Source organism: Mesoplodon bidens (genome assembly GCF_964165515.1).
Source record: "Mesoplodon bidens genome assembly, chromosome: 6".
NCBI classification, from domain to species: Eukaryota; Metazoa; Chordata; class Mammalia; order Artiodactyla; family Ziphiidae; genus Mesoplodon; species Mesoplodon bidens.
This window is the reverse complement of record NC_138162.1, coordinates 50351485-50423573: the sequence shown is the minus strand read 5'-3', so window position 1 is coordinate 50423573 and position 72089 is coordinate 50351485.

The window sequence follows — 72089 nt, the reverse complement described above, 5'->3', positions numbered from 1 at the left end:
GGGATAGGCCTTGTCTTGGTCTATTTTTGGCAATATAAATATAATCCCCATTACGATGGAGATGTCATTTGTAGCTGGCATATTACTGTGGATTCTCTCAAGGCATGGCTTTACAGACACAGGGCCTATTCCTTGATGCATTTTCTTGCTAATAGTCTTAAAGATCCCATATGTCTTGGCAGCCATTAACCCTGGTCAAAATTGACAGTTTTAACCCTGTTTGGATTCCAGAAATCTGATTCCACCCCATTACTTTAAGAAATATGTTTGAAATTAACCTGTTAAAATTATGCACTAAAGTTTAGGAACAAGATCTAAGATAAGACTTTGGGATATTTCTTTTCATAGGCATGGAGGATTGCACTTCAGTTGTTTACCATCACTGGTAACCTCAAAATCAAACAGTTGCAAACAAAGAAAGTTTTTCTTGAGCACAGACATATTACATGTATAATGGTACACATTATACCATCTGTACACTCCTATTAAAAGACAAGAAAGGACCTCAGGGACGAACTATATTTATCTTGTTCTTTCATTCTCTTTTGAATAGTTTCACACATATGGTCCAGATATAATTTTTTATTTACCTCTGAGTAAACAGAGCTCAAACTTCTTCCCTTTGTGAGTTAAAATACTGGCCTCATTGGTAATACCCCATTGGCTATCTGAGAAATGGGATCACTACCTAGGCAGCTGCTAACACTCATTAGCAATGGATGTGCTGGGACACAGACCAGCTATTAGAAGGAGGTGGAGCAAATGCAGGAGGAGAGAAACAGGAAGAAAGGAAAGCTGATGCCTTCATTCTATGGTCCTCACTCTGGCTTTTCATTCAATTCAGCAATCTGTAGCAAATAAATAGAAATAATACCAGTAACACTGTAAGTGACGATTGCTCAAAAGATGATGACATGTTGTGTCATAAAACAGAGGACTGTGTATGACTCACACTGAACCTATAGGATGAGACAGATACTCATGTAGAAGGAAGGCTGGCAGCCAGCAGTCTGCTGAATGTCATTTCAAATCTCTCAGTGTCAGAGGGAGTTGTACTTCTGGTAGATCATCCAGAGCTGTGGAGCCAGAAGATACAGTCAAGTACATATATATTCTTCAGCAAAAATACTGGAGAGAGTAGAAGGAGGGAGAGAAATGTGTGTATCCATGGGCTATTTGGCTATTTAAGCTTCCTGGTGCTAGAGGGAAACTGGGGCAATAAATTGCTTAAGACCTTTCAAAAGCCCAAGGAACATGACAATGCATTCGTTTAAAAGAAAATAATGGGCATGTGGTTTCTTCCACAAATAAAGATACATAATAGATGGCTCAGATTAATAACTATTTCATATCATATATTTACAAACTTAAGTGAGAGGGTACTATAAACAGAACAGCTCAAATGTAGCATATATTAAAAACCCTTCTTAGCACACTTACATGTTGAATATTACAGTGGCCCTATGGAAATAGAGTATGGTGGAAACATCTGTCCAAGTGCTGAAGCTGGGTCTATGGTTCCCCTAGTATTTTTCTGGATCCAAGTTAGACCCAACCTTATAAATGTATGCTGGTGACTGTAGGGCTTTCTCAGAGTCTCATCCCTGGGACAGAAGGGGCTTCATTTCCAGATCATTAAGGTGCACTTAGATTTCCAAGCCCCATACTCAGGGGAAATAAGAAAAGAAATACAGGGGAAGAAATTGAGTGACCTTTTTTGGTGTGTGGAAACAAAGAATGTGGGCTGAACCCATGAAACTAAATGGTGACATTAGGGGCTTCCCTGGTGGCGCAGTGGTTGAGAGTCCGCCTGCTGATGCAGGGGGCGCGGGTTCGTGTCCCAGTCCGGGAGGATCCCACGTGCTGCGGAGCGGCTGGGCCCATGAGCTGTGGCCGCTGGGGCTGCGCGTCCGGAGCCTGTGCTCCGCGGCGGGAGGGGCCACAGCAGTGAGAGGCTCGCGTACCGCAAAAAAAAAAAAAAAAAAATGGTGACATTAATGAAAGACAATAGGGACCTCCCTGGTGGTCCAATGGGTAAGACTCCACGCTCCCAACGCAGGGGCCCCAGGTTTGATCCCTGGTCGGGGAACTAGATCCCAGACGCATGCCGCAACTAAGAGTCCACATGTCACAACTATGAGCCTGCATGCCAAAACTAAAAGATCCCGCATGCCACAACTAAAAGATCCCGCACGCAGCAACAAAGATCCTGCACGCTGCAACGAAGACCGGGCACAGGCAAAATACATAAATAAATAAATAAAATAAATATGTTTTAAAAATGGTTAAAAAGGTAAATTAAAAAAAAAAAAAGACAAGAATGCTGTCTAAGGCTGATCCCAAATCACTGACAACAGAGCAGTTACTTCCAAGTCCAATTCCAGAGCTTCAGTTTTTACATTCCCCAAATGTCTCTAATTGCTAGCATACTGATCCCATCATTTCTGATACTCTCCAGTGAAAATTGAGTATGCACCACATTACCCCTGTACTCCATACCAAGAGGATCTTAAATTCTAATCATTCAAATTAATCTGAGGATGGCTGACCTAAATGAAGTGCCTTAAGTATGAAGTAGCTCAATAACGTCAAAAAGAAAAATTGTGATGATAGGCCAGAAGAATCTCTCTCCTCTGAAACAGTCTTTTGTAGCCAAAGTATGTGATGTTAATCATATTACATGCTGTATCTCAGCAAAGTGAGTTACAATAAAAATTCATTTCTAAAGATTCAAAATTCTACATGCCTGTATTTTATGAGCTGTGGCCACCATAAAAATGACCTGGAAGGACCATAGAAGAGTACTATCTGTCAGGGTATTTGGAGGAGGTTCAATCAAAAGAACATAGCCAAAAATGATGGCTATAAAAAGGAAAGACCATCCTGACTGATCATGGAGATTGAGATAATCCATTGAGGGTTCTTTACCATCTTACAGGGAATCTTCCTTAATGAAGAAATGTTTCTGTCCCTTTATTTCCATGTCCATGTGAAAATTACTGCATGATATTCCTAAATATGAATTGCATGTTTGAGATGGTTTGACTTAAACTACACGCTAGTAGGTAGAGATTAAGTTCACTTTGGGGTTCCCTGGGGGTGCCTCAAAGCAAGAGGCAGTCACACAATTAGAGGCTTGTGACTCTCTGTGGGCAGAGACTTGCCATATGCATTCACAAACCACAGACAGAACAAACAAACATCAATTTTAAATGAAAGTGACATCAAAAATCACAGCAGTGGCACTCCTTTTTTCGGGTGTTAAATTTGTTTGTATGGTTAATAGCTCTTCAACTGGACGAGCTCAGTGGTGAACTCGTTTTCTTTTTTTTTCCCATAGATTTTTTTAATTGTTAAGCTGCAACACACATGGTTTAATACAACAAAAAATTTAATCAAGTGAAAAGTAATAAACTGAACAATAAACAAATAAACACTCAAAACAAAAGATTTTCCATTGGAAACATGTTAAGATGAATAAGGGGTTTCATTACCATCTTACTGCAATTTTCTTATGTGTTACTAGCCTATATACCTCATGTTTTCTGTAATCATGCAGATGTGAATGGAAGTTTGAATGATTAAATAAATGAAAAGTCCGTTTACTACAGAGAATCATTTCACAAGGCAGCCAAACTTGGTTCAGAGAACAAAATTATTCAAGAAATTCTCCACGTATTTAGGTTCATTTTAGAATCCATGAACCTTAAGCTGCTCCTCCTTGACAATGCCAACCTCCAAGAGAAGCTGGCATATGTTTTTTCTTTGGTCACCTTGAAGCCGAATAACCTCTCCATATTCGGGATGTTCAATCACAATACCATTACAGGCAAGGTGAGGAATAAGATATTACTCTCCTTTATAGAAAGAATGCTCTCTACCATTACTCTGATTTGTTCTTCGGTTGCAGGGTGGGGGAGTGGGTATCAAGGGAAAAGAAAAGGAAGTAGGTCTTTAGCATTTCTTGTGAATAAAGTATTGTGTTAGATACTTCACATGCATCCTTTATATTACTCCATACAATCTCAAAATAAGCTATTTTAAAGATGAGGCAATGGAGACTCACAGAAGTCCCTTAGGTGTTAGGTGGAGGAACTTAAATTGGAGCTCAGGTCTGTCTGATTCTGTCTACAAAGACTGGCCACTAGCAGTTTCTTCCTTCAGTCTCTGTACATGCCACTGCTCTGATCTAGAAGTGGAGACTAAGGTCTCCTCCCTTGAATCTGGGATGGCTTTGGCACAGCTTTGGCCAATAGAATATATATAAGTGATGCATTGGGACTTTGGAGGCCGACCCTTAAGAAGCTTTATAGTGTTTGCTTTCACCCTTGGAAGACAGTCACTATGTAAAGTATAACTATTTTAAAGAGGCCCTGGAGGATGAGAGATTGCACAGCCCCAGTCAAGCTTCCGGAACACACACCATATGAAGCAGAGATAAGCCATTCCTATTAAGCCCTGCCCAGACTGCTGAATTATGGGCAAAAAATGGACATGTACTAAGCCACTAAGATTTGGAGATGTCTGGTATACAATAATAGATAACTAAAAAAGATGCCCAAACTCTATTTCTTACTTCATGGTGCTCGCTTCCCTTTATCCATACTTTCTTAACTATAACTTCAGTAAGGAAACTTTTGGCTGAGTCAAAGGGGTGCTCAGCATGTATCAGTGGAAAAGAACTATTCTAAAGCTTCTTGTTATTTTAAACAAGAATGCATTGAGTAATTACGTAGTGCCTGGCACAATTGCAAGGCATTTATGCTCACAACAACCCTGTGAGGTGGATACTATTTTTAACCCCTGTTTTACAGGTGAGGAAAATGAGGCACAGAAATGTGCTTGGCAGCTAGAAAGTTGTAGATCCAAGATCAAAACCTTGCATCCAGATTCCAGAGTCTCACTCTCAATTCTTGAGCTATATTACTGGAATCCAGTCAACTGAACAAAGTAGCTGTGGAAAGAGTTCTACTTTTGTAACTGAAAACTGTAATGCTTGATTTGCAAAAGCTGGACTATATACTACCCTGAGGAACTTTCTTTGGAGAGGAGACATAGACAGTGCACCAAAGAGTACTTAATAGTCATAATGCCATAGACACAGAGTTAGGAGACAGAGGGAGGCCATGTCAAGGATGATCAGACAAGACACCTAAGGATAAGGAATGCAAGGAGACCTTCAAGATTGCAGAGGAGGGGCCTCCCTGGTGGCGCAGTGGTTGAGAGTCCACCTGCTGATGCAGGGGACACGGGTTCGTGCCCCGGTCCAGGAAGATCCCACATGCCACGGAGTGGCTAAGCCTGTGAGCCATGGCCGCTGAGCCTGCACATCCGGAGCCTGTTGCTCCGCAACGGGAGAGGCCACAACAGTGAGAGGCCTGCGTACGGCAAAAAAAAAAAAAAAAGGTAGCAGAGGAGTAAGACATAGAGATCACCTTCCTCCCCACAAATATGTCAGAAATACATCTACATGTGGAACAACTCTTACAGAACACCTACTGAAGGCTGGCAGACCTCAGACTTCCCAAAACATGCCCTCAGGTGATCTACATGCAGAGAGGGGGCCAAATCCAAAGCTGAACCCCAGGAGCTGTGCAAGTAAAGAAGAGAAGGGGAAATCTCTCCCAGCAGCCTCAGGACCAGCGGATTAAATCTCCACAATCAACTTGATGTACCCTGCATCTGTGGAATGCCTGAATAGACTAACAAATCATTCCAACTGAGGCAGTAGACCTTGGAAGCAACTGTAGACTTGGGGTTTGCTTTCTGCATCTAATTTGTTTCTGGTTTTATGTTTATCTTGGTTTAGTATTTAGAGTTTATTATCATTGGTAGATTTGTTTATTGATTCGGTGGCTCTCTTCCTTTTTTTTTATATATACTTTTTTCCTTTTTCTCTTTTTGTGAGTCTGTATGTGTTTGCTTCTTCGTGTGATTTTGTCTGTATACCATTTGCTTTTACCTAGAGCTGTGTCTATCCATTTTGTTTTGTTTTGTTTTAGTACACCTTTTAGCTCTTGTTATCATTGGTGGATTTGTTTTTTGGTTTGGTTGCTCTCTTCTTTCCTTTTTTTTATTACGTTTTAATTTTTAATACATGTAAAAAATTTTTATTTTAATACCTTTATTTTATTTTATTTTTTCTTTCTTTCTTTTTTTCCTCCCTTTTCTTCTGAGCTGTGGGGCTGACAGGGTGTTGGTGCTCTGGCCAGGAGTCAGATCTGTGCCTCTGAAGTGGGAGAGCTGAGTTCAGGACACTGGTCCGCCAGAGACCTCCCGGCTCCACATAATATCAAATGGCAAAAGCTCTCCCAGAGATCTCCATCTCAGTGCTAAGACCCAGCTCCACTCAACGACCAGCAAGCTACAGTGTTGGACACCCTATGCCAAACAACTAGCAAGACAGGAACACAACCCCACCCATTAGTAGAGAGACGGTCTAAAATCAAAATAAGGTTACAGTCACCCCAAAACACACCACAGGACATGGTCCTGACCACTAGAAAGACAAGGTCTAGCCTCATCCACCAGAACACAGGAACCAGTCCCCTGCACTAGGAAGCCTATACAACTCACTGAACCAACCTTAGCCACAGGGGGCAGACACCGAAAACAATGGGAAATACAAACCTGCAGCCTGCAAAAAGGAGACCCCAAACACAGAAAATTAAACAAAATGAGAAGACAGAGAAAACACACAGCGGATGAAGGAGCAAGGTAAAAACCCATCAGACCAAACAAATGAGGCGGAAATAGGCAGTCTACCCGAAAAAGAATTCAGAATAATGATAGTAAAGATGATCCAAAATCTTGAAAACAGAATGGAGAAAATACAAGAAACGTTTAACAGTGACCTAGAAGAACTAAAGAGCAAACAAACAATGATGAACAGCACAATAAATGAAATTTAAAACTCTCTAGGAGGGATCAATAGCAGAATAACTGAGGCAGAAGAACGCATAAGTGACCTGGAAGATAAAATAGTGGAAATAACTATCACAGAGCAGAATAAAGAAAAAACAATGAAAAGAATTGAGGACAGTCTCAGAGACCTCTGGGACAACATTAAACGCACCAACATTTGAATTACAGGGGTCCCAGAAGAAGAAGAGAAAAAGAAAGGGTCTGAGAAAATATCTAAAGAGATTAGAGTTGAAAACATCCATAATATGGGAAAGGAAATTGTCAATCAAGTCCAGGAAGCACAGAGAGTCCAATACAGGATAAATCCAAGGAGAAACATGCCAAGACACATATTAATCAAACTATGAAAGATTAAATACAAAGAAAAAATATTAAAAGCAGCAAGGGAAAAACAACAAATAACATACAAGGGAATCCCCATAAGATTAACAGCTGATCTTTCAGCAGAAGCTCTGCAAGCCAGAAGGGGGTGGCAGGACATATTTAAAGTGATGAAAGGGAAAAACCTACAACCAAGATTACTCTATCTATCAGGATCTCATTAAGATTCTACAAAGAAATTAAAACCTTTACAGACAAGCAAAAGCTAAGAGAATTCAGCACCACCAAACCAGCTTCACAACAAATGCTGAAGGAACTTCTCTAGGTAGGAAACACGAGAAGGAAAAGACCTACAATAACAAACCCAAAACAATTAAGAAAATGGTAATAGGAACATACATACTGATAACTACATTAAATGTAAATGGATTAAATGCTCCCACCAAAAGACACAGAGTGGCTGAATGGATACAGAAACAAGACCCATATATATGCTGTCTACAAGAGACCCACTTCAGACCTAGGGACACATACAGACTGAAAATGATGGGATGGAAAAAGATATTCCATGCAAATGGAAATCAAAAGAAAGCTGGAGTAGCAATTCTCATATCAGACAAAATAGACTTTAAAACAAAGACTATTACAAGAGACAAAGAAGGACACTACAGAATGATCAAGGGGTCAATCCAAGAAGAAGATATAACAAATGTAAATATTTATGCAACCAACATAGGCACACCTCAATACATAAGGCAAATACTAACAGCCATAAAAGGGAAAATCGACAGTAACACAATCACAGTAGGAGACTTTAACACCCCACTTTCACAAATGGACAGATCATCCAAAGTGAAAATAAATAAGGAAACATGAGCTTTAAAATGATACATTAAAAAAGATGGACTTAATTGATATTTATAGGACATTCCATCCAAAAACAACAGAATACACTCTCTTCTCAAGTGCTCATGGAACATTCTCCAGGATAGAGAATGGGTCACAAATTAAGCCTTGGTAAATTTATGAAAATTGAAATCATACCAAGTATCTTTTCTGACCACAACACTATGAGACTGGGTATCAATTACAGGAAAAAATCTGTAAAAAATACAAACACATGGAGGCTAAACAATACACTACTAAATAACCAAGAGATCACTGAAGAAATCAAAGAGGAAATCAAAACATACCTAGAAACAAATGACAATGAAAACACGACGACCCAAAACCTATGGGATACAGCAAAAGCATTTCTAAGAGGGAAGTTTATAACAATACAATACTACCTCAAGAAACAAGAAACATCTCAAATAAACAACCTAAACTTACACCTAAAGCAATTAGAGAAAGAAGAACAAAAAAACCCCCAAAGTTAGCAGAAGGAAAGAAACCACAAAGATCAGATCAGAAGTAAATGTAGAAGAAATGAAGGAAACAATAACAAAGATCAATAAAACTAAAAGCTGGTTCTTTGAGAAGAAACACAAAATTGATAAACCATTAGCCAGATGGATCAAGAAAAAAAAGGGAGAAGATTCAAATCAATAGAATTAGAAATGAAAAAGGAGAGGTAAGAACGGACACTGCAGAAAGAAAAAGGATCATGAGAGATTACTACAAACAACTGTATGCCAATAAAAAGGACAACCTGGAAGAAATGGACAAATTCTTACAAAAGCATAACCTTCTGAGTCTAAAGCAGGAAGAAACAGAAAATATAAACAGACCAATCACAAGCACTGAAATTGAGACTGTGATTAAAACTCTTCCAACAAACAAAAGCCCAGGACCAGATGGCTTCACAGGTGAATTCTATCAAATATTTAGAGAAGAGCTAACACCTATCCTTCTCAAACTCTTCTAAAATATTACAGAGGGAGGAATACTCCCAAACTCATTCTACGAGGCCACCATCACCCTTATACCAAAACCAGACAAAGATGTCACAAAGACAGAAAACTATAGGTCAATGTCACCGATGAACATAGATGCAAAAATCCTGAACAAAATACTAGCAAACAGAATCCAACAGCACATTAAAAGGATCATACACCATGATCAAGTGGGGTTTATCTCAGGAATGCAAGGATGCTTCAATATATGGAAATCAATCAATGTGATAAACCATATTAAAAAATTGAAGGAGAAAACCATATGATCATCTCAATAGATGTAGAAAAAGCTTTCAACAAAATTCAACACCTATTTATGATAAAAACCCTCATAGGCATAGAGGGAACTTACCTCAACATAATAAAGGACATATATGACAAACCCACAGCCAACATCATTCTCAATGGTGAAAAACAGAAACCATTTCCTCTAAGATCAGGAACAAGACAAGGTGGTCTACTCTCACACACTATCAAACTCTTAGAGGAAAACATCGGCTTATCTCTATGACATAAATCACAGCAAGATCCTTTTTGACCCAACTCCTAGAGAAACGGAAATAAAAACAAAAACAAACAAATGGGACCTAATGAAACTTAAAAGCTTTTGCACAGCCAAGGAAACCATAAAGAAGACGAAAAGACAACCCTCAGAGTGGGAGAAAATATTTGCAAGTGAAGCAACTGACAAAGGATTAATTTCCAAAATTTACAAGCAGCTCATGAAGCTCAATATGAAAAAAACAAACAACCTAATCCAAAAACGGGCAGAAGACCTAAATAGCCATTTCTCCAAAGAAGATATACAGTTTGCCAACAAACACATGAAAGGATGCTCAACATCACTAATCATTAGAGAAAGGCAAGTCGAAACTACAATGAGGTATCACCTCACACCAGTCAGAATGGCCATCATCAAAAAATCTACACACAATAAATGCTGGAGAGGGTGTGGAGAAAAGGGAACCCTCTTGCACTGTTGGTGGGAATGTAAATTGTACAGCCACTATGGAGAACAGTATGGAGGTTCCGTAAAAAACTAACAATAGAACTACCATACAATCCAGCAATCCCACTACTGGGCATATACCCTGAGAAAACCATATTCAAAAAGAATCATGTACCACAATGTTCGTTGCAGCTGTATTTACAACAGCCAGGACAACGGAAGCAACCTAAGTGTCCATCAATCAGATGAATGAATAAAGAAGACGTGGCACATATATACAATGGACTATTACTCAGCCATAAAAAGAAATGAATTGAGTTATTTGCAGTAAGGTGGATAGATCTAGAGTCTGTCATATAGAGTGAAGTAAGTCAGAAGGAGAAAAACAAATACCATATGCTAACACACATATCTATGGAGTCTAAAAAAAAAAGGTTCTGAGGAACTTAGGGGCAGGACAGGAATAAAGATGCAGATGTAGTGAATGGACTTGAGGACATGGGGAGGGGGAAAGGTAAGCTGGGACGAAGTGAGAGAGTGGCATGGACATATATATACTACCCAATGTAAAACAGATAGCTAGTGGGAAGCAGCCACATAGCACAGGGAGATCAACTCGGTGCTTTGTGACCACCTAGAAGGGTGGGATATGGAGGGTGGGAGGGAGACGCAAGAGGGAGGAGATATGGGGATATATGTATATATATAGCTGATTCACTTTGTTATAAAGCAGAAACTAACACACCATTTTAAAGCAATTATACTCCAATTAAAATGTTAAAAAAAAGATTGCATGAGTGTATGTGTAGGCACCTGTGTGTTATTGTTATTATTATTATTGTGTATTGTTAATGCCCCTGTTGCTGTGAACTCTAATTAGATAAATTAGGAGGCTGAAAGAAAGAATGCTAGACTGGAAGAGAGTGAAGAAACCTGGATCAGACAAAAAGGTGGGAAGAAATGCAGAGAAAGTATGATTCTTCGAAACTCAAGAGAGAGACTTCAGTCATACAGCGTTTTCATTAGGGGTCTCCATTTGAACAATCTAATCAGATTTATACCATCCCAAACCTCCATGTGTAAAATCCAACAAGGCAGTGCTTTATTAAATATTCTGAAAAGCTCTAGTCAGATGTCAGTCTTGCTTAAAAGATTCCTGGGATGATTGATGAAAAAGTACCCATGGCGATTATCTGGCTCAACCCTTTTATTTCACAGATGAAGGAAGATCAGAGAGGGAAAGGGACTTGTACAAATAGACCCAGGTTGTGAGTGACAAAACAGACACCAGGACCAAGGTTTTCTGACTCCTCAGTAAGGGATCTTTCTATCAAAATTTTTCTCAGGTGAAAAAAATATAAGTTGAAAATAGCACTGGTTGGTATTGGTGATTATCACTGTGCCCAAATTAAAATGTGTCATCAAACACCAAACAAATTAGCATTTCTCTTATGTGTATGAGGTAAATATCAGCCCCATCATATGTCCCTGGCTTTGTTTTTCTTAGTTCCCTACTTACTAAAGCACATAGTTCTAAGACTAGACCTAAGTTAAGGAGTAAATATTTATAAAGTCTCAGCCAAATTTGGGCAAGGGTTTTTTAAGAGCAATTTATTCCTCCTGGGATGTGACATTCCAAAGCAGGCTATTGGTCTCCTGGACTCAACATCTCTATTATTCTGACCTGGGGCTGAGCCAGTGCTGACAGTGAACTCTGGTGACATACAGCTGTCACCAACCACAAGGCAAGCCAGATGACAGAATTCCCTTTGTTCCTCATGTGTGGTTCTTGTTCCATTATGTAACTTAGTACTCTAAAAACCTTGGGGCCCTGCCTCACTCCTCCCAGTGTCCTGAATTCTAGAACAGGGTCCAGGCACTCATCCAACGAGAGATACCCAAGTGGACACTCTTGGTCAGACTCTTGGAACAGCTTATCCATCCCTATCTGTCCTATCAGTCCCCAGAATAGGCCAGATCCTCTCTAGGTGAATGGATTTAGGACCATTTCCCTGACTCTTCCCAAATGCACTTTACCTGTCTGCTGGTAAGCTATGACTCATCAGTTGCCTGAACTAAGGCAATATGGGGGAAAAAGAAAAACTTAAATAGCCAATTAGTTTCTATTAGTTGTCCGATTGCAAATTTGGAAATTTTCATTGCTGAAATGTACAGATATTTGGTGTACAGATATTTCTGGTGATTGAAAAAAATAAGTCATAAGTTTTTATTTTTATTATAAGTTTACTTTTGGTTTAGAAAATTCAATATCTTCATAATACAATACTTGGAAAATAAAAAAGCAGATAAGAGAAAAATGTGCTTTTCTTTTTATAGAGTGAGAAATAACTCCAAAGAGATCTTTAATTTGACCCAGAACATATGAATATTTGTGGTATAATAACTGATGTTCCCATGGACTTCTACCTGAGTTGACTTTTTTTTTCCCCTTAAAATGCAAGAAGTCACAGAATAACCTCTTCCTACTTCATGTGTTTCAGGGTCCCATAAATATATTTATTGATCTTCAGCCTCTTGGGGATTTTGTCAATTCTGACTTTGATTCCCATGGGTAATAGAGGACCTTTCTAGATTTAGAGTTGTGCCTCCATTTTAACTGCTAGTTTGAACTTCAGACCCTCTAAAATAGATCTTAAGACTCCTCATCAGATTTCTGAAACGTGCTGCTTATTTTCTGATTCAACTGTATTTGTTCTGCTATGACTGTGTTACTTTTGGATTCAAGAAGGTCAGCCACCCAGAAGTCTGTTATTCGATTCTCCCTCTAGCTGTGAGACTGTAGAAGGTATTTAAGCTTCCACCTAGAAGGGGTATGTTACGAGGCACTGCCAGCCTTGCTAAACTTAGTTCTTTTTCTTCCTGATCTAAATGCAAGTCAAGCTTTTGTGAATCTCTCACCATGTGTCCAATGACAATAATCTTTTAGAAGTGTCTATAAAAATAGGGTATTGTTCCTACCCCTAGGAATTTACAGTCTAGCTGGAAAAACAGGCCACATACACATGCTAATAAAACCAACAGTATCAGAAAGCACATTATAAAAGTCATTTAAAAATAAACTATAGTTTGTGCTATGATATGGAAATTAAAAGGTGGGGGAGTTATCTTAAAACTAGTTTGCCCAGAACTTGGGATAATTCAGCAGAGTAAGATATTATTCCTGCTGGCCGATATCGTGGACCAAATGTGCAGAGATGGAAAAAGTTTAGATTCTGAGACGTAGTCCAGTTTGGCTACAGAAGAAAGTTTATGCATATATGTCCCTATGAAGCCACTTCCAAAATATGGCCCATATCTATATTTGTTTCAATACTTTCTTTCCAATTAGAGCCTGCACAATAGCCAACCTGGTATATTTGGAATTCCGCAAATATGTCTATGCTTTCCCATTTTTGCCTTTGCTGATGTTTCTTCCTTATCTCTTCCATCCTCTCATTTTCCATCCATCCCCACCTTCCTCCATATCTCCTCATAATGAAGATTACAAAAAGCAAATGAGTTTGCTCTCTGTTGCCAACTCTAGTAAACGGACAGGGTTTTAGGGGGTTAATGTATAGGAAAAGATTTTAAAGTCACTTTTAGATTCAGAAAAATCAAATCCATGATTGATTAGTGACCAAGGTGTGACTTTGAGTGGTTACAGATGCCATGTATTTTGCCCACACTGTTCAAGGCCTAGAGAAAATACCCGCCTGGGTCATAAAGCTTTTGAGGTCCTCTTCTGGACATTTTCTCCCGTGAAATCTCTACTGCATTTTGTTTCTTTTATGCACTTAACCTCCCACTTTATATGCTTGCACTTGGCTTATCACTGGCAAGAGACTTATGGTCCTTAAAAGTAAAGGCTGTATCTCACCAACATCTCTTTTATCTCCCCCAAATGCTAGCATAGAAAGTATATGCTTAATAACTATTTCATGAACTGGATATAATGTAGGCAAGAAGGAGGATCTAAGGCTGAAAAAGCAAATGACAGAGGGATTATACTTATAGAAGCATAAATAAAAGTTCAGCTGGTAATTGTTCTACAGTGGTTTCATATATATTAGTTCTATCCACATAATAATCTGATGCTGGAGGGCAGAGGCCCTAAATACATCCTCATTCACAGATTCCAGTGATAGTAGGTTACTAACCCACCGTCTAGGAGGGTGAGTCCTTCAGCTGGAAAGAGTCAAAGGCAACAAAATTTGTTAATGCATCACACCTCCAAGGGGCTTTCAGGGAAATTTGCATTTTGGGAGTAAAAAGAAATTGAGCAAACAAGGAAAGATATATGTAGAATGAAAACTCCTCAGCACACTGTGAGAGAAAAAGCATAGATCTAAGGAATCAAGACTTGAAATCGAAGATCAGATTTCAGACGTACTGCTCAGATCTCAGCCCTACTACTCATCTCTGCCACTTTACCATTGTGCCCTTGGGCAAATTAGGTAACTTCTCTGAACTTCAATCTCTACCATTGTCAAAGAGGTATGGTTATAATAGTGCCCAAGAGCTCAAAGTTAAATATACAGCCTAATGTTAGTAACTTATTTTACTAAATTTACTAACTATGTAAAGCTTGCCTATGTACATATGATCTTTCCCCACGTTATATATTTACCATCTATGTTTCCACCGACCCTGATTTTATTTTCTGGTTTATTGACTGAATTATTGAAAACCATCTCAAAATTTTGTCAACATAGATGGGCTATAAATCTATAAATTGAGTTATACCTGTTGGTAGAGCTATTGGAAAATAAAATGAGATAATGTCCTTAAAAAGAAATTTTCACATAGTTTAATACATGTGATTTTCCTAAACCCTATTATATCTCCTCATCAAAAGCATGCTTTAAAGACACTTTCTAAGGCAAGAAGGCAGATGCCATGGGTTGTGGCTGTCAGATCGATAACAATTTCAGGTACATCAACTAGACAACTTTCATTTCTATGGCTAGTTCTTTAGATTCCTGAAGTTACATGGTTTGACAGATAAAAAGTTTTCAAGTACAACTTAAATTAATTAGTAACTGCTTTATACATTTTTATCCCTTTATGTCAAAGCCTATCATTTTAATAAATCAGGTTTTTCACATGTAATAAAACTACAAATGCTTTCAGTTTTTGTATTTTGACTCAGGCTTTCATATTTTGACTCAATGAAAAGACTGAGTTTAAGTTTGTTGTTCCATGAAGGGGAACGTACTTTGTGTCATTAAGGTCCCAGAGCATCTCCTACCCTTCCTTTGGATGATACACTTTTCAAGGGGAAAACAAAGCTGACCTTGACCTGTTTGCTTGCAATGGGCACTTTTGTGAATATCAATAGCCGACACTTGTTCCAAAGAGATACCATATCAATGTGAGCAGATACTCTTGTCCATGGAAAAGTAATCTACAGATTCATAAAGAAAACTCAGTGAGCTGTGGGTAAGGCTTTTAGTGCATACATATTTTTAAAACATAAATACCCTAGTAATAAGCAACTTGAAAGTCACAAAATCTAGAGGAAGGCAGAAATAGGCATCTGCCTCATTATATCAAAACATAAAGCAGCTGACCTTTATTTAGAAGAAGATTATTTGATCAAAATTGTTTAAGAAAGGTACGATTGTCCTATTCATAAGTAACCTTTGAAGAGATTAAGAAGATAAAAGAACAAAAAAGGTTATGAAATATTTAATTATGTTATTTCTTGAATATGTATATTACGAAGGAAATACCAGATATATTAATGCACATTATACACTGCACAACTATGCTTTATTTTATATTTAGATTGGGGAAGGGATTTATTACTATGGTTTATCATCAAAAACTAGAAAATAATTACCTATTTTCCATATTAAATGTCTGCTCTATAATTATGGAAATATGTTTGAAATCCTATTATCTATTCAAGTAGAGCTGTCAATTAAAAGGATGATATATGAGCTCTGAGAAAAGGTCTGGACTAGATATATGAAATTGAAGTTAACAACATACAGATAGTTTGAAAAATTAAACCTAATATTACTTGCCAGGTAGACCTGCACACTAAGAGTGAATTTCTGAAGTATTAATTATCTTAGGTCACTGAGCAGAAGAACAGTATGTTGAGAGAAAAGCTCAGAGAGCACTGATGGACAGCTTGGAGGCATGGGTCACAGAACTCATTCCTTCTGAGTGAAATGAGGTTTCTGTCCACCTCATTGCTGCTTCTCTTCAATTCTCCTTTGCTGGCTTCTTTATTTTCTTTATTTTTAAATGTTGGTGTCCTTTAGGGTTTGGTTTGGGGGCCTTGATAGTCATTAAACTCTCTCTAAATATGATTTCATCAAATGTCCTATTTAAAATGCCATCTGTAATTTATTGATACTCAAATGTACATCTCCAGTCTACAACTATCAACTTTAGTTTCAGATTTGCCATTTCTTCTCAGATGTCTTAAAATATTATCCAACATGCTAAAATGGTACATCCAAAATGAACCCTCAATAAATAGCACCACCATCTATCCTAGTCCCCCCAAATCTAAAAAATAATAGGACTACTCCGGGATTACTTTTTCTCCCTTACATACCACTCCATCCACCAAGTCCTATCAGATTTGAAATACAGCTCAGATCTAATGACTTATTATCTGGCTGCCAGGCTGTATGTAGTCTTAGTCACAATTATTGCTGCCTGGACTACTGAAGTCATTTCAAATTCTTCTCCTTATTTCTGCCTTGTCTCCCACAATCTATTTTTCACTTGGCAGCTACACGGATCATAAAAAAAAAAAGAGAAAAAGAAAATCAATATATCAATATAACATGATTATAGAGCTCATATAGTTATAGTTTACCTAAAAACGACTCATCACTCCGCTTGGAGACCATTAAGCATAAGCAGAACAAAGAAACAAACAAATGTACATTTAAAAAACCCCCAAATCACTCAATTTCTGTTTCCAGAAATATTAGGAAACAGAAAGTACAACTCCAAATAATATTTTACTGCTGCTAAGATTTTAATGCGGCTAAGATCTTGCAGAGCCACCCAGAAGGCTCTGAATGAAAAGTACCTAGAGACTCAGAGGTAACAGATTCCACAAAGCACAGCATGGATACACCCCCTAAGTGTGAGGAATCCCTTGAAATGTAAAATCTAAAGTTGACACTGGAGCTGCAATAAACAGGACTGAGTCTAAGGAGGCTGCCATCTGAGAACAGCTGTCAAGGTGATATGTCTAATAGTAGTGGCATATCAAAGACAATGCCACTAAAAACATATCCTACAACTGAAGATTGATTTGGACCACAAGGATGTTTGCCCTTAAAGCCTGTGGCTGGTGAAGGAACAGGGACAAGGGTACGCAGAGATGGCAGCAGAAACTACTGGATACCTTAGGCTTTGAGGGCCAAAAGGAAGCTGGCTATGCAGGAAAGAAACAGTCTAAATCTGAAAAGAAGAAGGGGGAGCCTTTGAACTGCAAAGCTACCTACACCACCAAACAGGAACCTCTTGCAAATAGCTGATTCAACCACAAGTAACAAAACAGTACTGAACACAGCACAGTTATAAAGATACTCTATGAAGAAGGTGTTAAGCAGCAGCAAAAAATACTAATGGATGAAATATATTCTCAAAAAAATTCACAATGGAACCCGTAAAAATTGTTATCAAGTATTTCACCATAGAGTTAAATAAATGTATGAAGTGATTGCCATGAAAGAAGACTCTTAAGGAAGAAATACAAGAACTCAAGGAAGAGATGTTTGGACAATGAAAAGAGACGAAACATAAACTGGTAGAATCCAAGAGATAGTTCTTTTTCAAGAAAGTAAAATCACTAAAGAAAAAAGGCAAGATTGAGGGGAGCACATGAGAGAACAGAGACAATGGAAAACAGAAAAATGAACTCAGGACAAAAATGGGGAAAGAACAAAGCAGAGCCCTCTGGCACTGTTTCATTTATGCACTCTATGGCTCTATTATCTACTCAAAAGTAAAATTCAAAACAAAAAAATTATATCATGTCACTACCATTCTTCAAACCCTCCAAGAGCCACTAGTGGATTTTAGAATGAAATTCAAATTCTGTACCATGGTCTGTCTTGCATTACTGGCTTTCACTCTCGCCAATTTCAAGTTTTCCCCCTCCCTCCCTCAGCCACATTGATCTTCTTTTATTTATATTTTTCCTCAACTTCAAACATGGTTCTCCAGAAGTTCCCACGGCTGAGTCTCAACATATTGTCACAAAAAGGCTTATGTCCATCCCATCACTAACATCTAAGGTATTTACTAGTAATTCTCTTCCATCATACTGTTTCTTTCCTAGCCCTTATCATAACCATAATTATCTCATTAATTATATTGTTTTCTTAGATGTTGTTTTTCTCCCTTCACAGAAATGTGAGTTCCCCAAGAACAGAGGCCTATATAGTCAAGCACCTAGCACACCATCAGCCTTTGATAAAGTCTGATGACTAAAGGCAAGAAAAATAACTTATTTCCAGGGTTTCTTCTAGTTATAATGTGCTAGCACATCACTTTGTAGAGGCTGACTGAATCCACCAAAAACACGCAACACTCTTTAGGTCTTTGCACACCTTGAATTATCAAGCAAGTAATCACATTATTGATTTTGTGTATTTACATTTCAATCTATATAAATATATCCAGTATTATATATATTCATTCATTCATTTATCCATCCGTCCTACTGGTTCACATTTACCTGGAGAACTATGACTACTATATATTTTGGTACTGAGAGTGGTTCTACAGGAACAGAATGTTCAGGTTTGTTTTCTGAATTGGCTCTGGGGTTTCTGGAATTGACTCTCGAATCTGATTAGATTTAAAGACATTTCCAGTAGTTAAAGAAAGTACTGATACTACATAGCATGATCTGCCAATAGGGGTATGGAAAATATCTCCACTGGACACTCCTTGTTAACCATTTATTAAGAAGTACAGAGCTGAGTTACTGGGTATATGATACTTTTGAACATCTTAGGAAAACTAATGAATTACTGAGATTGGCTTGCTGCTCCCAATGTCACTGGACAAAGTGGTGAAAGAAAAGGATGAGCTCAGGGATTCAAACTCCCAGTTTAAGCACTGCACAAATAACCTGAAGCCTTTTATGTGTGCCCTGCAGGAGACCTTTGTTGCCTGTAGCCTTAAGGCTGAGCTTCTTGAAAATCAAAAGCAGAATCTCATCCTGTGATTGGCTGAGTTACAAGGCAAGTTGAATTTCCAGTCTTTCAGGGTGTCTACTTAATAGCAGCATTGATTGAAAAAGAATGGGATCCTGTAAATTGGGGACATGTGGGAAGAATCTGATGAAACTGGAGACACTGAGACTTTAAATTCTGACGCATCTTCTTTGCCAAAGAGGCCAACCCAACCCCAGTGGGAGTAGCCTGCCCACATCCAGTTAGAAGTGGCCTCCCCAACCCCAGGGTAATAAATAGACTCTCCACTCCCATTTAACGGGATTAACTTTCATTGCTGGAGGAAACAGTAATGGCCTCCTTTAAGGCAGTTGTCAAGCAAGACAATGCTGATTTCCCTCTGGATATGCTACCCATTTTTGAATCTAGACCTATAACCAGATTCAAGTTCCAGCTGGTCCCTAAAGGTGAGGTACAAACTACAACCATAAGAGGTGCTGTACTCTCCAAAAGAAGTATCTGAGCTTTCTAATTTACAAAGACAGATCTGAGGAACGTATGTTGGAATAGATATTAAGGTTGTGGTATAATGGTGGAAGAAACGAAGTTGGATTAGGCTGAATTTATCAGTATGGGCTCATCAAGCAGAGATTCTACATTTATTGTTGTAGTTCACAGAGTTAGGAAAGGCTCTAACAATCTGGTTGGTTAGCTGAAATAGGGACCAAAAGGTGTCCCTCAGTGAGTGAACTAGAAATGCCTGACCTGACTTGGTTTAATGTAAAGGAAGGGATTGAGAGGTTTATGGAGATTAGATGTTAGAGTGGATTTGTCATTTAAGACATACTCACCCACACCAGGCCATGAGATACAAATTTGTGAGCAGAGTCCCGATATTTTTGAAGAATGATCACTGTTCTCTGTAGGCCAGTGGAGAGTAGTGAAAATTTCCAAGTACAATGAAAAGCACAGTCACTGAATTGGGATATTTAAATGCAATGACAGTAACTTGATCCTGGGGTGGCAGGGGCCAAGTGGTGGTGCTCAACTGCCTAAAGCAAGGTGAACATAGTTACTGTAATGGATAACAAAGTCAAAGCAGAAATCCAGACTTACAGCATTGGCTGGTTGTTTGTGCTGTTCCTAGGAGTGAAATGATAGAAAACCTATTATAATTCTCACTTGATCTCTATAAGCAGAAAAGTTCTATGTCAAGTGAACAAAAGTCTAACCTGAATCATAAAAAATTGAAAGTCACAGCCTCTCACTTCCCACTATTGGGCCAGTTTGCAGACCCAGAACTCTTTGAGTGAAGGGGAGAACAGGTTCCCTTGAGGAAGGACCCAGGTACATTGCCCAAATTTTATACTGTCAATCTTTTCCCAACCTTCACCAAAGGGACCTACAGCCTTTTGCCAAGGTAACTATGCCCTGGGGCAAAGAAAATAATCAGACCTTTTGGGGACTAATGGATACTGGCTCTGAACTGACACTGATTCCAGGAGACCCAAAACATCACTGTGGTCCACCAGTAAGAGTAGGGGCTTATGTAGGTCAGGTATCAATGAAATTTTAGTTTAGGTATATCTCACAGTGAGCTCCAGTGGTTCCCCAATCCCATTCTGTGGTTATTTCCCCAGTTCCAGAATGCACAATTGGAACAGATGGCAGAATCCCCACACTGGTTCCCTGACCTGTGGAGTGAGGGTTATTATAGAGGTAAAGGCCAAGTAGATGACACTAGAACTACTTCTACCTAGGGAAAAAGTAAACCAAAAGCAATACTGTATTTCTAGGAAGATTTCAGATATTAGTGGCACCATCAAGGATTTGAAGGGTGCAGGGGTGGCTATTACCACCACATCCCCATTCAATTCTATTTGGTCTGTGCAGAAGACAGATGGATTTTGGAGAATAACAGTGGGTTACCATAAACTTAACCCGGTGATGACTCCAATGGCAGCTCTGCTGTACCAGAGTTGGTTTCGTTGCTTGAGAAAATTAATGCATCCTTTGGTACCTGGTATGTAGCTATTGATCTGGCAAATGCTTTTTTTTTCTCCATACCTGTCAACCAGAAGCAGTTTGGTTTCAGTTGGTAAGGCCAGCAATACAACTTTGCTATTATACCTCATGGATATATCGATTCTCCAGCCCCAATTCATACTTCAGTTCACAGGGATACCCTGATATCACACTGGTCCCTTATTCTGATGACATTATGCAGACTGAATCTAGTGAGCAAGAAGCAGCAACTCCTCTTAGACTTATTGGTAAGACATTTGTGTGTCAGAGGATGGAAAATAAAGGCAACGAAAATTCAGGAGACTCCTCTTTCAGTAAAATTTCTAGGGATCTAGTGGCATGGGGTATACTGAGATATCCATTATAAACTGAAAGATAAGTTGTTGCATCTGGCCCCTCCCTCAACCAAAAAAAGAGGTCAAATGCCTGGTGAGGCTCTTTGGATTCTGAAGGCAATATATTCCTCACTTGGGTGTGTTACTCTGGCAGGTTTACCAAATGACCCCCAAAGCTGCTATTTTTAAGTAGGAATTAGAATAAGAAAAGGCTCTACAACAGGTCCAGGCTGCTGTGCAAGCTCTTCTGCCACTTATCCACAGGACCCAACAGATCCAGTGGTGTGTGAAGCATAAGTGGCAAATGGGGATGGTGTTTGGAGTCGTTGACAGACCCCTATAGGTGAATCCCAGCGCAGGCTCTTAGGATTTTGGAACAAAGCCATGTCATCTATTGCAAAAAACTACTCTCCTTTTGAGAAACAGCTCTTGGCCTGCTACTGGGCCTTAATAGCAACTAAACACTTAACCATCGGCCACCAACTTACCGTGTGACCTGAGCTGCCCATCACGAACTGGGTGTTATCTGACCCACCAAACCAGAAAGCTGGGTGTGCACAGAAACATTTCATCATCCAACGGAAGCAGTATATACATGATCAGGCCCAAGAAGGCTCTGAATGTGTAAGTTACATAAACAGGTGGCCCAAATGCCCAGGGTTCCCACTCCTGCTACACTGTCTTCTCACTCCCTGTCTGCATCTATGGCCTCATGGTGAGTTCTCTAAGCTCAGTTGACAGAGGAAGAGAAGACTTGGGCCTGGATTGCAGATGGTTATGCACAATATGAAGGCACCACCCAAAAGTGGACAGTTAAAACACTGTAGTCCCTTTCTGGGACATCCCTGAAGGACAATGGTGAAGGAAAATCCTCCCAGATGGCAGACCTTTGAACCCTGATTTTTCACTTTGCTTGGAATGAGAAGTGGCAAGATGTGCAATTACATACTAATTCATGGGCTGTGGCCAGTAGTTTGGCTGGAAGGTCAGGGACTTGAAAAGAATATGGTTGAAAAATTGAGAACAAGGAAATTTGTGAAAGAGGTAAGTGGATAGAACTCTCTGGGCAAAACCATGAAGATATTTGTGTCCCATGTGAATGTTTACCAAAGGGTCACCTCAGCAGAGGAGGATTTTAATAATAAAGTGGATAGGATGACCTGTTCTATAGATACTACACAGCTTCTTCCCCAGCCAGTCTTGTCATCATCCAATGGGCTCATGGACCCAACAGCCATGGTGGCAGGGATGGAGGTAATGCACAGGCTCAGCAGCATGAATTTCCACTTACCGAGGCTGATTTGGCTACAGCTACTGCCAAGTGCCCAGTCTATCTGCAGCAGAGACTAACACTGCATCCCCATATGGCACCACTTCTCAGGGTAACTAACCAGCTACCTGATGGCAGGTTAATTACCACTTCTACCGTGGAAGAAGCAGCATTTTGTTCTTACTGGAATAGACACTCTGGATACAGATTTGCCTTCCCTTCATGCTATACTTCTGTCAAAACTGCCATCTGTGGACTTATAGAATGCCTTATCTGTCATCAAAATATTCCACACAGCATTGCTTCTGGTCAAGGAACTCACTTCACAAGGAAAGAAGTGTGACAATGGGCTTGTGCTCATGGAATTCACTGGGCTTACCATGTCAGCCACAATCCTGAAGCAGGTAGCTTGATAGAGGGACCTTTTGAAAACTCAGTAAGAGTGTCAGATAGCTGGCAATACCTTGCAGGTTGGGGGAAAGGTTCTCCAGAAAGCGGCGTATGTTCTGAACCAGTGTCCAATACATGGTGCTATTTCTCCCATAGCCAGATTCATAGGTCCAGGAGTCAAGGGGTAGAAATGGGCACTGCTCACTATTACCTTAGTGACCCACTAGCAACATTTTTGCTTCCTGTTCCTGTGACATTATGCTTGCTTGCCTAGAAATCTCAGTTCCCAAAGGAGAAATGCTTTCACCAAGAGACACAACAATGACTCCATTGAACTGGAAGTTAAGATTGCTACCCAACCACTTTGGACTCTACATGCCTCTTAACAGGCAAAGAAGGAAGTTACTGTAATAGCTGGGGTGAATGATCCTGACTCCCAAGGGGAAACTGGACTACAGCTCAACAGTGGAGATAAGGATGACTATGTCTGGAATACAGAAGATCCCTTAGGATGTCTCTCAGTATTACTACGTCCTGTGACTTAGGTCAACGGAAAATTACAACAACCCAACCTAGGCAGGATTACAAACGTCCCAGACCCTTCAGAAATGAAACTTTGGGTCACCCCACCAGGTAAAGAACCATGAACAGCTTGGATGCTTGCTGAAGGCAAAGGAAATACACAGTAACAGAAGGAAAAGATAAATACCAGCCATGACCATGTGACCAGTTATAGAAACAAGAACTATATGAGTTTTTTCCCTTTATTTTGTTACGAATGTGTGTGTGTGTTATGCACACTCTTGTGGAAAAGTAGTACTTTTTTTTTTAACATCTTTATTGGAGTATAATTGCTTTACAATGGTGTGTTAGTTTCTGCTGTATAACAAAGTGAACCATATATATATATATATATATATATATATCCCAACATCCCCTCCCTCTTGTGTCTCCCTCCCACCTTCCCTATCCCACCCCTCTAGGTGGTCACAAAGCACCTAGCTGATCTCCCTGTGTGATGCAGCTGCTTCCCACTAGCTATCTATTTTACATTTGATAGTGTATATATGTCCATGCCACTCTCTCACTTCATCCCAGCTTACCCTTCCCCCTCCCCATAGTAGTGTGTTTTTGGTTACATGCAGGATAGTTATATCTTGTTAGGTAGAGCTATGATCTTGTTATAGTCTTTGTTTGAAGATTGAGTATGATTTAAGATGTGTATGGATGTCAAATGGCAAGGGGTGGGCTTGTGATGGTTAATTTTATCTGTCAAGCTGATTGGGCCATGCGGTGCCCAGATATTTGGTTAAACATTGAACACTATTATGGGTGTGTCTGTGAGGGTGTTTCCGGATGAGATTAACATGTGAATCAGTAGATGAGTAAAGCAGATTGCCCTCGCCTCTGTGGATGGGCCTCATCCCATTACTTGAAGGCCTGCATAGAACAAAAAAGCTGAGTAAGGGAGAATTCACTCCCTCTGCCTGATTATGTTTGAGCTGGGACATTTTTCTCCCACCTTCTGATGTGGTCTCCAACTACACGTTACATCATTAGCTCTCCTACTTCTCATGCCCTCAGACTCAGACTGAAACTATACCATTGGTTCTCCTGGGTCTTCAGTTTGCCTACTGCAGTTCTTGGGACTTCTCAGTCTCCATAATGGCATGACCCAACTCCATATTACCATATACATATGTATACAGTCCACATAGATATTACATATTTTTACTATATTTTATTGGTTCTGTTTCTTAGAGAACCATAATACACACATTTAACATCATTTAATAAAATTTAATATAATTGTATGCAAGTTGCGTGTCAGTTGCAATATCTATTTAAACATATATTAATTTAAGTCTTAAAAATTTTGAAGGGGAGCCAAAGTGCTTAATAAGGTGGTCCCGAATATCTTGCCAACAACTCTGCTCTTACAAGAGTTTAATTAAAGCCAGGCCTTCAGAATCATCCTCCTTAATTTTCTTCCCAGCAAGTTGGTTTATTATTGTTCTTCTGTCCTTGTCACTCATATTTAGTTAGGGTCTGGAGTACTGGGTTTGCATGAGCCATACATCTAGAAGTTTTCTGGTATAATTTAGGCTGGAGCATATATCTTTTCATGATTTTAAATATAATTTTATGGTTACCTTTACTGGAATTTTTTAACATAAAAAAGCCAATAGCTATTTGATAGAAAAGTATTTTTCTAAAGTCTTATTTGCTCATTTGTTCTTATAATAAATGAATAAATATTACAGTTTTTTTATAATGGTAGACATAGTACCTTTTAAGATTTTGATCATTTAAATAAAGTAGACATATTAAACTTTATCTAATGATAAAGTTGTTATCTTTCCTTTAAAAAATATTCTGGTATATCTTTGGTCCCATGAGGAGAGAGGAAGAGTTTCTAGAGAATTTATGCAAAGTAAATCACTCACACCTGGATAATTAGACAAGCTGAACAAAAGAAACTCCATGTGAGGGTACATTTCTGTTCAACTCAGGAATTACACACTTTCAGGAAATAGTTAGAAATAAAATTCCTCTAAGATATATAGCCACTATTAGCTTTGAGGCTAAATACTTTATATATATTTTCAAGTTTATCCTTATAAAAATCCTAGGAGGTAGATATTGTCCCAATTTTATAGATAAAGATAATAAGCCTCAGAAACTTGCTCAAGACAACTTTGACACCTAAATCAAAGTAACCAGTCACTGAGGTCTGATCTTAGCCCCCTGTAACTCAAGACGCTTAGTTTTCACCATCCAATTTTAGTGAATTTCTCCAAAGGTTAAAGGCCAACAATCATCAATTAACCCAGAACACAGCTCAGTTTCTCCCCCTGGACTCTTCAGATTTTTTTCTTTTCTTTTTTCTTTTTATTTTTTTTACTTCAATAGCAACTGCAATAATTTAGAAATCCCTACCTCTATTAAAATACATAGCTGAAGATTATAAAATGTGCTTTGTCTACCTGTATACTATATGAGAGACAAAGAAAGATGCCTTTCCAACACAATTAGTCAATGACAGAGCTGGGAATTAAAATCTTTTAATTCTGCTCATCTCATCAAATGCAGAATTGGTGCATTTTTTTTCATGAGGCCATTTTTCACATTTGAACCGAAGATAAGTGATGTAGTGAGATAATGTAATTTTCTTTCACTTCACCAGTCTTTGATTAAAGAAGTTATAGCCTTGCTTTGAAAAGCAGACATTTTTCAGTGACTCATTAAAATAATCAGGAACTTTACTCCACTTCCTTTAATGGTGGTACTTACATCCTTGACCTCTTCCGAGAACATCATATAAAAGGCTAATAATGCTAATATTAACAAGCATATAAAATAAGTGTTATAATTATCAATCCTAAAGAATTTATGTAAACTAGTACATTCATGGTCATTTTAATGAATATACATCAGTAAGTCTGCACAAGATTGGAATTCCGAAAAGCAAAACCTTCCCCTACATTCCACAAATGAAAAAGCAAGAGACAAGGAAGGTGAGAAAAGTATTGCCCCCATATCTAATATGAAAGACCCTTTATTTGTCCAAGAAAAGAATGGGTCATTTCTCCCCTAATGGTCAATTTCACTAAAAGTTTGTCCCTTCAGGTATCAGTGATGCTTAAAAAGGCTTAGCTTCTAGGAGGGAGTGGTCTGTTCAGTCATGCCTGAAGCTATTTTTCTGGTTAGTTAAGTATCAAAAATCTTAGAGTAGCCCTGCTGAGTGCATCATTACCTGCTACCTCAGAGGGAGAACCACAATTGTCCAACTCAATGATGCAGGGTCTGGACCTTAGCAATGACTATATTGGCATCTCAGTTATTACTAAAAAAGTCACCAGAGTTATAACCTTGACCATCAGCAATTTGCTCGACAAAAGAAACCTTAGCTTCCAACAGCTTTCTGGAGTTGGTTAAAATGCGGGTTACGTACACTCTTATTTATACAATATACATACACGTGGTGGGTACATATGCATACGGAATAAGGTCTCCTTAACTCAAATTATGCAAGTGAATATATCCTTGTTTTAAATTTATTCCCTTTTCTTATTATCCAATTATGACACAAGCCTCGCAGCTACAAAACTGGATATTCACTGGGGCACAAATGCAGAAAGCAAAACTGATAAGAGGAATGTAGATTTTAATTAAAGGGCAGAAAGTGAAGCATTTTTCATGGTTAACAATAGAAATGCTTAGATTCTTGGCTCTTTTCACTGAATTTTTTTCTTCCCACTGTAAGATTTAATTTAAACTATAAAGGAATTTTACTGCAAGAAAGGTTTACAGAAATTGCTTACAAAATACATTGAGATGTGCATATTAGAAATTAAGAAAGGTATCACAAAATTTAGAAAATGAGAGAAAACACAATGAACATTACAAGTACTGGCAAAGAGAAATCTATGCTTTCATTTTGGGGGTAAAAAGCAAAACTGGATCATTCTGAATAATCCAAAAGGACCACTGAACTCATTTATTAATGAACTTGGATAACATTTGGTCTCATGATAATTAATTGAAGTTATTTATGCCTTATCTTTCAAGTCATCTTACAAGTACTTCTCAAATTTCTTGAAATGTCTTTGAAGTAAAAATTATTTTTATATGAGAACTGTGTGCATGCAAATATAGACAATAATTTCAAGGTAACCTCGGTCCCTCAAGCAAAACAAAATCTTAACGTTCCATCTAAAAAAAACTAAATCTTAAAGACCTAAAGAGCTGGACTTAAAAACCAGCAGACATCACAAGATAAAAAGAAAATAAAACTTCTGGGTTATTGTGAAAAGCTCTTTAATATTCTCCGTCGACACAGAGCTGACTGAGACCAGGCAATGAGAAACTTTTCCCCTCCTAATTTCCAAAACATGAAAAGTTTGATCTGTAACACAAACTCAGAGGTGTTTACTGAGTGGGTCAGGTATGATTTATGCACATGATAGCGTGATTTAAAATCTGCATACTAATTAAATCACTTGTCCCTGTCACCTACAATTCCTCAGCAGACGTTATATTTACCAAAAAGGAGGAGCCATACTTCTTATCACATAATCTTTGAATGCACACATATCACTTAATCTCATTTCCTGCCATTTCTTTCTATTCTATTCTCACTGAGCTACTGCTGTTTAATACTTCTGTACATTTGCCCATGAAGTTCTCTCTCACTGCAAACCATTTTCTCTCTAGCAAACTTCTACTCACATCTCAAAATCTAATTCAAGTTTCCACCACCCCCTGAATTTTCCCATAGCATTTTGTACATACATTTTCTACATTACTTAAGAAACTACCTGGTAATTATTTGGTTAATATTCTGCCTTCCATGCTAAGTTGTAGGCTCCACAAAGACAGGGCTATTCTCAAACATGAATGTATCCCTAATGGCTATTATATGGCTCAACACATGGTAGAAAAATCAAGATTTTTTAAATAAATGAAAAGTGTTCTTTGATAATTTCTTTATTCCACAGTGTACTTAATATAATCATTAATCATCAACATAAAATTAGAGTTCATATAGGAAACATATGATCTTGAGTCCAAACCAGTAATGTTCAAATTAACATTTGATTGAGAATCCTAATGAAGAAAATTGCCTCAGCTATTCAACATTGAAGAGAAAAGGAAGTTCTTGTTAGCTGATTACAGAAAGGTTAACTTATTTCTGTCATGGTATTAGCTGGAGTTGAGATCTAGAACAGGCCTTCATTTACCAATATTTCTGAAATAATGGGCCTGGCACTCACTTTAGAATTTTTAGAAATGTACCCTTTACTAACTACTCCTGCTTCCTTTCAGTGGTTGTCAACTGGGAGCAGAATCGTCACCCACAGGAGGATATTTGCAAATGTGGTCTAGGGACATTGGTTGTCACAACACTGGAGGATGCTAGTGGCATTTAGTAGCCAGAAGCTTATATCCTACAATGCTTGGGAAAACCCATGTAAAAAACAAATGTTCCCCCCAAACCATAATACTTCATTATGTAATACTTCAAGTGATCCAAGAGTCACTTTGTATTGATTTGTATTACTAACTTCTGCAGACTTTATTACACCATGGGATACATTCCAATCTCATGTTAGTCTATGCACGTAATGACATTTCATTGTCATGCACAATTCTTAGCTAGAATTGTTAACCAAGTAGAAATCTTATTGGAAAATTGTAAGAAAAAAATAATAGATACCCTTCTTCAGCACATTTCCCGGTTGCCCTGAAAACAAGATTTTCATGGATGGATTACTAAAAGAAACTGCCTTTGTTTGCCCAACTTTCTTCCTTTACTTGAATACTTCACAAAGACCAGTTTCCTTTGAAACTGATCAGGGTTTACTTTCTTTTTCTGTGGCAATTAAAGTTACATACCATACATTATTAGCTTACACTGTTAATGAAAAGATGTTTCCAGAAATCCCTAATAATTTTATCCTCTAAGAATGAAAGCAATGAAGCCAACACCTGAAATCAGATATGTGTAGTGTTTCCTTAAAATAAGTATCTTAAATAGAGAAAGAAATTAGTCATGGGCTTATTGATAGATCTGGGTTTGAATCCTAAGTACAACATAATACATTTCATGTATACAACAAAGGGTCTGGATCAGAAAATGGTGGGTAAGGTGAATAATGTCAAAGAAAGCAAACACCTTATCAATAGTTTTACACATCTGAAGAAAGACTAGGTTAATGAAATGAAGTAAAGGGAATCTCAATTTATTAGTGAATAGCTAGCATTAATTTGAGGAAAGAATTCTCTGACCTTCCTATCCTGACGATTTTGGTTTAATTGGCAGAAATATCCCAAAGTATTAATGATTCCATCTGATGGGTTAAGGACACTTGCCCTTTAGACCACCAATAATTCCGTTTATATGGTTCTCTTCTTGCCAAGTAAATTTCTATTTTGCCTTTTCATTCTGGTTTTCCTAACTGACCAGATGATCTAAGAATTGTGATTCAGTTGGCAGTTTTAATTCTCATTATGGATTAATAACTTTCGTTTATGTGGAGTTTTGTTACTGAAAATTTATTCAAGTAGATTTCAATTTGACCAATTCCAGATACATGGGCAAATTTGAATTTCTGGAATAAACACTCTCAATTGGCTATTTGTCCAGATCCCACCACTTAGATGCCCCCTAACTGAGTGGCAAGTGAGTCCTACTCAGAAATCAACTTGCATTTTCTATAATTGCAACAATAAACAGCAAATTTGGGGAAAATCCCTAACTGGATATTTATACATTAGATCCTTTAGCTTTGTGCCCCAATGGCAATATTCAAATTCAGAGTCCTAGAGAGTCAAAAAAGCAAAACTGGTAAGTCAAATGCAGGTTCTGATGACTGAAAAATGAAGAGCCAGCCAAACACTATAGATGGAGAAAGGACAGTGTTATTTTGGTTCTGCACAGATATTTCACATCCTGAAGTTGATAATCCCTTTCATATGGAAACCCAATAAAATCACATCTCTTCAGTTTCAAGTAGCAGAGGATCAGAACTGCAAAATATGTTGAAAGGAGCAGGCAAATGAGCAAATAGGCTTAAATGGGTTAAGGAAATAGATGAACTAGTGAATCAAATTGTTCAACATTTTCAATATGGACTGAGCAATAACTAAGAAGAAGGAGGTTTTCAGTTTAGTTTTACTTGTGAAAGATAAGCATTAAGGGAAAAGAGGAGGTATTTAGCATAGAACAAAAACACATAGATAGAAGACCCAGTGATAACAATGAGAAAATGAAGCTTTAGAATCAGTAGCAAGTAAATATTTCTAATCACAAGAACTGCTTAGTAAATTACTCATAAGAAAAGGCAACAAACAACTCAGATTCCCAAGAGAAATTTTCAAGAGCTATTTCAATCCAAAGGAAAAATTCAGTTAAATAAGAAGTAATTCTTATACCTTCTAGGTCAAAGTAGTTTTTATAAAAATTTTGGTTTTGACTTCTAGCATATACTTAACTTAGAAAGGATAAACTATTTGTTCAGGAATGCCTTAAATCAACAATGTTAGTAATAGATATGTAGGATGTAGATAGGTAGGTGAGTAAGTAGTCAGATAAAAGTACGGAGACAAATAGATGGATGGAAGAGTGTATAGAAAAACAGATGAAAAGATAAAATTAGTTTAAACCCTTTGAAAATTAATTGTTAAAAAAATTTTTTTAACTTATTGGAGTCTAGTTGCTTTGCACTGTTGTGTTAGTTTCTGCTGTACAGCAAAGTGAATCAGCTGTACATATACATAGATCCCCTTTTTTAGATTTCCTTCCCATTTAGATCACCACAGAGCATTGAGTAGAGTTCCCTGCGCTATACAGTAGGTTCTCATTAGTTACATATTTTATACATAGTAGTGTATATATATCAATCCCAATCTCCCAATTCATCCCACCACCCCTCATCCCCCCTTGGTATCCATAAGTTTGTTCTCTACATCTGTGTCTCTATTTCTGTTCTGCAAATAAGTTCATCTGTACCATTTTTCTAGATTCCACATATAAGCGATATTATATATTTGTTTTTCTCTTTCTAATTGATCTTTAGAGTTCTTTAATAATTGCATTAAGGGCCTTGCATTATAGAAATATCTGCAATTTCCTTTAAGCTTGATTGTGAATGACATAAATTATTTTGAATGAGAAAAATACTTTTTTTTTTTTTTTAGGGTTTCCCAGATATAAGCTTATCTTGGTTGGCACAGTGTTTCTCAAACTTGGCTACAAACCAGAATTCCTGGGATGCTTGTTAAAGGTACACATTCCCAGGATCTATACCAGCTCATTTACAGGAAACAGAATCTTCCAGGGGAGGAGTCTGAGAATAGGAAGTTTTAAAAAGCACTGTTGAGATTCGTATGGTTCCAGGATTCAGTGTAACAGCATCCATAAATCCAGGAATAAGAGTTTCATTACGTAAACTTTTTCTGAGTCAATTTCAATTTTAGGGAAATTGGGATAGTAAGTGGTAGACTTTATCTGCTGGGTATATATTCAATTCAGTTTCCCAAGAATGGCCTAAAGCCTACTGACTATGTTTAAACCTTGCTAAGTGCTTGAGGATGGGGGCAGGGTAAGAAGAGGTAGTAATAACCAAACAACAACAACAAAAGACAAGACTCCTGCCAACAGAGAGCTTACAGTCTGGTTTGGCGAACATGAATAACAAAGATAAATGGAAGCCTATGCAAGACAGTATATGATAAAGCATTTGGGGATTGGGGAAGTACAATGAGAATGTAAAAAGAAATTGTGGAAATTGATGAACAAAAACATCACTTACCAGTCAACGTCAATTGCATTACCAACAGGAAGAAAGGTACTGTTCCATCTCCAACAAGTAACAAGGTTACTACTTTACTACCCAGCAGGAGGTATTCCCCTCACCTGGCAACAGCCCAGCTAATGAGAGACTGTCACATTTCAGCCAATGAAATGCCAGGACACTTCGAGCTCCTAGTTACTTCCATTGAACACTTTGTTTTATAATAGTGCCTCTGAACTCCCCCTTCTCCTCTATAACACAGCACTCCTCGGCTTCCTTCCCTGGACTTGTCTGTGGTCACCATAGATTGCATGTCCCAAACTGCAATTCTTTGCTGTTCTGAAATAAACCCGTTTTGCTGGTAAAATAACTAGCTGTTTTAATGGTTTAGGTCAAGATATTGATATCAGTGCGGGCTTGAGTTGAACCCCAGTTAAAAAATTGATGGACTCCTGTAGCTAATTTAGTCCAGTGAGGATATTTTGCAATAGAAAACTTTGAAAGGTAAGATTGCAATACCCAGGTATTCAACCCACTCAAAATGAACACAGTGAAGAACAGAGGCAGGAGCAAGAGTGGGGAGCCGTCAGGTCATGAGGGAGGCCAATCAGGCAGAAAAACATAGAACCTTTTTCTTCTCTTTTCTCTATCCTTCATTGTTTTGTTACAGTGTTCTCCAAACCAGTATTATTAGGCCAGAGAAAGAAATGCTGTGCTCTTCCCTGGTTTCAAGAGGAGGGCATATGAGAAACCCCCAGTGATTACTAGAGGATATTGAGGGGAGGTAGGGAAGAGGTGAAGGTTGAGAGCAGTAGAATATGCAGTGTTAACTACAGGAAGTTTTTAATACACTTGATAATTTATAGTCTAAACTATGAGGTACCAGGGATTTATTTGTAGACTTTGGGTATTTTATTATTTATTTAATTTTTTTTTGAATTTTATTTAATTTTTATACAGCAGGTTCTTATTAGTTATTTATTTTACACATATTAGCGTATATATGCCAATCCCAATCTCTGAATTCATCCCTCCCCCCCACCACTTTTCCCCCTTGGTGTCCGTACTTTTGTTCTCCACATCTGTGTCTCTATTTCTGCCCTGCACACCAGTTCATCGACTTTGGGTGTTTGAAGCAGCTCTGTAATGCTGCAGAGACTGAAGTAGCCTATAAAATTATGTTTTTATACAGTATTTTCTAAGAACATCAAATTGCTTTCTCAAGACCACCACATTATCATCTCTTTTTAAGGAATACATTTTGATTTATAGCTAGAGTCAGAACTTGGTATCTGTACTCTAATTCAGTTCCGGGATGTGATTCTGACCTATTGTTGTGAACACTTGGAAAACATTTGCTCCATGTTTGAGCAAACTATGTGTTAATATCCTTTCTTCCTCTTCCCCTGCGCATTTTCTCTCTCGCCTCAGCAGATATGAAATTTGAACAGAAGGTCTTGAAGTTCCCAGTTTTATGCATTCTTTAAATATTTTAAAATAAATTTTATATTTAAAAAATTCTTCCTTTTACCCACAAACCCCCCACCCACCAATGAATAGCTTCAACTAAAGTAGCATAAACTACTTTATTCTCTCCCAGGTTCAGTATCCTAAGATTCCTTGATCAGAATTCTTTCTAATTAGGGCTCTCTCTCTCCCAAGCTATCGGGGCCTGAGGCCCTGTGGCTAATTTGTTCTGTGCTAAGGTTAGTCCTGATTTCCATGTCTTTGTTGAGCAGACACATGGGAAGGGACAAAATTGTACTTCACTGTCAAAAATGATTCAGTAAAGTTCCACTTTTTATTTTTAAATAGCATCTTGAGAGAAAGTTTTATCCCCACTCAGCCCCTCATATGGTAGCAATCACCACAGGAGCACACAGCCCTCATTGGTTATGAACTACCAGCCGGTCCACAATCAGCCCCCTTCAGATGTATCTGCCCACAGGTCAAAAGTGAGCAGTCAGTCCTAAACTTCCTGGATAGTCAACAGACAGGTTGCTATCTCTGGGCTCCTTTTTGCAACAATCTCTACCTTTAGGATGTGTCAGAATTGGGAAGGAGAGGAGACAAAACAATTCCTACATAATCATCCTACCCTACTGCCACCCACAGTAATCTCAATGTTTTTGAAATGAACGCATAAACAGTGCTCACTGTATGTGATATGCTAGGCACTCTTCAGAGCACTTGGGCAATACTGACTCACCTAATTCACTCGATCCTCATAATAACCTTAGGAGGTAGCTGCCATTATTATCCCCAGTTTACAGATGAGGACACAGACGTATAAAGAGGTTAAACAATTTGTCCAACGTCACACAGCTAGTAAGATTTCCAGCAAAGGGAAGTTAGGTCTTCCCCACAAAAAGACAGATATTTGATTTTCCAAAAAACCATGTGAATCAAATCAGATTATATATATTCCTGGGGATTCTTTTTCATTTTCTATGCCTATAATTTATTCATCCCTAGAAATGTCAGGTTAGGACAAAACTATAAATCAACTCTAGTTAACAAGAGGCAGTAGGATGGATAAGAAGATGGGTGTTGAAATTCTGAAAAAGTTCACCAGTGGTATCCTTTTGGTGAGGCTGTAGTAGCCAGGAGGATCAGGCTAATCTCTAGAAAATTCCCTCTAAAAATCTTTTGCCTTCCCTATGGATTAAATTGCAACTCTACTACAGCAACAAGAACTTTTAGGACTTATCTTACTTCTTACCTATTGTCAGGTGGAAGATAAGAGAAGCTCTCTACTGAAGACTTGATGGAAAATAGAAAGAGAAAAGAAGAATTAAAAGCAAAAATAAGTTAGGAATAAAAACTATGGAGTTTGTGCTTTAAAGAGGAACTAATACAATGAATAACCACTAGTTAGCCTAATATAGCAAAGATAGAGAAAGTACAAATACTGATTGTGGTTTGATAAGGGAGAAGAATTGCAGTTATAGAGGAAATTAAATGTTTAAAAACCTAGATAAAATGATTGATTTTCTAGGAAGACAAACTACCAAAACTTACTTAAGAAGTGATAAAAATACTAACAGGTCAATAATCATGGAGGATATTAACAACATCTTCAAAGAGATACTTTCTGAAGTAGTGCCAAACTTGATTTCAAAATTAAATTATTTTATTCTTAAAAAACACATAATTCCTATGATATTTAATGTATCTCAGAATATAACAAAATACAACAAAATAAAGGAAGATTCCTAATTATTTTACAAATCCAGAGCAACATTTATACCAAATCCTGAGAAAGTTAACACACCAAAATGACAAAATTACACTAATTTCACTTTTTACGACCAATGAAAAAAAAACTCTAAACAAAACCCAGTAGTATATTGTGAGAATAATTCATTATGACCAAGTCTGACATTATTGAAAAGCAAGGATATTCCAGCATTAGCATATCAATAATTGTAACTGACTGTTGGAATAAATCAATAGAAAAAGACCATATAATCCCTTTAGTACATGCTTAAGAAGTATTTGATGAAATCCAACATTTCCATTACAAATGAGGATTATGTAATACTTTCTTAACTAAACATGAATTTATATTTATGCATGCACACATGTACCTACATACACACTAAATATACGTATAAAACACCAAAGGTCAATATGATGTTTAGACTTGATGGTGCTATTGTAGAAGCATTGCAAATAAAGTCAAGATCAAATTAAGGGTAACTTTTATCATCAGTGCTATTTATTATTATTCTGGATGTACTGACAAAGTTGGACACTAGTACTATGAATATTTAAAAAAAGAAGAAAAAACTATAATCATTTAAAGTTGATATGATTGTTACTATAAAATCCCAAATAAAATCAATTTGAATGTAATATGAGAACTTATTGAAGATTTTTTATATCCTAAACAATGACTCAGAAGAAAATTTAATGAAAAACCCTAATTTTTATGGCCATAAACCACAAAAATTCCTGAGAATAAACTTAATACAGAGGTTGTAGAAATTATGAACTAATGAGGACTTGAAGAAAGTGACATATTTTGTTCTGGAATCAGATGATTCAATGTTGTAAAGCTATCAATGTTTCCTACATAAATCTAGAAATGAAACACTGCTCTCCCACAAAAATACCAACCAACTTCTTTTAGAACTGATTTGGAAGAATAAATATACAATAATGCACAGATAAATCTTAAGTGTAATCAGGGCTTAATAAACTTACCTAATATAAAGACATAAACTGATTAACAGAGTATGGTGCTGGCCAAAAAATAGATCAGTGGAACAGAAGAGAGAGCTCCAAAATAAACCCAAGAATATGTGGGAATTTCATGTGTATAAAAGTGACATTTTAATTTAGTAGAAAATAGCTATTAACTAAGCGTCAAGGGGACAATAGGAAGCAATTTGAAACAAATAAAGCTAGAGCCTTTACTTCTTACACAAAATTCAGAGTGGATCAAATATTTTAATGTAAACAATGAAAATACAAAAGTTCTAGGAGAGGACTTCCCTGGTGGCACAGTGGTTAAGAATCTGCCTGCCAATGAAGGGGACACGGGTTCGAGCCTTGGTCCGGGAAGATCCCACATGTCGCGGAGCAACTAAGCCCGTGTGCCACAACTACTGATCCTGCACTCTAGAGCCCCTGAGCCACAACTACTGAACCCACGTGCCACAACTACTTAAGCCCGAGCACCTAGAGCCCGTGCTCCACAACGAGAAGCCACTGCAATGAGAAGCCCACGCACACCGCAATAAAGAGTAGCCCCCGCTCGCCGCAACTAGAGAAAGCCCACGTGCAGCAACGAAGACCCAACACAGCCAAAAATAAATAATAAATAAACTTATTTAAAAAAAATGTTCTAGGAGAAAATTTAAGTGGATCCAACTTGCTGGCAGGAAATGCTTAAAATATGACAAAATCTGAAAGTCATAAAAACACTGATAATTTTAAATAAAAATAAAAATCACCTATTAGCTTACCTTAAACAACATAAACTGACAGGCAACAACTTTAGAAGAAACCAATTTCAGTATAACTAGAAACCAAAGGACCAATATCCATAATATACAAAACACCTAAATATCAATGAGGAAAAGATAAATAACTGACAGTCCTCAAAATTATTAATAAGGTTATAAACATTTAATCAGAGAGCTCACTGTTTGTTTCCTATGATAAGACATTTATTGTTTCTGGGAGTTTAAATTAGCACAACCTCCTACAAGGCAATCTGGCAATATCTAGTAAAATAAGAAATATTAATAATTTAGACCTAGTAATTTCACTTAGTGAACATTTGTATCAGTGCAGAAAGACATTTTTTCCCCCAAATTGTCAGGCATTGGAAACAGCCTGAATGCCCATTTGTGAGGGTTGCATATATATGCTATAGTGTATCTCTATACATGGAGATAGGTCTCCATGTGTGGAAACGGTAGTAATTCTAATATATATATATATATATATATATATATATATATATATATAGTAACATAATTATAGAGTATAGGCCTGTGTAGATTATTTACTGCTGTAACTCAGAGCCTAGATCATTGATGTTCAATAAATATCTGCATGTTGAATGAACAAATGTGTCATTCTATGTTAAAAGTCAACTGTAAAATGACATGCAGTGTAAAATCATACATATATAAAAAGTCTATCTCTTTAACAGTAGCATAGTAGTCTTCAAAAGATTTTCACTTCCTAATTTGTCAATGTCTATAATTTTCACATTTTAATAAACATGCAAATATCTATGATTAAAATATTAAAATATTAAGAGGAGAGAGCGCTTCTCTATGCCTCTATACTAAAGCTATGCTATTTGGTCCCGCCTAAACTTAAATTTGTTGGGATTAAATTAACATTAGGTAGTGGGACACAATATTACAGAACGATGTTATATTCTGGGAAAGGAAAAAAAAGAAGAGCATGGTTAAGGAATTTTCATTAAAGAAAGCAAATATGATCGAGACAAGACAATGAAAAGAGCTTTACCAAGCACCTTCACATACACATTCATTTAATTCTCATAGTATTATTTGTCTTTTAAAAACGAGAAGAGTAATGTCTAGAAAGAAGACAAGACCCAAAATCAGTACTGGAGAATCAAGACTTGAACTTGCTTTAATCACCCCATTCTATTTCTAGTGTTATGACAATCATCACTATGTAGCAGGTGCCTCTAGCTGGGGAGATGGTATCTTTTTGGGTGGTGGAGAAGAAAGAGGGGGAGGCAGGGGATTGGATGGGGAAGCCCAAATTTCTATCTAAAATATATTTATATAGCCTACTAGTTATTACCATGGTTATTTGTTTACTTGCAATATTTTTTTTCACCCATAAAGAAAAACTGAGACTTTGGGTCAGACTACTAAGGCACTGTTTTTCTACTCAAAATAAAGCTCGCTTCTCTCCTGTGAGGTCAAATTTCAATTTGTAAAGGTTATAAATCAAACATGAACACATGCTGATCCAAATGTAAAGAAACTGCAAGAAAAAATATGGTGTTTCCATTTCTGTATTGTTTGGGCTGCTTGGACACATGCCTATGAGTGAGTTTTTATTTATAAAGACACAGGATAGATTGTATATTATTCTTCTGATAGAGGAGAAATTTACAGGCTTTATGCACAGAGTATTATATTTCTGGGCATCAAAATTACTTTCTACCTGTATTAAATCCCTGTGTTTCCATAATGAAAAGAAAGCCTTTGTGCTCTAATGAATGATACTGTGCAATTTATAATCAAAGGTTATGAATTTCCAATTTGCAGCATTCCCTTTTCAAACACGGACAGACTTTCAATATGTGTTCCAACTGCACTTACAGAGATAACAATCTCATCCTAATAATGCCCTAATATTGGATTACAAGGAAGAACACAATATTAGGTTGGAATGAAACACAGTTTTTCTCCAATGAAGAAAACTGGAAAGACAAAACCAGAAAACTCAACTTGTTTCATTTCTTACTTTTAAGAGAAGCTTTAGAAATAATTTGCTTTATTTTTCAATCACTGACTCCCCAGCTGTTCGGAGGCAGAAGGGAAAAATATGAGTATATTGCAACTGCTATTGAATTTTAATTCTCCTCTGTGAATTCCAGTCAGAAATTCTCATCATTGGTACTTTATTTATTGGTAGCTTATTTATTTGGAGAGAAGCTCTATGAGAGCATTCAGATTCATTTAAGAAAAATATGTAAGCCATGGACACATAATGGTTTCCAGCTTTGGGGAAACAAGTTTACCTTGATAATACCATACATTTACTATAAGAATCTAGTTGCTCTGTACTTCGATTTCCAGCAAATTCAATAACCTGGAGCCAGGAATCCAGATGTAACAGGAAACCGAAGCCACATGCAACATGAAAGGATCAGGCATGAAAAGTTACGCCTCTAAGAGGGTCCCGTACGTTCCTACTTAAACTCTCTTAGTTTTCACCTTTGCACTCAACCTTAACAAGTCATATTTCCTTATGTCCACTCTTTTTTCTTCAGTGTCCACCTGACAGTCAGAATGGTCTTTTTAAAACACAAGATTGTTTACGCTTCCAGCATCAAACTTGTGCACATAGGATATGCCCAATATGTGTTTGTGGAAATGAATTACTTCTTTTTCTGTAAAATAAGCTCCATTGAAATGACAGAATAAATTTTAAGTTACATGCCAGTGTACATAACTATTTATAATTAAAAGACAAAATTGACTCTGCATTTGAGGAAATAGATGATACAAGGTAGTATGTCCAGATGACTAACCACTACTGATTTGAATCCCTTCTCTCTAATGAATCATTTACTAAAATAGAAAAGATCTTTATTGAAACAAATATCTAAGAAGATTTGGGGATTCTATCCTTGCTTGCTGGGTCTAAAGGTTTTTCTCCCATTTCCTCTTACATACCTCTTAATTATGTATTAAGGGGAACAATAATATCAGACATGATGGCCTCAAAGTACACAATATCCTCCCTAAACTGGAGGCAAGTCCAGAAAATGCTACTCCCTTCAACAGAAACTAACAGGAGTCAGTATAATTCAGTGAGAGTAACCACTCCAAGGATTTTTTTTTTTACATATTTACTGGAGTATAATTGCTTTACAATGGTGTGTTAGTTTATGCTTTATAACAAAGTGAATCAGTTATACATATACATATGTTCCCATATCTCCTCCCTCTTGTGTCTCCCTCCCACTCTCCCTATCCCACCCCTCTAGGTGGTCACAAAGCACCAAGCTGATCTCCCTGTGCTATGCGGCTGCTTCCCACTAGCTATCTATTTTACGTTTGGTAGTGTATATATGTCCATGCCACTCTCTCACCACATCACAGCTTACCCTTCCCCCTCCCCATATCCTCAAGTCCATTCTCTATGAGGTCTGTGTCTTTATTCCTGTCTTACCCCTAGGTTCTTCATGACATTTCTTTTTCTTAAATTCCATATATATGTTAGCATACGGTATTTGTCTTTCTCTTCCTGACTTACTTCACTCTGTATGACAGACTCTTAGGTCCATCCACCTCATTACAAATAGCTCAATTCCATTTCTTTTTATGGCTGAGTAATATTCCATTGTATGTATGTGCCACATCTTCTTTATCCATTCATCTGATGATGGACACTTAGGTTTGTTTTTTTTAAACATGCAGTAGATCCAGTTAGCATTGTTAAAGAAACTACTATGCACCAGGCAGTGTACTAGGCATTTTAAAATAGATGTTCTCATTCAATCCCCAAATATCCACATCCACTTTATCACACAGGCATTTTAATCCCAACTTTGCAAATGAAATTCACAGAGTTTGAAATTTTCCAGTGAAAATAATACATCTCTCAAACCTCAGGCAGATGAAAGTATAATTTATAAAAGTTTTTTCTGGGATATTATAAAGGAAAAAAAATTGCTAATTTGCATTGCATCTAGGAAGATGAAGATCAGACAGGAATAATTTATTAGTACTTAGCCAATATCCAGTATATATATATATATATGTTATATATATATAATATCCACATATATATAAACATCCACTGCCTCAGGTAAACTTGAGCATAGCAACTGCTAAAAGAATGAGCTCTTGGGGCTTCCCTGGTGGCGCAGCGGTTGAGAATCTGCCTGCCAATGCAGGGGACACAGGTTCGAGCCCTGGTCTGGGAGGATCCCACATGCCGCGGAGCAACTGGGCCCGTGAGCCACAACTACTGAGCCTGCGCGTCTGGAGCCTGTGCTCTGCAACAAGAGAGGCTGCGATAGTGAGAGGCCCGCGCACTGCAATGAAGAGTGGCCCCTGCTCACCGCAACTAGAGAAAGCCCTCGCACAGAAACGGAGACCCAACACAGCCAAAAATAAATTAAAAAAAAAAAAAAAAAGAATTAGCTCCTTGCAGGAGCAAGGATGTACCTCCAGGCTGCTTAGATGAATCATAGTCCTGATGATGATGATGATGATAGTAATGCTACTGTAACTTACTGAGCACTTTCTAGTTGAGAAAACTGGAGCTCAGGGAGTGTAAAGAAGTCCTGAGAGGAACAAAAACTTTGGATTGAGGGAACTGTGAGTCCAAACTCATGTTCTTTACTCTAGCATGGGTACTACAACTGTCCAACTGCCTGCCCCACATCCATGCCCCTGCCCTAACGCTGTGCTCACCCAGCAACCTCCTGGTTAGACATCTGGTTTCCCAAGTACTCAGCCAAGATATTAGCCTAGATAATGAAGATTCAAGCACTTTGAAGGTGGCCAAACATATTGTACCTAAATGGATTGGCCTTGTTAGTTTACTAACTACACAGGATAAGTTTAATTATTTTGACTCTTATTTCCCTCCAAGTCTTCTTACTCCGGGAGCAAATGAAAAAAATCAAGTTTCTGTGACTGAAAAGCTCAGAAACAGAAAGACTGCCCTCCTGTGAACCCCGACAGCTCAGGTTGTCTCTTTTTTTAATTCTGAGTAGTTTATCAACAGTGGTTTTCTCACAGTCTGCAGACACAATGGGAAGGCTTCTAATGAAGTGCCTCACACTCCTGCCAAGTTTATCCACAGGAATTTCCTCAGAGGAGATGTTGCTATCAGAAGCAAAGTCTCTGAAGTACTGGTGAGGAGACTTGAGTAAGAGAAAAGGTAGTAAAGGAAAGTCAGAGAAAGGAGGGCCCTTCAAGATGGTTAGGGAGCCTGGAAGGCAAGGAAGCAGGCCTCACCTCTCCCCAGCCATTTCCTCCCTCAGCATGTCACGTGTCTTTCCTTCAGTTTCTCTCCTCCTTCTCTTTCAAAATTGGATTAGAACTACCTCGGAGCTCAGCAGAGCATGTCTAACGACAAGGCTATGAGCGGGAGGGAAGCTTCTATTAGGATACCTCTGGGGGTGACAATGAAGGGCCAACCTGGGCATAGATAAGAGGGGATTGCCCTTCCAACTGCTACTTCCACTTAGAGCTCCTTGGCAGGGGAATACAGCAATTCCCAAGCATGCTCTAAGAATGAGTTTCAGAGGAAACAATCTGACTGTGCAGTTACAATACAGCTAAGGAACCATCCTTCACAAAGTACCCATTAAGGAGGAATTGGATAGCTCCAATTTTCACTTCCACTGTAAATACTTATAAAGGACCAGCTTCAGAAACAAGTCTTTATTTAGATTATTCCTCATTCCTTTATTTTGTTTGCAAAGTGTGTGTATAACAGAATGCTATACAAATTAGTAAAAGGCTCAAAGAGAAAAATAAGAGTACAACAAAACAGCTAAAAGAAAGTTGCACACAGACCTACATATGAGGACAGACGTGAATAATTGCTAAATTCTCAGATAATTCATCATTTTCATGCTTGATTTAAGGGTATAACAAACTGCTCCACACGTGCATAAAAATGGTGATTGTAAATATTTTCTGATTTTGTCACCTGGACTGCAAAGTGGCATAGAATGGAAAATATTTTAATTTTGTTTTGTGATTTAAAAAGTGATCTGCACAGTATTTCCCCATACGTATTATAAGTGTGTAAATGTCTGAGGTGAATCCACAGAGAATTAAAATACTGAAATAATGTTATGGTACATTTTAAAATGAAAGTTCCCTTTGCTCAAAAATAATAACAGAAACGGTACCTAATTCTTTGTTTCAAACAAGTTTTAATGGGCATATGGGCAGATTTCCTTTATTCTTAGATAATTAATTTATGAACTTTTTTCTGATATAAATTTTATTGATTTTCATATCTGAACATTAGAAAAAATATTAATTTGAAAATACAAATAAACTTTTAAATTTCTTTATAGCCTTCTGGGGTTTCTTGGGATTAATTATTTACAAATCTGATAAAAAAACAAATGATGTTTCCTGCTTTACTTGATTGCTTAGCTAAATAAAGGCAATAAAAATGATCTCAAATAAGCTTCAGTAACTGAAAACAGTTGATACAACTGAATATGTTTCCTATCGACTTTATTTTGCTTGCAACATATATATATATTAGAATACAATACTGACATTATTGTAATAAGATTAGAGCAAAGAGCAAAATAAGAGTAAAACAATAAAACAGCTAAAAGAAAGCTGCCCACAGACATATATGAGGACAGACCTGAATAACTGCTAAATTCTCAGACAGTTCATCATTTTCATGCTTGATTTAAGGGGATAACACACTGCTTCACACATGTATAAAAATGGTGATTGTAAATATTTTCACGTTTTATTAAAAAGGTGACAGTTTCTGTTCAGAGAAAACTGACTAGGAGATCCCCCTAACCCAAACTCATTGAACAGAAACTCATGGTTCAGACGACTGCTGACACGGTGTGAAGATGGCCCAGCTGTCAGTGAATACAGTTCCCTGGGAATGTGCTGCCTTAAAAAAGGGAATCTACATCAGTTGTGAAAAAAAAAAAAAAACACTAGGGACTAGGATCATTGTCTACTGGTCCAGGTGGCAGGGAAGATCTGCTGAACTGAGCATGTCAATGTACTGCTTCTGCTGATTGTAGTCTAGTGCAGTCCAACTGAAATAATGTCCATCTTGTGCAATATGATGAGAGAGAGTTCTGGCTTACAGTGATTTTCTGTGATGGGGCCCACTCATTAGAAGGAATGATGACACCTCCCCAGACCTACTGTATTAAAAAGTAAGTGAAAAAGATGAAGAAAAACTGAAACACCAAATTCTGGCTGCCAAATTATTTACTCCCTGACCTACATCTAGCGATATGGACAACATATCATGCTAATTATCTACTACCTTTCTGTGACTCCACTCATCAAACTCAAGCTCCACTCATCAAACTCACATTTCCAGATTGTCCTGTTAAAGATAAATGTCAGAATCTCTGTCTTTTCTGTTTCACCCTTTTACCTCCTCTTCTACTCATGCCCCTCATCTCTGCAATTTGATACTCTGCAAATGTGCAGTTAATTCTTTCATCCTTCTACAGCCATTCATTTATTCACTGAGTATTTAATGATAGCTCCTAAAGAGAGGTAAGTTGTTCCTCTTTTGTTCATTATACTGTGTTCAGTGCCTGGAACAGTACTTGATAATATTAAATAGTAGTTACTGAATGAATGAACGAATGAACTGTCAGGCACCATACTGATTGCTGGCTTGTGGCTTCACAGTCCCATTAATCACTCTTTAATCCACCGGGATTCTACTATCTTCTTGATTCTCTTACTACCATTTTGAACATCCATGTCCCTGAACAGTGTTTGATGTTATTCAATCTTCCAGTTCCTATCCTTCCAGTGTTTTCAGGTGGGGACTTCCCCCATCAGCCCTGGGGCCCACAAAATCTCATCCATTGCATCAATAACTGGAACACTGCACCAATGTTCCAGACAAAGGTTGAAGGACAGAGAGGGCAAGATTAATAATATACATACATAGTGCTTTTACAAAGTGAAGTAACTTCTAATAGGCTCTAAGTTGTATAGACACAACTTTGTTCTTATTTGTAAAAACTAACGGGCAATACCATCACGCAAGTAAAGTCAAATGTGCCTTAGAACACCAGGACTGCTTGGGGAAAAAAAAAAAAAGAGCTCATAGCAAGTAGGGGAACAAGATCGGGATGCGTGATGTTAAGAATATAATTAAGAGGAAAAAAATGTTGGCAATGAACTTTAATATTGTTATCCACAGTTATTTTTCCAATTAATGTACAAAAGATATAAGTATAATGATTTTTCATTTGAAAACAAGTGAAAGAAGTACATATTTTAAACACAAACTCATTAAAAATTACTTGGTACCAGTATAAACTAAAAGATAGTATTAGTCTCATTTGTTGAAAAAAAAAAAAAGACAAATTGAGTGACCCTCCTAAAGCTAGAAAGGAAACCAATTATTACAGTTTCCCATCTCTATTTATATTGAAAATCGAGTGAGAAGGATTCGCAACAGCCAAGGTACAGAAACAATCTAAGTGTCCACCAATGCATGAATGGATAAAGAAAATGTGTTATGTAAATGTGTGTGTGTGTGTATACTTATCTATAGGTATCTATGTGTGTACACACACACAGTGGAATATTGTTCAGCCTTAACAAAAAGAAGGACATCTTGCCATTTCTGACAACATGGATGAACCTGGAGGACACAATGCTAAGTAAAATAAGCCAGACACAGTAAGACAAATACGGCATGATCTCACTTCTATGTGGAATCTAAAATAGTCTAACTCATAAAAGCAAAGAGTAGAATGGTGGTTACCATGGGCTAAGGGCAGGGGGAAATGGGGAGATATTGGTTGAAGGGTACAAAGGTTCTGTTAGACAGGATCAGTAAATTCTGGAGATCTAATACACAGCATGGCTACGTTAGTTAATAATATACTGTATTATGTAATGGAAATTTGCTAACAAGAATTGATCTTAGCAACACACACACACCAAACTTACTCTGTGAAGTGATGGGCATGTGGTAATAACTTCACAATGTATATCAAAACATCACTTATATACCTTAACTACACACAATTTTTATTTGTCAAGTATACTTCAATAGCACTAGGAGAAAAATATGCTCCAACAACAACAACTATCCCTAATAGTAAAGTGGAAGCAATATTCTGAGAAATCCAGGAAGAAATGAGTGGCCTCCTATAAATTCAAAATGTCTTTGGAGTTTTATATCCTACAATTTCAAAAACAGTTTGGATCAAATTCCTTAATATATCCATATTTTTCCTGCACTTTTTTTGGAACATATGACAGAAACCAAGATCAAACTAATTTAGGCAAAAAGGGGATCTTCATTAAAATACAGGAAGAGCAAGATACTTGCATCACATTAAGTACCCCCCGCTTCCCTTCTATACATGAAGGAGGCAGTCTTTCATGTCCCAGTATTGTTGAAAAATCACAAGAAAAGGCTCTGACTCACCTGGCTTAGGTCAGATACACACCACATCAACCACCTGGAGCTAAGGAGGCAGAAATATGGTGTAATATGGAAGCCTTCTCAGAAACACATGGCTTCTGTAAAGGAATAAGCCTTTCCCCATTCAAGGAAGAAATGCTAAGGAGCTCAAACGGCGATAGCAATTCTACTACACTTTTCACAAATATGAAATGTTAATTGTTTATTTACTGTGGGTTAAAATTTGTGTTTTAGGAAGACATTTTGCATTTTCTCTGCATTATTTTATCTCCTTATGTACTACTCTCTATTCTGGAGAAGGCTCAGCAGTGGCAGTCTTAATGGGGTTCTAGGGTCCCACCAGGTGGCCGTAGAAGCTATCACTTACACGAGTCTTAATTTAGATATGATTGTTCATGCGTGTTAGCACAACCGTAATACAGTAGAGCATAGAGAAGACTGGCATGGGCATGTGGGAGATTACTTTTTGAGTGCACTGTTAAACACTGGTGAGAATGAGGTGGAGGGACGGTGCTGCTCGTGGAAAGCCAAGTGCTGGGGTACCCTGAGGAACAGGTTGGAGTGTTTAGATTTTACTCCCTCGGCAACAGGGATAAGTTAGAAATTTTAAAGCTGGAGAGAGTTACATTCATATCTGTGTTTTAGTAAGTAACTCTCAAAGGAATGTGAAAGGTCAACCAAAGGAGCCAGAAACCAGAGGCAGAACAGTCACTGAATTAGTCTATTACAAATATTCCAGACAAGAGGACACTGAAAAGGAGGCATCAATAGAAACTGGTTAAGTGGGGTTGAGTAAGAGATAATGGTCAAAGGTAAGGGAGACTGACTGCGAGCTACTGGGAAGAACATCACACTAAGAGAATGGATCACCTGTAGATACTTTGTGGTCACCTGAAATTAATGTGATACAAATGCAGTCTCCCTGCCTTTTTTTGATACATTGTAACAACATTTGAAACAATCCAACGGTTTAAAACTTTCTGAAGGAATTCTAAAACGCACTCAAAATAACCTGTAGAGGGCTTCCCTGGTGGCGCAGTGGTTGAGAGTCCGCCTGCCGATGCAGGGGACACGGGTTCGTGCCCCGGTCTGGGAGGATCCCACATGCCGCGGAGCGGCTAGGCCCGTGAGCCATGGCCGCTGAGCCTGTGCGTCCGGAGCCTGTGCTCCGCAAGGGGAGAGGCCACAACAGTGAGAGGCCCGCCTACCGCAAAAAAAAAAAAAAAAAAACAACCTGTAGAATTCAGAAGGAAAGATACGGAAAAACTGAATCAGAGGCCTAAGGGTAACGTGTGATGGTACCATATGCTGTTTCTTTCAATAACTTTTTGGCTCGTTCTTAAGCAAAGACAAAAATAAATAAAAATAAGAATACAGGTTCAAAGACCCACTAGCAGCATCAAGATCAGGGGGCTGAGTTACTTTTCCTTCTCTGTGGACTCTAGGGTCCGCCCCATTCAGTAATCACCACCACACCCACCACATACCTATGGCACAGTTTCCTGCCTCAACAGGCGCCAACCTGCCTACTTACAATTCACTGGACTTCGCTGAAACTCTGTTAAGAATTGTTCCACTGATTTGACTTCCTGGTGTAACCAAGAATGGTTCTACAGCAGCCCAAAATTAAGATTTCTTTTGGCCCTGGCTTGTAACATTGCATCAAGAGGTGATTAAGTAGGTCAGCACACACTTGTTCAGGAAATGATTCTGCCTATACTTTCACCTAAAGTCAAAAATGTCAAAATCATCAGGAAAAACACTTTCTTTAAACTTTAGAAATCTTTCTTTGTGTAAATGCAGTAAAAAATATTCCACTAGCCCTATCATAGATTGGAATTAACACTTCTGACAACTTTTAAAAAGTGGATGGTGCCTATATATATTGTTCATTTTTATCCCTGCTAGAGGTGACTATTTTGACCTTTGCAGGTACTTTACAAACTTAGGATTCACGACCTTTCATTCACCAATTCACTAGATATTCACAGATCACTGAAAATGTGTCAGGCACTATACTAGATATTATGGTAAAATATAAGATGATAGTGAATATATTAATTTTAAATGTTACTATTCTAAGAATTTTACATTTATTTACTTATTAAATTTTCTTAAAATGTTATGAAATCTGGAAACTTTTAACAACTCCATTTTAGAGATGAAAATATAGAAGCATAGAGAGATTAAATAATTTGCTTACAGATACACAGCTACAAAAGTGTTGAGGCTAAGATCTGGAGCCAGGTTATCTGTTCCTAGAGCCATTCTATGGTAAAAGATGAATAATACTGAATTACACTGGAGCATTAGAGATAAATGTCTCAAGAGTAAAAAGGAAGAAAAGATCACCTTGAATATTTGGGAAATCCAAAAAGCCATCAGAGGGGGGCAACATTTGCAAAGTATTGGGACTAGTTTACGCCTTTGAGCTGGCTGGTCCACTCCCATACATGTGGCTGGCACTACTGCATCAGGGTAAGCTCTTGGCACCTCGGCTAAGGGTTTCAGCCGCAAGCCTTGAACTACTCCTTTAATCCCCTTGCACTTTCCTGACTGGTTTCACGTCTCCTTGTCTCTTTGGCTCCCTGTCTCTCGCCTAGTATACTGATAGAGGGCTCCCATTCATCACATTGAATTATGGCTGAATATTTCTCCTTCCTTAACAATTTTGACTTTCAGTTGAGTATGACTCCCACTGGCCCTTGGGAAAGCTTTGCCTCCAGTCACTCGGGCTCTTTGATGCAGTGAAGCACCAACGTCATCTCTGGGCAGCTTCTAGGTTGGGCCCTTCTTCCTCCCAGTGAACCCCTAAAACGTGAAACTAGACATAAAGGCCTCTTAATTTTTCACTTTGTTTCTAATTTTGACAGAGGCACTTTAAGTGCAAACCCGAACTTCTAAAATAAGGACAAGTACAAAGTCATAAAATGTACAGTTTCTCTAAAGAACAATATTTCTTACGGTTCATTGTACAACATTTGTTCAAACCAGAAGTGGATCAATCGTGTTTTATTGGTCCTTTTCATGCTAAACCTTTGTTAATTGTACACTAAATTTTGTTCCTTTGCTGCACTTCACCACACAGGCCCTCTGACACGCTCGGGAGATTCAGGGCGCAAAGTTTGGGGTTAAGAAGTCTAACTGTGGAGGGAAGCGAGGTACAAAAAGGACGTGGGATAATTCGTCACTCTCCTTCCACTACTCACTCCGAGGTTTTATATAAAAGATGCCTGGTTTTCTCTGTTCAAGCCACATAGTAGTTTAACTGAAAAAAACTCGTAATTTCAAAGTTTTTTATTACCATGCTATTCCCTATTCAGTTTCAGCTTTAAAATAAGGGAAAATAAATGCACGAAAATGAGTTCTGAAATAAAAAAAAACCATTGAGCCCGTTAAGCTTGTGTTTTTGCCTGTAATTGTCTTCCTTCTTTTTCCTTATTCCCCTTGAACTGGCATTTTTCCCTCTAGAGGAGCTGAGGGCGGCTGCTTTTCAATGACTGTATTTTCCTCTCTCAATTTACCAAATCTTACTCTATAAAACAATTTCATGTTTAATGATGAGACTATTGATCCCTAAATTGGCCAGCTCTGAAAACATAATCTGTTTCATGTGTCAAAAAAGTATATTTGGTTTCAAAATCTTAGCACAGAAGATAGATAATCTTAAAAAAATCAAAAGCAATTTAACACAACTGATATTTACTAAACAGAAAAACACCAAACAACACATCAATAAGATACCTCCTACCCTGCAGGCATCATTTATACCTAGTATGAATTGTAACACCATCGCCTTTCAAAAGATACTTATAATTTTCATGCATGAATGCATTTATTCATTCAACAAATTTCTTCCAATAACCAACTACCGACAAAACACTATTATTAAGCGCAGGGCATACAAAGATGAAAAAGACACAGCCTTCGTGTACAAGGAGCTTCTAATCAAGAAAAAAAGACAAAGTACTTACAATATATCTGTTGTGGAGCTGAAGAACTTGTTTTCTGGAGCCAAACTGCTTGTGTTCAACTCCCGGTTTTGCTACTTACCAGCGCTCTAAGCCTCAATTTCCTGAGTAGAGAAAGGGGTGGGGGGGTGGTAATAAGAGTTCCTATCCCACGTGTTTGTTGTCACGGTTAAATGAGATACGGTTCACGTGTGCTTGGGGAAGTGTCTCACAGTGATTAAGAAATACGATTACTGTGAAAAATTACTACTTCATGGTACTAAAATACTCTCATTTGTACTCACGAAGGTTTGGAAGCCATGGGGCATTCAAATAAAATGGTTCAGAGGAGGGGTGATCCCGTTTGTTTGGTGTTAGAAGGATGCTCAGGATGACTTTATGGCATTTATGACAGAAAGTAAAGGAAGAGTAAAATTATAATTTATAGAGATGAGGCAGGGTGCAGGAAAGGGAGAATACAAATTCAATGTAGAATATTTTTTAAAAATGTAGAGAACAGAAGAAGTGTTACCTGCCAGGACTGCAGAATTTGACACCAGAAAAATATGTAATGGGTTCTTCTCTAATCAATGCTGTTATCAATACTATTTTCTTTTATTTTTTTCTCTCTTAAATTCTGGCTTCATGTCCTTGTATCCTGGGGGAAAAAAAGGGCTTTTGGATTCTATCAAGTCCTGACTAAATTAAGAACTACTGCTTCTCCTACTAGTAGTATTCCACACTAGTTGAATTACCTGCTCAGGTGTGAGTAGTAGAGACCCCTGTTCTTTGGGGTCTCTGCTAAATGCCACGGATGGTCAGTGAGTACTCTCATCTCCACCCAGCCAGAACTGAAACTTCTCCCAATTCTTTGTGAATCTGGGACCTGTCAGCAATAGAGCTTCCTGGTTGGCTTTTCTCTAGCCTGTGGAATCTCAACCTATGTGTACATGGTTTATCCTTCAGGAGGAGATTCATGGAACTGTATATGCAAATTCCTGGAGCTTTTTCTTAATATAGCTCTTTTATCTCCAGTTCTTTGTGCTGTAAATTCCAGAAACCTCAGCTTCTTCAGCCTCTGATCCATGTCTTCTCAACTTTTTAAGACCTTAAGACCCTCATGCTCTGCTAGGACTTGTAATTTCTGCACCGTGATCTGTAAAGTTCCCCTGGGCATAAATTCTGGATAATCATAGGACTCATCTCACTTGTTTCCCCTCTCTAAGGAGCACAGTCTTTCTCTGATGCTGTCTAATTTTTAAAAACAATTGTTTTATGTATTTGTCCTTTTTTAAATTTGATTCTGGTGAGAGAATAAGTCTGGTTCTAGCTCATTCCACTGTGACTGAAGCAGAAATTACTCAAATTGGCATCCTATGGATGAAGAAGCAGCCCAGGTGGTTCTAATAGAAGGCCAAGATTGGAAACAATTAGATCGGGCATAGTAGTCATCTCCTTCTCTACATATTGGGAAGCTTCTCCACAGCACCCCTGTAGCCTTTGTGGGGGACTATTCCTTGTCTTCCCCTGGGGGCCATGCTTATTTCACATCAGCCCCTGAGCATAACAGTTCACTGGCCACAATGATTTGATTCCATCAGACTTATGTTTGACATAAGTTCTTCTGGGAAAGAGCTTTCCTTTTTGCCCTCTGGAGGGGAAACTGGCATGCTCTAGGTATGAGGAAGGTGTCTTAATGGCATCATTTGTGCCCTGACTCAAGCTGAGCTTAAAGCCAGATGCACCCGCTACTGTTGTATATTTTGACAATCCAGCTCTCTTTCCCACATACTTGAGGCAGCAGCACTCGTACAAAAAAATCACCTGATCAAACTCAGGCCATTATCCATAAATGGTGAATGACTGATCTTTTTTTTTTTTTTTTGCTAACATTGAAATATTCTTTACATAAGTATAGTCAGTGAGAGAAGTTAAGAGCCATTTTTTTTTTTTGTAAAAAAGAATCATTTTCACTGTATTTTTTTTTTTTTTTCTTTTTTTGGTGGTATGTAGGCCTTTCACTGCTGTGGTCTCTCCCGCTGCGGAGCACAGGCTCCGGACGCGCAGGCCCAGCGGCCATGGCCCACGGGCCCAGCCGCCCTGTGGCATGCGGGATCCCCCTGGACCAGGGCATGAACCTGCATCCCCCACATCGACAGGCGGACCCTCAACCACTGTGCCACCAGAGTAGCCCTGTATTTTAAATATAGTAGTCCAGAAGCCAAAACAAGCCTTTCAGAAGTTGACTTCATGGAAGCGAAATCAGAAGAAAATATACTTAATGATAACGTGTCAATAAGTACAGGAATTCTAACTCATTTATCCTTTCAAAACTTATTATTCACTAATTTGTCCACTAAAAATTATTTGTCAGGTGCCTATTATTACCTAAGCACTATTCTAGGTTCTGGTGATATAGCAATGAATAAAATGGACAAAATCCCTATATTTATGGAGCTTGTAATTTACTAGGGGAACAGGCAAGAGGCAAACAAATAAATATATATAAGACATAGTCAAGGACATAGACGATATACAGAATGAAAGCCAGCAATGAAAAGTAGAATGGTAGCTGGAGGGGACAGTGGGTTAAAAAATGAGTTGGTTTATTTTATTTGTTTACTAGAGGAGAGAGATAGTAGCATGAACTTTGAAGCTGGAACTCTTCCCATCTGGATTGCTTTCATTTTCCCCCAATATCTGCAAGTCCAGTTCTCTTATATGTTCTGCTCAAATGTTACCTTTTCAGTGAGGCCTTCACTGGTCACCTTAGTTAAGACTGCACCCTTCTCCAGCCACCAGCACTCCCTATCTTATCTATATCTTCTACATTTTCATTATTGCTTCTGTTTATTTTCTGCCTCAGCCCCACAACAATGGAAGATCCACAAGGGCAAGAATGACTTTCTGTTGAGTTCACCGCTAAGGCCCTAACACCTGAAACAGTTCCAGACACACACCTGGTATTTAATAGATATTTCTGGTTGAACGTAAGTGAGCCAGCAGAGGGTTTGACATATGTTTGAGGCACAGAAAGGAAGTTGGTTGGAGTGAACATAATGAAGACTGTAGTGAATAATGAACAATACACAGTCCCTACCATTAGCACCTACTTTCTAGTAATATGAAATAACTAAACAGACAATCCCAATCCAACGTGCTGAGAGTTATGGGTGCTCTGGTAACACACAGGGGTTCCCTTCTCTGATGTGGACTCAAGGAAGTCTATCCAGGAGGGTTGAATTCTACGGGAAGACTTGAATGTAGGGTTATCCAGGCAAAGAAAGGGGAAGAAGCCCTTTCTAGGCAGAGAGAACAGCATGTGAAAAATAACTGATGATAAGGAAGAGTGTGCCACTTCTGGGAACTGTAAATACTTTAGTATAGCTGAAGCCTACAGGGTCTTTGATGACCTCTGAGGACACTGGACTTGATACAGAGGGCAATGGAGAGTCACTGAAAGGTTTTACACAGCAAGTCACAAGGTCATACCTGTGGTGTTGGCAAGAATGACAGGAATGTGGATATTGGCATCAGTTATCTTAGCATTAGGTGATGGGGGACTAAACCTACAGAGGGGCATTAAGGATGGAAAGAAGCAGAGAGGTTTGGGAAGTCTAGTGACAGTCAGTGCATGGCTTTCCCTGGGACAGGAACAAGAATCTGTAGTTCAGGAAAGAAGGAACAAAGAATACTTTACTGCCTTTCTCTGGTCAAATATGTTGTTTGCAAAGTTAAGATTAACTCCTAGAAAAATTCCATAGCTGAACTTTTCTATCTGTTCTCCTTGAAGTACACACAAATTTACCCTGCTCCTCAAATTATCACTGTCCATACATGGGGTTTCAAGGATAAAATTGGGGAGGGACTCTAGTTCTGTTGTATCAACCATCGGAAGCACTAGAATGTTAAAGCATCTTTTGCAGGACGAGCTAAGGTATCAGGTGTTAGTCTAAGAAAAAAAGTTGTCTGGAAGAGCAGAAGACATCTTTATGGACCTTTCTTCTTACTGTCTTCTCTAAAGCCCTCATTCCTTTCTTTCCCTTGACTTCACCCAAGAGCATTACGTTTTTCCTTAAGACTGACATGAGAGACATTGTTGTATTCTGTTCAATCTATAGTACTAATTCTGCCACTCTCATCACCCTTTTCTCTTTCTTCTCTTCACGTCTTACTCATATATCTCACACACATGCACATGAACTCACACACATACACAGGCATGTGCATACACACACACACATGCCACACACACACACACACACACACACACACACACATCCTGTATTTTTATGCTGGAAGCTCCACCATAATACTGTGGTCTATCCTTCCTGATTTTTCATCTCCATCATGCAACACAAGTTCTACTCTCCAAAAATGTTGGTAGAATGAATGCATGTATGTTAGACAGGAAATGAAGAATGGCGTTTCATATTTATAGGAACACATCCTGAAATACCCAGAGCTGGAAAAAAAATAAAGCAGAATAACAGTACCAAGAGGAAGAGAGGAGATGCCACTATTGTACATGTGTCTACTGGGGGACTTGACAACAAAAACATATTTTCTCACAGTCCTGGAGGTTGGGAAGCCCAAGATCAAGGTGTCCCATGATCTGGTTCCTGGTAAGGACTCTCTTCCTAGCTTGAAGTCAGTTGCTTCCTTACTGTGCCCTCACATGGTAGAGAGAGAGAACTTTGGTGTCTCTTCCTTTTTTTTTTTTTTTTTTTTAATAAGGGCACCAGCCCTATTGGATTAGTGCTCTAACCTCATGACCTCATTTAACCTTTATTACCTCCTCACGGGTCCTATCTTTAAATATAGTCACAATGGGGGTTAGAGCTTCAACATGTGAAGTTTAGAGGGACACGATTCACTCCACAGCAATATGCATGCTTACTGAATCTTTGACAATGTTCACATACCCAGTGCTTTCATGTTACTATGTCGCCAAGATTTTTCATATCATTACCACCTTCTAAAATATCATGCATTAGAAATGGGGGCAGTGCTCTGGAGACTAGTGGTTTGCTGCACTGAGAGTCTGCATAACGACCTAGAAACAGACTTAGTGTTAAAGACAAAGACGTACATTTGAATTCTAGCTTTGACATTCCCACTTTTGGATAAGTTATTTACATTCTCTCACTCCCACTTTAGGACAAGTTATTTACATTCTCTGAGACTCAGTTTTCTCACCTATAAGTTGGAGATAATACATCCTACCCTGTTGTTGTAAAGCCTAAATAAGTGCCACACAGAAAATTTTTTGAGCCATGAAAATTGGGCAACAAGTCTTTCAACTTCATTCAGTCTAGTTACTTGTCTCAGTGACAACCATCAAGGTTGTACATCTTATCGGTAGGGTTCATAATAATTGGCATTTACTCTGTGCCAGACATTGTTATCAGTAACTTTACACACATAAGTAACAATACATATGGTATTATCTAAGTTAATACTCACAAAAATTCCCATGAAGTAGTTATTATTACTACCCTCAGGAAATAAAGACAGCTTCTACTGACATGTAAGAGGAACCTAGTGGTTATTCATTCAGCCTACTCAGAGGCAGAAAAAAGCTAGAAAATGTAAGGCAAGAGGTCCCTAAACTTTGAGAAGCTACTTTTGATTTCTCTGAGGTCTTGGGACCACAGAGGAGGGTAGCTTTCCTCCAGCAACTGCCCCTATATTCCAAAAGGGGTCACGTATTAGTTTTCTATTGCTGCTGTAACAAATTTCCACACATTCAGTGGCTTAGAACAACATAAATTTATTCTCTTACAGTTTTACAAATTTATTCCCTCTTTAGGGAAGAATCCATTTCCTTGATTTTTCTGGCCCCAAGAGGCTTCCTGTGTTCACTGGTTTACAGCCCCACATTACTCCAAAATGCTTGCATCATCACATCTCCTTTTCTGACTCTGCTTTTGCCTCCGTCTTTCCTTTATAAGCACTCTTGTGATTATATTGACCTGACCTGGATAATCCAGGATAATCTTTATATCTCAAGATATTTGTTTTAATGAAATCTGCAAAGTCCCTTTTGCTAGTTACGTAACATATTCAAAGATACTGGGGTTTAGGACACGGAATTCCTTGGGAGGCCACTATTCTGCCCACCACAGATGACTACAGGCACCATCCCACAACAGCTTATAGACCAGTGGGTAGACACTCAACCTAAACCAGGCCAAGCAGCTTTGTCCTCCAAAAATTTGGTAGTTGGTTATTAAGACGCTGAGGTTAGCCATGGGATCAGACACTGGAACTTCTTATAGAAACAGGGCCACTATCACCACAGTAAACCAAAACCAAGTACCACCTGCAACTGGAGAGATGAGTTAGGGGCAGAGACTATGAGGAAACAAAGAATCCCAGCCTGCAGGGAGGAGAATGAACAAATTCGCAGAGGGAAGCAGAGTTTTAGGATGTCTTTCATTAACAACCTCTTTATTCCTTATTAAATCTAGCTTTAAAATTCCTGCTCCTTGCTACTAGACCAGTGTTAATTAGAGTCATGCTTGAGCAGGGTGGAGGTTGTACCTGAAAGGTGTTCCACCAATGCTAAAACTCCATCAAATTGTGGAGAGCACTTGTTGCAGGCATCACAGAGGGTGAGTGGCTTGGAGGCTTCCAGGAACACTGAAAAGATAAAGCATCTTAGGGCATGGACAGGAGTCCCAAAATTCAGGACCACAGGGTTTGCGTACTCTCCAAATATGTATTGGGGCTTTCACTATTCAACAATTTGTTGTCATTATTTCCCCTCCCAATTCCAGCATTGTACTGTGACCAAAGAAATGAACCTCTGGATCCTGTGAAGCCCTCGTGGCTGAAAGACAATGAAAACAGCATTTACTAGCACTGCAGTAGCAGCTGCTGCTATAGCTAACACAACAGAGGATTCACCAGAGCTATGCTAGCACTTCCCATGTGTTATCTCACTGGGTCCATATAAGAACCCTATAAAGTGGAAGCATTATTATCTTCATTGTAAACATTTCAACACTGGAGTAATGTTAACCTACATGCTGAATATTTTGTGATTAAAAACACATTAATCTTTGAATAGTAAGCCTATAATCAAACCCATATGAACACTCACATGAAAAAGGAGATTTGAAGGGAAACTTTCAGGGGAGAATGGAGAAAGCAGTGTTAAGAGTTCCCACTGCCGAGAATGTATGGTCTGGCTTCTGTTCATTGTCTTTAGGCATGATTTCCTTAAAAAAAAAGCTCCTGAAGCTTTTTGTTCTAGTTCCAACTCCTTTTTTTGTCTTTGACAGAAATCTCTCGCTTTTTTGTCTTCTACAAATGAATGTTAAGGAAAATAATATGGGTTGACATATTGCCCTTTTGCCCATGGCCTATTGCTTATATGCATGCACAAGTCTTAAACCTTTAGCATTCAGGGATTGGGGTCACAGGGGGAGGCCAACCTCCCTCCTGGAGTCTAGCATATGTGATTACAAACTTGTTGAAACTATTCTCTTTGGCTGTTAGATTCAGCCACCGAGTGCTCAACTGTTTTAAAATTGTGCAGTCTGAAGGCTCCAATTCAGTAGAGGCAGTTTCCCCTTCAGAACACTCTCTTTTTTTTTTTTTTTATTTAAAAAAAATTTTTTTTTTTATTATTATTATTTTTGTGTGGTATGCGGGCCTCTCACTGTTGTGGCCTCTCCCGTTGCGGAGCACAGGCTCTGGACATGCAGGCTCAGCGGCCATGGCTCACGGGCCCAGCCGCTCCACGGCACGTGGGATCTTCCCGGACCGGGGCACGAACCCGTGTCCCCTGCATCGGTAGGCGGACTCTCAACCACTGCGCCACCAGGGAAGCCCCTAGAACACTCTCTTTGATTATAGTTTTAAAGACAGCTTAAGATTTCAAGTGTCTTCTTTTTTTTCTATAAAAAATGAGAATGTTTTAGGTTTACTAGAGCTTATCAGTGAATTAGAAGTGGAAAACAACAATTAAGCATCTAATAATACTCTGCCTAAATCCCAGCTTAATTTTCCCCACATCCTTCACCTTCAGTTCCAAAAAGACCTGGCAGATCACTCTCCTTAAAATGCATTTATATCTGGCATTTGCTCTCTTATAAGCTGGATTTGATACTGTGAGGCAGATAGCTAAACTCTAGGGGAGTGGAAAATTGAAAAGTGAGATATAACAGGAGCAAAAAAATTGAAGAAAAAACTATTTTTATTGAGGCTTAAAGGGGATAGAACCAACATTTCTGGATTATACACGGAAACTAGGAGACCATAAGATGAGCAATTCATCTACCACCAGATAAAGAGAAGGTGCATTTCCAAGGACGAGGCTGTCCCAATGGGGACAGGCCCCCCATCCATTTGAAATTTTGGTGAATATTCTCTTATAGAGAAACCATGAAGATTCAGCCCAGATCCAGAAATGCCATACAATACAAGTGTTCTACCACATAGGCCCACAGAATGATTATCAGAATGTTTCAGTTTTACTGTGTGTATAACTAGTGAGGAAATATTTTTCATTTATTTATTTAGCCTAGTATGTATAGGTTAACAGTCTGATATATACTGTGCCTGATATGTTTTATCTCGTTTATCCACTGGGTAAGTTTTTTGTATTTTGGGGGATATAAATTATTCATTTAAAGTCAGAAAACATTAACTTCCTTATCCACCTACGTTTTCAATGGCTAACATATGAACACAGTATTAGAAGTGGCTGGTTACTGCAAACTCTGCTTAAAGATTTTATTAATCCTTTTTTTAAAATTGGTAAACAAAATGTTGTTTATTTAAAAAATTTTTAATTTTTTTATTGAAGTAGAGTTGATTAGATTGTATTAATTCTATATAGTCTACGTGGCTAAGGAAATTATATCCAAATCAAAGAAATCTATGCTATATAAAGCTGAGATCTTTTCACTTAGAAGACAATAAAATAAATACTTGCCAAGGTATCAATGTGGATGCATTAAGCAAGGGCTTACCAATGCTGGCTTTTTACAGGAGAATAGAACAATGAAAAAAATGCACATACCATGTTTCTATTAATCTGTTCCAAAGGCCACTTGCTCAATAGAGGATTTAGCTTAGTGGGGGTGGCAGCTGCTTGGTGTGAACCGCGACATTTCTAAAATGAGAACTGACTCAGAATTATAAGCCTTCATTCCTTGCATTAATTGTAAATGTGCAATAAAAGAAATGTTCCCTTCTTGAAGATGGAGATGTAAACTATGAAATCAACATAGAATGCTTCAGAACAGCACTATGTGAAAATACTCACTTTCAGTTTACAAATTGCCACTTGCTCATGACTCTTTGTACATGTTGTTCCTTCTTCCTCCCAAATCTCTCTCTCTGTTACTTTCTCTGTCACACACAGACACACACACACTCCACATAAGCATATGCACTTCTTCCAACTAGTTATTACTCAACTTTCATATTTCCGTTTAGACATAACCTTTTATAGGGAGATGACTCAGACTCAAGTCTATTCTTATGTGCTTCTCCTAGCTTCTATCACTGCATCCTATACTCCCATCATAACACACATCACACTGTATGGTGATCGTCTGGACACTTTTTTGTATCTCCTAATAGATGATAAGCTCTGTGAGAGTAGGAACAATATCTATTATACTCCTAGTCCAGTCTCTGCTCCCTGAAAGATATTCAATAAATGTTTATGAAATTAATGCTTCAATGAAAGAGCTTTAAAAGAATGACTTGTAGTCTATAACGAAGCTTACTGAATTGATGAATGTATTTAATGGCAAAATGTGCCAATCAGTCAAGGGTAGGTTGGCCAATGACAGAAAGATGATTATCACAGAGGCAAAAGGTAGAAGTGACCTTGCAAACTGCTTCTACGAGAAGAAGCACCCTCACCAAGGCTTCAGTTCTGCTGGTTTTGACAGTAGATGCATGTTCATTACTGAAATGAGTGTGTCAGGCTACCTAAGCCTGATGTCACTGAACATTTGAATCATATAAAGAACTCTTTTGGATCTGTTTCCAGGTGCTCCAAAGCAAACTTCTGAATACAAATCAGGTGTAGGGAATTATAAAGAGAGACTGTCCCATGACACATACCTCACCCCTACTATCTATACTTATGAATCAGATTCCTGGGCCTGCAAAATAGAGAACAAGATCTTAGACTAGAGTGAGTTCATGAAAGTAATGTCTATAATGCTCTGTCCATCTGTGTGGCCAATTGAGAATTCTGACAAAGCAGTCGTCTGTCTTGTCATTCAAACTTCTATGTTAACAGGTAAACAAACCAGAAGCCCTCCAAATAGCAGCTTTTGAAGTGGAAAAACAAATGGAAATCTATGAATCATTGTACATTTCCTGTTGTTGCTAGCAAACTTAAAGGTTTTACTGAGCATAGAATATGCCCAATTCTTAACTATGCCACATGAGGAATATATGTGATGTATTAAATAATATTTTCCAAATTCAGAATTTTTTAAGGAAAAAAAAATTTTGCAGTCTAAATTATGTCAATTTACTCTATTACTTACCCAAAGTGTAAATTATTAATGCTTAAAGTCCTTATACAACTATAAAAGAAAACTAAATTTTTTAATTAAATGCAAATAAGACTGAAAATCTAATGAAATTAGAATTAACAAAATTAAGTATAATGAATGATATTGCTTTTTTGAAAGCAAAACTACCATTTGTAACTCGAACACGAAAGTCATAGATGGGAAGTTTCTTTTGCTTTTTGATGTGCATGTTCTGTTATGTCTTATGTAATGTAAGCTCAGGGAGAAAGAGAGAGTGGTGGGGGGAGGGAAGGAGGGAAAAAGGGAGGGAAGAGAAACACTTTATTTTGTTAATCACTCTGTCCTCGAGGTAAGATGCTTACACATGGTAAGTGCTTGATAAAAACATGTACAATTAATAAAAAGGAATAAATTTTCTGACTGCTTTTCTCTTTAAATTTCTGTGCAGCCACTGCTGAGGCAGTGATATCATTTGTCATTTACTCGGTGATAATGCTTCATTTTCCTATTCAGTAACTTTCTGTCCTTTACTCATTAGTCCAGGGCAATAAAATTAGTATTGTTTGGCATTATTGTAAATTCAAACATGGTCATCAAAACCAAGCACTGAGATTTTCTTATAATGTGGTTGTTAAGATGATCTGATGTATATTTAAATTCTTATTTTCAAACCATAAAGATAAAAACATAATTCTGGATTTGATCTTGGAACAGAAAAAGAACATTAATGAAAAAACTGGTAGAAAGCAGGCTGGAGTTTAGTTAATAGTAATGAACTAATGTTCATGGATTTTATTCTTATAATATATATATATATAACTAATATATATATATATTAGTTCTTAACTTTTTTATAGTTTCTAATATGTATAACCAGTGTACCCATTGCTTTAAAATACACCATGTAAATATAAACACATCCTATCAAAATATGCATATATATACTGGCAGGTAGAAAGCAACCTGCCAGTATGTATATGCATATTTTGATAGGATGTGTTTATATTTACATGGTACTTATTGTGTGAAGGTGACTGGCCACACCTGTATCAGTCAGTGTTTATTAAGAAGAATTCAATCTACTCTATTTCATGCATAGCAGGTTTTAACACAGGGAAGGGGAGGCTTCCATAATCATTGGGACAGCCAGGAAAGCTAAGTCACCCAGAATTTCAGCTTGCAGCAACAAAGCCTGTGGTTCTCAGAGGGTCACCCAGAGAACCTCTGGAGGCATCCACCAACTATCTCAGTCCTCGGCCTATCTCAGTCCACAGCCTAAATGCAGATGATCTTCAAGATACACCTGGAAGCCACTTCCAGCTCTACACTTGCTCGTGTGCCTAACTGCAACTCCAGAGAAGACTGGCCCACATTTCTCTTTTTCCTTCCAAAGCTCTCATAAGTTCCTCTCATTGACAGACACTGACATGGAACCATGGGAGAGGGAGGTTCTCAGAATTGTAGTTTTAACCTCTCTGTGATTCAGACAATCCAATACAACATCTTCAGTGAAACACTGGTAACCTAATGAGTGGCGTCTCATTGTTATAAGAATTTTGTTCTTATTCACGTAATATAAATGACATACCAAATATATGGAACTCTGTTCTAGAATGTAGTGACTATGAGATATGATCCTTGTTCAGAAACAGACTCAGTGGGACCCCAATTCAGGAATGCACTTCTGGACCACACGTGGCAAGTCGTTAGGGCAAACACTGAGTTAGTTTTACCTGGTCTGCAAGATAAGGAAATGCCCAGGTCTACTTCACTATTATAAAGATGTTTATTCTAGAACCTCCCCAGTACCCTTAGATGTTTGATCTGTAGATGACCTGTATTAGCTCCAATAACTCTAGACTATACTGGATGAAACTCTTATTCTGGTCTCAGCCTAGGTTCTGGTCCTGATGGTGAAGGTTAAGGAACCAATATGTCTGTGTATACATTGATATGACCTTCTTAGTCCAAGAGAAACATCTTAAGGGCAGGGATGACATCACCTTCACTCTTACTTCTCTTCCAAAAACAAACAAACAAACAAAAAAGATATATGTCACTTCCCTGCTGAAACTATTTCCACCCACAGCATCTCACAATATTCAAGATGAAACTCCAACTCTTAACTATTGCATTCATAAGTCTTTACTCACAACCTTCCATCCTGTCTTCTGGACTCATCTTCTCAAATGTCTTTGACAGTCCAGTCACAAGAGGCTACTTTGTTATGCTTTTGTACTGATGTTCACATAGTCCCTTCTGCCTGGGCCGTTCTTACCTAGAATATTTTCTTCCTTAAAAACTCCCTTCATAGCTTTCAGAGAAGGCACAATATACCACTCTCACCTGAAACTTCTCTAACAAATGGCCTCCTTGCTCTGAATTAATGGTGACCCTAATTTCTGCAACACCAGAATGCTTTGTACATTCTAGTAGCAATTTTTGTGCTGAATTTTAATCATGTAGATAAGATACATATCTTCTCTATTAGATAGTTATATCCTTGAGAGTAAAATAGCCTACAATTTAGTCTTCAGATTCATATCACTAAGTGGATTATGCTCAATAAAGTTTTAATTGTCTGAAATTAATAAAAATCTGACATTTGTATAATACTATAGTTTACAAAATGCTTTCACATGCATTATTTCACTTAATCCTGATAACAACCGAATGAGGCAGATATTTTTTTATTATTTCTATATTGTAGATGAGGAAACTAAAGCTCAAGAACATTTAGTATCTGATCAGCACACCAAACACTCACCATCAATACTTCTTGATTGATGGCTCATTGTAGACAATTGCTCATGGCTCTCTGTGCTTTTACAGAAAACAAAACCACCTGCAGTCTTCATGCCTGAACTTCATGTCAGCAGCCTGTGCTTCATATATATTATTCAATCATTCAAAACTCAAGGATCACATTTTCAATCTTTCATTACAACTCTCTACACAAATATGACTTAATATATGGTTCTGACTTCATCTTGGTTACCTTTCCTGTAAAATTAGCACCATAAAACTGACCCACCTGTCAAGCCTCCTGAATTGTGATTTGATTGAGATAGCATTTACCAAGTCTTAGGCATCCCTTAAAATGCAGGGGATGTGTGAATACAAATGTTATTACGGAAAGATGGCGATGCAGCTATAGAAGGTAGATTTCTTATTTCAACATGAGGAATTCCATCTGTTGTCATCTGATAGTATTTTCCTACTGTGCTGTTTATTTAGATACAATTACAGACAACCTCTGTAAAGGATGGGATCGTTGAGTACACATATGAATAGAAACATGACAGAAGACCTAGCTGGTTGTAATGGGGCATACAAAAATGTTGTGAATTGGAACTGGCCAAGGTTTGAAAAGACTTTTCACTCTGCAGCCCAGGCACTCCCAGTACTCCTGGAGAATCAAATTTTACAACTTCTAGTTTTCTGAAATCAGTTGCTTCAGGAATTCTTGGTTAATGGATATATGTCCAAATCTCCAATCCACTACTGACTTTTATGCACCTCTCTGATTATCAGCATCTCATTCTTACAAAAACTCTGAAGTAAGTTTTTGTAGCATCCCCACTTTATAGACAAGGAAACTCCAGCCTAAATAGTGGGTGATTTGGAGGTCTTACTCATGCACTATTACCCATCATAGGTGACACTGCCAACAATTCATTATTTGATAGCCAACTACTTACTCTTTGCTTTTTTATTCTTCTTTACAAGGGACGTCTGTTTTGGACCTCCCACTCTCCACCTGGTGTTTTGAAGTCATACAAGAAACTATGCAAATGGAGATGTTTCTTCCTTTTACTGCCCTCAGGAAGGATCCTGAAGTCCTAGGAGCTATGAAGCCCACTTGTAAATCATAATCAGCTTTCAGCCTTCCATCACTTTATCTCTGTCTTGCTCCCTGAGCTTTACCAGGTGGAAACTGATTGGCACAGCATTGTCTATCAGCCTGACACTTCAGAGTATAAACCATGGGGTGTGGGCTTCCCTGGTGGCGCAGTGGTTGAGAGTCCACCTGCCGATGCAGGGGACGCGGGTTCGTGCCCCGGTCCAGGAGGATCCCACATGCTGCGAAGCGGCTGGGCCCGTGAGCCATGGCTGCTGAGCCTGTGCGTCCGGAGCCTGTGCTCCACAACGGGAGAGGCCACAACAGTGAGAGGCCCGCGTACAACAACAACAACAACAACAACAAAACCGTGGGGTGAAATCAAGCTGCAGACACTAGCAGCTCCCGCAGTGTTGTGATAAAACTTAAATTACAACTCAGAGAAGACAGTGTATACATTATATGAAAATGTCTGGGCTCTTACATATGGTGAGAGGAAACTTGAAACCACAGCTTACAGTCTCACTGAATTTGCAGAGTGAAATGCTTCATATGAATGAAATATGCATTCAAAACACATAATAAAATGACAATAGATGCTTCTGCAAAAACTTGCTAAATATTAAATATGGATAAAGGATCTTGGTTAATTTAGATACCAGAGGTGTTTTGGTTTTAAAGTGCTACAAGCATTAATATTCATTACGGAAATAAGATTTGATAACCAGAGAAGGAACCCGAACAAAGCTTTGGTGATAAGAGGAAATTATCTTCTCAATGTTCAGAGAACATTTTGCTCTCCATTTTCACAAGTCAGAGTTGACACTAAAAGTTATATTCCCTTTAGACTGGATTTTCTTCTATAAGAGTGCTCTTTTCATAGCTGGCTTCTTGTGTTTTAATTTTAGCTATTACAATATAATTGATTCCAGTAAAATGCATATCATAAACGTTATTATTGATAGCTGGAGGGTTTTCAATCCAAGAAACTTTCCAATGGGAAGGAGGAGTCAAGTGAATAGTCTAGTACAGCAAAATAACTTCTATTAGCTTCTTTTTAAGTTGGAAATGATACATACTCCATTTTCAGTTTTTCTGAATCCTTGCACCATTGGGCAATATCAGTTTTCACCTTTAACATCAGCCAAATAGGTTTGAAAGGAGATAAATTGAGATTCAAAGGATAATGTAGTTTCTGAGGATATAATAAAGCCCACTAAAATGAATTGAATAGCAGCTTGGAGCAAGTGTTAAAAAAATTTTTTTTATACGTGTAACTGGTATCTGCTAGAACCACATATTTAAAGGTCCTCCCATATTTTATTGGAAACTGATACTTGAAAGGATTTATAGCATTGCCAGTAGACTCACTTAGAGCTGGACCACTGTGTTTGTGGAAGCATTCAGTTTTAACTCATTTTCTTTTATATCATATAACAAATGCATAGTATTTTTCCCTTAAATAATCACTTACAGAAACACACAGAATCCTAAGTTTACAATGTCTTACTCCTTTTTTTTCTCTTTCTTACTTTTCCCTTACTAGAAAAAATGTGGTTTCTAAGAGTACCTATTAGACAGGCATTCATGGCTAGGATTCTTTGGTACATTAAATTTGAAAAAAACAAAACAAAACAAATAACTCCTAAAATAAAACTTTGAAGTGAATCAGCTATTTTCTTCTTTGAATGCATTGTTATAGGCACAACTTAGGTAATCGCAGCCTCAAAAGTCTATAACGACATTAGCCCTCCTATCTGTATTTTCTGTCCGTGTCATTGATCTATCACTCACTAGGTGACCTTGGACAAGGAGTATTCTCCTGGCGCTTCAGTGTGGATTAGGGAAGTGAAAAAAGATAATTTTTCTATAAACCACAGACAGCACTTCAAAGTAGGAAAAGCACTGGGAAAGCAGGGTAGAGTCTGTGTTATCAGCGGCCACTGGGCTGCCTCCATTCCAGGTGCTGACTCCCTCTGGTGAACTTTCTTTCGGTGGTTTTGTGGCCAGGTGTATCTTCAGAGATAAGGAAGGTCCCCAGTGAACTCTGCAGCACTTTGCTGGGGCATCTGTCCTATACATTGGTGTGAAGTTTTCTATTTTGTGGATTTTAAAAGAAATTTCCAAGTATCTATTATATACGTGTGTATAAAGCTGTGTGCGTGTGAAAAGCATTTCCACATCCTGTCCTCTGTTTAGCATTAGCGCACTGATCACTAGGGTTTGTCTTAGGCCCAAAGCAGAAACAGGCCAGTTCCTGGGCTTGCTTTCCCTATTCTGTCCTATTCACCTCCCTTCTCTCTCTATCTTTGTGTTCTCTCTCCCATTTCATCTTCTCTTGATCCTCACCCAGGTATAAATGATTGCTAACAGCTGAAAGGTCCACTTTTCCAGACAAAACAACATGGTTCCAAAGATAGAATTCAGGCAATAGCTGGTGAGTAAAAGCTTTTTTGGAGGAAATAAGGAGGGTCACCAATTCCACTTATTCAAATAGATATCACTTTCATTCTTTCTTCTCTCAAGAAAGAGAACCCTAGGAGTGTCCCATATATCACACACATATATACACACATAGGATGTGCACTATTTGCATAAGAGATGGGTAAGCAATCGATGGTTCACTAGTCTAGTAAGTGTGGTTAAATCGGTAGTTATATGCCAATGTAGTCTCCTATGTACTTTCATGGAAACAAAATCACATGAGATTTTGAGACTGTATTAATACGTGAGGACATCTACTGTTTGATTTTTATGACATTCTGGTAGAGACTCATTCCCCTAAGCCTCTGCTCTAGAGGCTAAGGTAAGTTGTCAGCACTGGCCAGCAGAGATGGATGGACCTGCAGGAAGGCAGCCAGCACAGGAAGCCTGCTGGTCTGGGGCTCCTTTGAGCTGCAGCTCTTACCACCAAACAGCACTTCTGTGAACCTCAGGTTGTATTTTCTGGACTGCCTGCAATAGACACCTAACTTGCCAACAGGAGGCACATATTAGTTGATCAAGTAGAAATGTTGTGCAATAACCTTTCTACGAGCAGGAATTGGAGGATGAACCAATACCATTGCTGTTTGAATAATGTTTTCTCAATATTGAGCACCTTAGATTTTCTAGGCAAAAGGGATGGCTTAGGCCACTGGTTCTCAAAGTATGATTCCCAGGCCAGCTGCATCCGTATCCCCTGGAAACTTGTTAGAAATGTAAATTATCTGGCCCCAGCTCAGATCTAGTGGATTAGAAATGTTGATGGTGGTGCCGGCAATCTGTGTGTTGGCCCTCCAGATGATTCTGATGTACAGTCAAACTTGAGGACCATCAGCATATGCAGTTTTGTGATGCTCAGTGAAAACTTTTCAAACTGATATCGGCCAAGCCCTGCTTACAGTTCATTGAAAGTCACAGAACATAAGGTCTGTTCAGAGTCCTTGAGATTGTCAACAACAGGGTCAATTCTTATGTCCCAGTGTCCAGAATCACTGGTGAGTTACTGTGCACAGAAATGTAGCTTTTATGCAGGGGTCAGCAACCATGATGCATGGGTGAAATCTAGTTCACTGTACGTCTTTGTAAATAAAGTTGTATTGGGACACACCCATTCATTTACTTAGTATCTACGCTTATACGCAGCAATGGCAGAGTTGAGCAACTGCGGCAGAGACCTTGTAACAGGCGATGAGAGTTGCATAATGTGAGTGGAGAAAACTGTTGCAAGGTCAGTGCATGAAATCCTATCATTAGATTTACATCTAGCCTATAAATATATAAAGTGTCCCTATAAGTATTATACAGGGCACCATCAGCCAAAACTGTTGTCTTCTTGGGAATGAACTTATGTAAAAATGGGCTATTTTGGAAGGCCACAGCAAGAGCCCAAGAAGATGGGGTCAGCCTAGTAAAAGTTGGTTGGGAAAGGAAAGAGAAAAAACAGGTTTGGAATAGGACTGGCAAATACATATGCTGCAACTTAACATCTCATGCAAAAGACAGACATCACCAACAATCTTGATGTTCTTATTCTCAGAGACCTAACTGGGCCTTATGACTTCTCTATACAGCTCTCTAGGCAGCCCCTATGGATCTTTTGGAGTTGGTGCTTTAGAGGAACTTATTAGCCTATCCTATTCCTGGATTAAAGAATAAGATTATCAAGGGCTGCCATGAAGTGGCTCTCTGGAACCTATGTGGGAGATTTCTGGGGAACACAGGAGGGTGCTCAGGAAGGAGAGATCTCCTATAAGGAATATTAACGAGAAAAGAGGAGGTAGGAGGGAAAGAAAAGCAAATTCTTTCACTTCAGGCACTTCTATATATGCTGTTTCAATAATCCTCTTTATGCTCCCACAAATTAGATACCACCCTTTTTTAGGGTAACCATAGCTCTTAAGTAACTTGCTGGAGGTAACACAGCCAGAAAGTAATATGATGAGGCGCATCTGGAGTGACACAAAAGCCCATATTTCTCCACTACGACTTCTACCACTATACTGGTTTGCCTAAGGCTGCACTATTCCTTAATTTCACATTTGAAAGTGAACTTGACAGTATGGTATATCAAAATGAAGAACACACAGAGAGAGAGACAGAGAGACAGACAGACATTAAGAGGCAGACAGACAGAGAAAAAGGTAAAGAGACTGGCTGGGGACATAATTCAGAAAGTATATGGATATTTCTTCTAAAAGGAGAAAGTAAACAACAACAAAAAACTTTAACATCAACCATTCACTAAGCAAGCAAAATGGAAAAAGTCTAAACTAACCATACCCCTTACACATAGCACGAGAAAACATCTGCTGCCTCACCTGACCCAGGAGGCAAGACAAATATTCAGGTAGAAATTCTTCATTCTCTGGAGAGCATACTAACGGTGTGGTGGCTGACGACAGACAGGAGGAATTAAAAAAATTAACTCGGGGCTTCCCTGGTGGCGCAGTGGTTGAGAGTCCGCCTACCGAGGCAGGGGACGCGGGTTCGTGCCCCGGTCCGGGAGGGTCCCACATGCCGCGGAGCGACTGGGCCTGTGAGCCATGGCCGCTGAGCCTGCGTGTCTGGAGCCTGTGCTCCGCAACGGGAGAGGCCACAACAGTGAGAGGCCCACATACCACAAAAATAAATAAATAAATAAATAAATAAATGAATAAATAAAAATAAACTCTTCCCCAAACTGTGGAGAGACAAGATCAGAGCTGGATTTATAGATAGGTGAAGTAGGTGATTGCTTTGAGAACTGTCAGGAAGGTCCAGCTACTCTAAACTAGTACCCATTATAGGTACCAGTTTTCCTAAAACAGCATCTTTTGAAAATTATTCCTTTGATCTAAGCATTGCCCTGTTCTGGATTGCCTTTTTAAGGTAAGTACATATGGAAGTGATAACATGTTCAGACAAAATTCACCAGTGATCGAATGACAAAGAGTGAGCAATAATGTCTTGTCATGTAATTTTAATTTTTTCAATGTTATACACAATGCAAAATGCCTGAAGCATCCTTCCTTGCCTTTACAATTGTGCTAAATTCTGTCTTATAAATACCATAACACTATGCCAGTGTTAATCAGATGTGTTTCCCAGAATACTCATTCTGCATAATTCTCCTTGATTAAAGGGTATAATGGTAAAAAAAAAAAAAGTGTAGAAATGTTGTCTATTTTATTCCCTTCATGATATACCACAATCAGTAAAAAGTCATAGACGGCTCTAAGAAGCCCTACAGTACTGGGATTTAACCAATGTTTGCCCAAACGTATTTGTCCAAGAGAATCTTCACTCCCACTCCCTACTATTAGCACTCATTAGAAGACAGTTCTGGAAGTTGGACGGTCATAATACAATCCCTAACACTTCTTTCCACTCGCAGATGTTTTTCTTAGTCACATTTGAAGCTTTGATGGCTAAAGGCACTCCTATGACTTTATTGCCCATAAGAATTACCTAGAAGACTTTTTAAAAGTTTTGTTGACATTGTTCTGGATCAGTTTTTCTAAGGACTGGTGAGGAATCTGGACTTTTATATCTTATAGTCTGACAAATAACTTATATAAGACTCATTTCTAAGATTATATTTTGAGCTATAAAGGGAATAAAAAGGTATCTGCCTTAAGAAGCCCAAGTTTTGATCATGAAATGATCTTATCTTGGTGGATTTCATAAAATCCGAGAACAGAACATCACAGATATTAGATTCTATGGGACCCACCTATCTTCGTCCCTCATCCATTTACCTGGCTAAAACCTCTTTCTACCCTCTGATTTCTGGACCCATCATACTATTCTGGATCTAGCTTGATGTTACCTTCTTGATTTTATTGTATCATTTCTCTTTGACAGAAATGAAACTTTTACCCATCCATGTCCCTGGGGTCCACAACTACATCTCCTTCCTTCCAAGCAGTCTCTGGGTACCAGATTCTGTTCTCAAGGTGGATCCATGGGGCCCCCATAAGCATGAGCAGGCTCAGGCTTCTTTTGTGCTTCTTCTAGAGGGATAGAAGGGATAAAATGAGTTTATTTCATCTGAGATGCTGGATCAGAGAAGGACTGCCAGGTGTCAAAGAATCCCTTGGTTTATCTGCCCTTCACCCAGTCATTCACATCCCTCCTGGTCTCTGTGCTTGCCTTGACATCATCTAATAGAGGGACTGGAGAAGTCTGGAGAGAGAGAGACTCCTATGCAAACTGATACTCCTTTAAATGAGAAGAGGCTCCTATGATATGTAGGGCAAGTCTCATAGAGGCTTTATCTTATGCTATGATACTATGAGGTACAACAAATGGAATTATTGTTCCAGTGTCTATTTATCTTCTATCCATCAGGATGGATAGAAGATAAAGAGTGAATT